We start from the raw sequence: 72,089 nt of genomic DNA on the forward strand, positions 1-72,089 counted from the left end.
TAAACATCATAAAAAATAAGTCCCACTAAAGTGCATAAAAAGGGAAAATACATCAATAGTGGAAGTAAAATAAGGATAAAGATGCAAGAACAACAAGATACACGAAGATAATGATGTAGAGTGCCTAAATGTAGTATACACTCACTCTCAGCTGAGGTTTAAGTGAACAGTTTAAAAATATAAATTATGAGTGAATAAAAATGATGTTTAGAAAATAATAACACTTACTAAAAACATTTCATTCAAGACTTTCATTCAATTGTTATAAAGTCCCTTGTTTTGAAAATTGAATTTTACCAATATCCATGTAGTTTTCCAAAATCATAAATTTTTCCATAATTAAATAGAGGACATAAAATATTAAAGTCAAAACCATAATTCATATAAATTAATTAAATGATTTATTCAGCAATTATTAAAACGATGAGTAAAATGTGAATCCCAATTACCACAAATCCAAAAAAAATCGTTAACCATCTAGCCTCCCAGTGTGGGGAAAACTATTTTGCAGTCCTTAGCGTCCCAAGGCACCACAAAGCTTGGACCTTACATCAAACTTCGATGAAGCATATAATTAGTGGGGGATGGTCTTATAGTACGCTTACCAATATTCGTCAAATCCAACAAACATGATAAGGTACACAAACAATTCATAAATCCATAATTTCCATAACTCCAACCCCTTGTCCAAATATTACTTTCCCACAATAACCATCATATTAATAAACTCATGGATACCAACACAATTTTATGCTTACATATTTATAAAAAAATATTAAAACCATACTTCTAAAAAAATATTTCCACAATTATTCCAGAAAAATAATAAATCATATAAGCATTTACCACATAAAATAAAGTCATATAAAATTTATGCTTCTAAATTGCAATTAGTAAAATAAATCATATTTGTAATCCCAAACAGTTTCAAAAATAAAATTCAATCACAAATAATAGCTCAAGCCTAACCCATCCATGAATTGCCTTTAATTTCGATTTCAGTTCCTAAAATAATAAAAAAATATTTTTCAGCCTCCAAAATTTAAACTAAAGATACCTTTATAACTCTAAAAAATTTTAAAATTGAATACTAAATAGTCCAATTATACTGTAGGCCTTAAATATTTGATACCTAAATTAGGGATTTTTCACCTGAAAGGAAATTTTATGAAAGTAAACTTCCATTGGGTCCTATAACACTTAATTACACAAATCGAACTTCAATTTTATCTAAAATTGTCTAAACACAATCCAATTTTAACCGATAGTTCACTAATTGCTTAAAAATGAAAAAATTATCAAATGATGTCTAAAATTTACAAATTATATATCGACAAAAACGCCACGAGACGAGAAATGCACTAGTATACTCACCTTGGTCCAAAAGTCTTGCCTGTGATTGGAGAAAAAACCTCTTTAAAGTTTTAACCGAACTTAATATTGTTGAATCTTGCAAACAGTGCGGAATCTTAGAAAGTAGAGGCTGCGAATGAGTTCAAATGGTTTAAATATAGGTGTGAGAGGGGTGGCTCAACCTAGGTTGGCTAGAAAATGGCCAAAATGATGGAGAAAGGGAATCCCAATAAATTGTCAGTCGACTAGTTGCGAAATTTGATGATGCAAATCTGCCCGAGACCATTCAACCGACAACCCGCTGGGGTATTGATCCAATACAGATGAAGGTGGGGCTGATCACTAGAGCCCAAGCCAAGAAGTTCAAGGACAATCTTGCTGTCTTTATCCAAGGAATAAGTCATAATTAAGAGGGGTTGTCCATATCTAAAGAACCAAGGCCTGTTCTACTCATACAAGCAATAGAAGCCAAAACGGGCCCGGGTGACATTTGTTAGTGCCAATATGGAGGTCGGGTTGTATGAATTGGATCCCCATTCTTATGGGTTCAATTCATATGGTGGATGAGTCATAGAAACCAGCCAAAGCAGCTTCAAAACCGAACAACATAGTGGTTTGCGCAGAAGGGGAAGAAAGGCTGAAATTTACTGTATTTTTTGCTGGCTTTACTGTATTTTACTGTATTATCCTTTTCTCATATTTCTAAGCAAAGGAAACATGAGGAACTTCATAATAAGCTTATAATAAGGCCACTGAATGATGGGTTGCAACAATTTTCGGGGCATGTCAGTGGTGGATTACTAAAAAATGATCAAATCTAATCAACCTTGTTAAGCATGTAAATGGATCATGAGGAGATTCTAAATCAGGTTTGGAAGTTTTTGATTTTGGACGATTTGGATACTTTTTAATTTTTTAAGTGAAGGCATGGTTCTCCAGGTATATATAAATATTAGGGTCCACTAAAAGACAAAAGCTTTGACTAGTTTGGATATAGAGTAAACTACTTAAGCTCAAAACTTCTCAGAATCATAACTTTTTAACCTTAATTCAGAATTTGATGTGCTTTCAATCTACGAACCTATATCGACGAATTCTATGCTATGGTGTACCAGTGAACCCAAAATTCTTGACAAAAGAAAAGTCAAAATAACGGTCGCTCATAGTTTAACTATTTAAAATTTAAATTCTAATATGCATTCTGATGAGTCATCGTAACCTATCCTCCTTACAATAATTTTGTCCCCAAAATTCGTAGCTTAATGTTGAAAAAGGTGATGATGCTGAGAATGCATCTAATCCTCTGGCTCCCATGTAGCTTCCTCTACCTTATGGTTTCTCCATAAAACTTTCACCAAAAGAATGATTTTGGTATGAAGCCTTTAATCTCTACAGTTAAAGATCTCTACTAGCTACTCCTTATAATATAAATGCTCTCTCAACTGAATATACTAAGTCTCCAATACATGTGAATGATCATGTCTATACTTTACAAAAATGAAAAAAATCATGAATCCGAGAGAGTTCCATCAATAAAGCAAGTTGATAGGCAATTAGCTCAATTCTCTAAGTGATCTCATTGGTCTAATATATCTTGAAACTCAATTTCTCTCATTTAAAAGAATGCAATACGCCCTTCTAAGGTGACAACATCAAAAATAATTTATCTCTAACCTAGAATTCAAGGTCCTTTCTTTTGACATCCACATAACTTTTCTATCTGTTCTAAGCTATCATCAACCACTTATAAATAATCCTGATTTTATCGACTATACATTGCACAAAGTTAGGACCTATACGCTGTCAAGGACTAACCTCATCCTAACAAACAGGAGTTCTACATTACCTCATCCTAACAAATACTTGAATGATAGTTACTGTTGAAGGTGAACTCTACTAAAGATAAATGATTGCCAAAGGAAAGTGAGACTCCTAATTCCTTTTAAGCTGTAGTACATAAGACCACAACATATCCTTCAATATCTGTATAGTCCTTTCCGATTGCCTATTAAATAGGTAGAAAGCAGTACTAAGGCATAACTTAGTACTTAAAGCTTTCTGTAAACTCTTCAAAAACCTAGATGTGAACCATATGTCCCAATTTGAAATAATAGACATAGTAACTCCATGTAAACTCACAATCTCCTTCATAGACCTTATCAACTTGTGCAAAGTATAAGTCTCAAGGATCTGTAAGAAGTGCATGAAATTCATGAGTTGGTCAACAATCACCTAAATACCATCATGACTTACTTGAGTACTAGGAAGCTTGAATAAGAAGTCTATGGTGATATGCTCCCACTTCCACACTGGAATAGCCAAACATTGCAAAACTTCTAAAGGTTTTTGCCTCTCTATCTTGACCTACTAACATATTAAACACCTAGATACATAATCGACACCCTTCTTCTTTATCCTTGGTCACCAATAATACTCTCATAAGGTTTAATACTTCTTGGTGGCTCCAGCATGCATAGTACGAACCTAGGACAACCTGCTCCTAAACCCGTATTATATTAGGCTGGATTTAATTATGTTCAAGTTTTAATGGTCACCTTGACCCCTAACCAACCTGTGATTAGAAACCTTCGTATATAGTGAAGACACCACAATAGGTTATGGATGCCCTATTGATAAGTCAAACTAAAACAACCATTAACTAATGGTGTTTTAGGTGTTCAAAAGAACAAAAAGAGATTCAATCTTACAAAATAAATTTTGTATATTATCAAATTTATGTTCTTCCTAAAAAACAAGCCCTTATATAGGCTAAAAGAAAAAAAATAAAACCCTAAAAACAAAAGGTAAAACTGGCCACCTATAGGAATTAAGAAACTTGGCCGAATTCTAATACTTCGTAAACTAAGTTTCCTAAACTAAATTTGATTAATTAATTCCTTTATTTTGAATTAGGAATTAATTAATTTACAATTGAAATAATAAATTAATACTTTCCTAAACTTATTTTTCCAGAAAATAAATAAATAAAAACTAAAAAGTAATGGAAGTTTCCTAAAACAAAAAGTAAAAACAAATTAGGAAACTAAAATACTAGCTTTTTGACTAAGTTGACTTTGACCAATCTTTGACCAATTTGAACTCCAAATCAGCTCAATATGCTTTGTAGGATGCCAAATAAACTGAATATGAAGTCCCACACGTTGGCCATGCTTCGAAGAGGAAGAAAAAGACAACTCAGCAAAATACAGTAAAGCCATAACAAAATACAGTAAAAAATAGGCCAAATTTGTAGCCATCTGTACAACCGCTTTTTGAATGGTTTTAAAGCTATCTTGACTTGGTTCCATATCCTCTTAGACATATGTATTGAATTCATAAAGAGTTGGAACCATTTCATGCTGCCCGCTGTCCATATTTGCACCAAACCTGCTACCCGGGTCCGTATTGGCTTCCACCACTTGGATGCTTAGAATAGCTTTGTATCTTCAAGTATGGACAAGCTCTGTTGAGAATTGATTACCCCCTATATAAATTCTCCCAGGTTGTCCTTAAATCTCTTAATTTTAGCTCTTATTATTGGCCTGGTCTTCATCCGTGTCGGGTCAACACCCCAGCGGGTTATCGGTTGAGCGGACTCGGGCGGGAATCACATTATTCCCCTCCTCTTGAAAAGGATTTGTCCTCAAATAAAGATCATCACCTGCAGCAAAAGGAGTTAAATCAGCAACATTAAATGCAGCACTAACACTATACTCACCTATTAAATTAAGTTTGCAGGTATTTTCATTAATCCGCTCCAAAACTTGAAAAAGTCCATCCATAGGCGGCATGAGCTTTGACTTTCTTTGTTTAGGAAACCTTTCCTTTCGTAAGTGTAACCAAACCAATTCTCCTGGGTCAAACACTATTACAACAAAATCTAGAAATACATGCTCATTATGGTAAAAATTACACCTTTTAAAGTTGGCAAACAATATTTCCCAAATTTTTGAATTTCCACCAAGTAAAGCTCTCAACAATGCAGAGAAAGTTCTATGCAACAAAAACATCTTTATATAAGTATCTTTAAAATTCATGATCAGCAATGATTTCTTATTCATAATTACTTTATTAACATCATGAAGGCTAAGATAAAAAAATTTATTTTTCTTCTCTTTCCTTTCTTTTTCTTTCCCACTCACAGTTTGCATTTGTTTTCTCTCACACTCGGTTTTTTCTCTCACTTTCTCTCTCTCAGGTTTGTTAAAACATTTCCACTCAACCTGGGTTTTAAAGAACTTACCTTGGACAGCAAGCTCACCTTTCTCCTCTTGAATGGATGGTGGAACTGTTGGTGCCATACTAGCCTTCTCCTTGAGCCTCTCGGCTTCCCTCATTTGTTGCATTTGCAGTTGATCGCTAAATACTTCCTTTGGAGTTAATGGCTCCAGCTTAAACTTTTTTCCATTAAATTTAAATACAATGGAATTCTCTCTCCCATAGTGTATGGCATTCTTATTAAATCCCCATGGCCTCCCCAATAAAATATGACTAGCATGCATAGGTACAACATCACACAATACAATATCCACATATTTATCTATACTAAATTTTACCTTGGCTTGTTTATTCAATTTTATTTCACCACTATCATTAAGCCATTGTAATCCATAAGGTTCTGGATGTTTAATAGTTGTTAAGCCTAATTTATCAACTACAATGTTACTAATTACATTTGTACAACCTCCACTATCAATAATCATACTACAAATCTTACCTTGAATTTCACATCGGTGTGGACGATGTTCTCTCTTTGAATTTCATCCTTATCTTTGTATGCAGCAAGTACTCTCCTAGAAACCAAGTTTAATTTGGCATTGGTCACATTCAAAGTTTCGGCCTCATCCTCTAAGTACTCCTCTTTTTGCTCGGCTTCATCCTCACTTTCCTCGCTTTCCAATTCTAGCTCACCATTGCCTTTCAACACCATGATCCTTCTATTCAAGCATTGGCTTGTGATGTGTCCTCGTCCCTAGCACTTAAAACAAACTATTTCTCTTGATCTTGAAGGTTTAGGATCAGATTTTACCTCATTTTTACGGACTTGGACAGATTTGGTTTTATACTCCTTCTTTGGCCGATTGGAGCTTTCTTCCCCCACCTTCGGCTTTGGCTTGCTTTCATAGGTAGGATTGCTCCTCCAGCCACTTGGAATTGATCTTTCACTATTGGAAACACCTCCAAACCGTGAGTTGACACCTTTCCTCTTGAATTGATGCTCTAATTTAATAGCCACATGCAACATCTCCTCCAATTCCATATATTGTTGCAATTCTAGTTGATTGGCTATTTCACGATTCAAACGACCAAAAAACCTTGCCATGGTTGCTTCCCTATCTTCATTCAATTTCAATCTCATCATGAGCATCTCCATCTCCTTATAATAGTCTTCCACGGTACTACTTCCTTGAGATAAAGATTGAAGCCTTTCATGCAGCAACCTATGATAGTGTGATGGTACAAATCGCTTCCTCATGGCTCCTTTCATTTGTCGCCATGTAGTGATCAAGTCATCACCAACTCTTCTTCAGATGTTTTGCTCATTAGTCCACCATTGGAGTGCATAATGACCAAATTCCATTGCTGCCAATTTCACTTTCTTGGCTTCTGAATAGTTGTGGCAATCAAAGATCATCTCCGTTCGTTCCTCCCACTCCAAGTAAGCTTCCGGATCACTTTTACCCATGAATGGTGGAATGTTTATCTTGATGTTGCCAAGATCATATCTACATCGTCTCTCCTATGCCTCCCATGGCCTAGCCTCCCTTGGACAGCAAATGTTTCATCCATTCCTTCTTCAAAATCATCTCCGAAATTTTCCTCCTCAAACTCCTCTCTTGGTCGCCCATGGTCTCCTTAACCTCGACCTTGACCTTCATGGAATTGTTGCCTCAAATTTTTCCTACCATGATATGTTTCTATTCTATCCATCCTTTGATTTATGTGGTCGAATTGAGCATTCATCCACTGCAATTGCTCCATTATAGCCCTCATGTCCATTTGCTCTCCACTTCCTGTAGCTCGAGAACCACCATGGAATCCTACGGACTCTTCTTCATTAATTCTCAGTGGTGTGTCTCCTCTTCTTATTCTAGAATCTGCCATGTTAGTAAAATACTGCAAAAATAAATTAAATTCTCACAATATTCACTCCCTCATGTGTTTCACTCAAATAAGGTCTCGACACTCGGGTTTGCACACTAGTTTCGGCTTTTGCCCCTCTTTTGTGCTCACACTCTTTTTCCATTTTCCTCTCAATGAATTATCTCAAAATTCTAATTAAAACACCCAAAAAACAGGAATTAGATCACAAGTATGTTTTAATTAAACTTATCAACAAAACAGTATCTAAAAGTAGGCAATACCAAAGAATTCTACAAAACCTAGTTTTCGGCTTTTCTAGGTGAAATAAAGCAAATTAATGGGAAAACTTTGGAATTTTGAAGAACTGGACCACATGGTAATAGATTATGAGTGCAAGAATAAAATTCTAGAAAAATAAATTCAAATACAAACAAGAATCAAAGAGAACAAAAATGTAGAAAAGTTGTTGGTTGTTGTTCTTTGTAATTCAAGTTTTTGTATCAAATCCTTTAACTAATTTTAATCCAAATAATTTAGCACTAAAACTCAAATATCCAGTAGCAAAAATAACTCTCCAGAAACTCCAAATATGGAATAAATAATCAACAAAGCAGCAATTACAAGAAATTTCCAGCAACAAACTTCAACACCAATCTTCAACAAACCGAAAATTTTTTTTTGTTTTTTTATTTGTCTTTACCTCTTCTTTTTTTTTTTTTTTACTCACAGAACATAAATAAACTGCAGTAGCAAAGATCAACACCAAAAATTGCAATTCCACACCAAAAATCCACCAAACCCGTGGCCTCTAACAAAAACAAAAGTGCAGTTTTTGTTTTGTTTTGTTTTTTTTTTTAATATGTTGCCTCAAACCCTTCTTTTTTTTTTTTTTTTTGGAATAAATGAATGCAAATATTTAAGACTAAAACAGCAAATAAAAATCAATAAAAACCAAAATTAACAAGAACAACAATGAAAAGCAACCAATAAATTAGGAAACAAAAATACGATAAAACTAGGAAATCCTAATTCAACTAGGAATGAATTTTTTTTTTTTTTTAAAGGATGCAGAACGTGTATGATGATAGAAGCAACCTTAACCTAATGCTAAAATTTCAGATTAACACAAAAATAAATAAATCAAATAAAGATAGATCAAACCTGAACAAAATTTGGCTCTGATACCAAATGATACGAACCTAGGACGACCTGCTCCTAAACCCGTATTATATTAGCCCGGATCTAATTATGTTCAAGTTCTAATGGTCACCTTGACCCCTAACCAACCTGTGATTAGAAACCTTGGTATATAGTGAAGACGCCACAATAGGTTATGGATTCCCTATTGATAAGTCAAACTAAAACAATCATTCACTAATGGTGTTTTAGGTGTTCAAAAGAACAAAGAGAAATTCAATCTCACAAAATAAATTCTGTATATTATCAAAGTTATGTTCTTCCTCAAAAACAAGCCCTTATATAGGCTAAAAGAAACAAAATAAAACCCTAAAAACAAAAGGTAAAACCGGCCACCTATAGGAATTAAGAAACTTGGCTGAATTCTAATACTTCCTAAACTAAGTTTCCTAAACTAAATTTTATTAATTAATTTCTTTATTTTGAATTAGGAACTAATTAATTTACAATTGAAATAATAAATTAATAACTTTCCTAAACTTATTTTTCAAGAAAATAAATAAATAAAAACTAAAAAGTAATGGAAGTTTCCTAAAACAAAAAGTAAAAACAAACTAGGAAACTAAAATACTAGTTTTTTGACTAAGTTGACTTTGACCAATCTTTGACCAATTTGAACTCCAAATCAGCTTTAATATGCTTTTTAGGATGCCAAATAAGCTGAATATGAATTCCCACACGTTGCCCATGCTTGGAAGAGGAAGAAAAAGACAACTCAGCAAAATACAGTAAAGCCAGCACAAAATACAGTAAAAAAAGGCCAAATTTGAAGCCGTCTGTACAAACCCTTTTTGAATGGCTTTAAATCTGCCTTGACTTGATTCCATATCCTATTAGACATATGTATTGAATCCATAAAGAGTTGGAAACATTTCATGCTGCCCGTTGTCCATATTTGCACCAAAACTGCTACCCGGGTCCGTATCGGCTTCCACCACTTGGATGCTTAGAATAAGCTTTGTATCTTCAAGTATGGACAAGCTCTGTTGAGAATTGATTACCCCCTATATAAATGCTCCCATTTTGTCCTTAAATCTCTTAATTTGAGCTCTTATGATCGGCCTGGTCTTCATCCGTGTCGGGTCAGCACCCCAGTGGGTTATCGGTTGAGCGGGCTCAGGCGGAATCACATTAGCATAAGCTAAGCTGTGTGCTTCATCAAGAATCTCCCTCTTAAGTCCCTCATCTATAGGAAGTAAGTATATAAAGTCCAATTCTCATAATCAAAGCTCCATCATTTCTCACTATGAAAGTTGAAGTTGAACCCTCTACAATTTTGGCTTTCAACTTCATCAAAAACTGATTATGAAGTTAGCATACAAATACGATCAATAAGTATGGTTCAAACTAGAAAATTCACCAAAGTAACCCTATGAGTCTATACTAGTACAACTCTTAACTAGGAAGCTACCCTATCTGCATGTATGCCAAAGAACCTGCAACCTTTCTACTCAAAGCATTTGATACCTTATTTGCCATACCAGGATGATAGGCCATAGTATAATCATAATCCTTAAGCACCTACGTCCATCTCCTTTTCCTTAATAAACAAATACTTACGGCTCTTATGAATGGTGTAAATTTGGCAAGTAGCTTCATATAAGTAATTCTCCAAGTCTTCAAAGCCAAAATCATAATTGTAAGCTCCAACTCATGAGTATGATATTTCTACTCATGCTTCTTCAAATACCTAGAAGCATAAGCCAATACCATCTTATGCTACATTAATGCACATCTTGAGTCTTAATGAGAAGCATCATAGTCTTGATGAGAAGCATCATTATAAACCATAAATTGTTTATTGCCTTTGGTAAAGTTAGAACAAATGCTGAAGTTAACTTCTTTTACTCTTGGAAATTCTACGCACATCTATCAATCCATACAAACTCAACTCCTTTTCTAGTCAGATAATGAAGAGATCCTACTATCTTAAAGAATTCCTTTATGAACCTACGGTAATACATAATTAAACCAAGAAAGTTTCATACCCTAGTCACTATAATAGACTGCTCTTAATTCAACATTGCTTTCACCTTCTAAGGATCCATTTAAAATGCCGTTAGTGAAGATTACATGCTCAAGGAAACTCACACTATCCAACCATAGCTTGTACTTATTGAACTTGGCATACAACTGATGTTTCCGCTAAGTCTGCAACACCAACTTCAAATGCTTCCCATGCTCTTCCTCACTTCGAGAATAGCCAAAAATATCATCAATAAAGATTATGATGCAACGATCCTGAATGCTGCAAGAGCATTGATCAAATGAAATGACATCCTAAGAACTCATAGTGTCTATATCGGATCCTAAAGCAATTTTAGAAATATCAGATTCCTTAATTCTCAACTGGCAATACTCTAATCTCAAATTAATTTTGAAAAACATTTTGACACCTTGTAATTGATCAAACAAATCATCAATATGCAGTAAAGGATACCTTTTCCGCATGTAACCTTATTCAACTGCTTATAATTAATACACTACCACATAATGTCATCCTTCTTTTTCACAAATAAAATTGATCCACCCTAAGGAAAAAATTTAGTCTCACAAATCACTTATCCACTAACTCCTACAATTGAGTCTTCAACTCCTTTGGCTCCTTTGTGGTCATCCAATATGGTGGTAATAAGGTAAGACTAATATTCTAAATCAAATCAATAGTAAAGTCTATCTCTCTCTCCAAAGGTAACCTAGGAAGATCTTCAAAAAATAAATCTGAAAAGTCTTGCATCACACAAATATCCTAAAGCGTCACCTCAATGGCTTGAGTATCAATGATATGTGCCAAAAAATCACTTATAACCTTTTCAAAGCAAATGGCATGCAATAATAGCAGAAATCAATCTTGAAGAAAGAATCTTACACTCCCAATGAAATATAACCTCAAGTAACCCTGGTCACCTAAAAATTGATTTCCTAACAATCCATGTTTGCATGTTGGGTATATGTCAATCCATCCTTAAAATAATATCTACCCTCTAAAGCTTAAACAAAATCAAATCTATCTCCATCTCTTGATTGCCAATTGTGATAAACACATTTTTCGTACTTGAATGAAACACAAGGATTATCCTATGGGTGTGGCTAAAGAAATAAGATCTCTACCCACCCATGCTACTAAGCTATATGATATAAAATAATGTGTAGCTTCAAGATCAATAAGAATACGAGTATCAAACTTAAAAAATCAATATTATACCTATAACCACATCAGGTATGGCTTGACCCTCCTATTGTATCATAAAAATAAAAAATAAATAAAAAAAAACTCTGCCTCTAACCAGTGGTCACCACTACTGACCACTACCTAAACCTCTAAATGCTACTGGTGTTCTGCTATCAAAAGAAGTAACATCAAATTGTCTTGAAATGACTCAATTTATTGATAAGGACAGGTCTACTAAGAAGAATAGTTGGACCGTAAAGCTCTCACCTCGCTACCAAACAAAAGAGGGTACTCTCTATTGAAATGACCATGCTACCCATAGTGGAAACATCCATTGCCCTTTTGGCTCATCTCTAAGTGAAATCTACCATAAAAACTACATGGAGAGTGAGATGAACCATCAGAATGGCCTTCTTAATGAACATTGAACTATCTAGAATGGTAGAAGCCCCTGTTGTTACCAAAAGAATGATAACCGATACCTTGATTGTAAGTACCCCTATAAAATTTACTACCATAAGTAGCGTCTCTACCTCTTCTAAATCAATCTCTCCCGGATGTCTTAGAGTGAAAATTTCCTTTCTCAACGAGCCTTGACTAGGAGCACTTGAAGATATACCCTCTAAAGATTATCTATGCCTCAAATTGTAAGGCAAACTCCTTTATAGCTTAATAGGTAGGATGCCTATACTAATGTGCTTACTCAACCTATTTAAAAATCTTTTCTTTTTGTGGCATCATCAAGAATGATGAAAGATCAAGTTATGACAACTCTCTAAGCTTTTCCTTGTACTCAACAATAGATATAATCCCCCAGTCAATTTTTTAAACTCCTATATCTTGGACTCATTATAACACTGTGCTTGCTCAACCCATTCAAGAGCCTCTATTTCTTTACGACATCATCAAAAATCATGAAAAAAGCCAAACTGTGATAGCTCCGTAAGCTTATTTTCATGCTTAGTAGTAGATATAGTCCCCTATGCCAGTCCCTTAAACTCCAATCTCTTTGACTTCCTATAGGTTGAAGGACAAAACTCTATATTAAAGGCCTACATGAATTGCTTCCCTATGTCATCCCTATACTGCTCACTCACTAACCCACCAAGTACGAGCAACACCCTAAAAAGAAACTAGCGGTCATAAATTTAACGTCATCAAGATAGTACATGCCTTTCTCCTAAATCTTCTCAACTGGAACTAACCAGGCCAATGCAACTGATGGATAAATGTCGCAACACGTAACTCCTTAGCTTGTTTCACTATGGGTCCTAAAAAATTGGTATGCATACCCCTTACCACAGCCTTAGCCAACCACTTTATATACTCAACCCCTAAGAAGGCCTCACCCACACTCTCTAATGGCTCCTGCTAACATCTAGGTCTACAACATTTGGAATTATCTTTGAATCTACATATAAAAGATAAATTCAACTTAATATGATATTCATCCTAATCAAATAAGGGAATGAGACAATATCTAGGAGGTAGAAATAATGCTAAAAGGAAAAAAATCAAGAAAACTTAATGCTCTAATACCAAGTTGACAAAATCACCCCTCGGTTCTTTCCCAGACATTTATGGTGGTCCTTCCTTGGGAAACCTCATTGAACCAATATCCAAAGTTCAATGACATCTCTCTGTTAATTGGATAGAGCTTAATAATACAAATAGAAAAACATGAATACTTTGATATAATTTACACAAGTCATAATGATAACCATAAAGAGTATCAAACCTAGGCCCAAGAGAAAGAAAAATAAAAATAAGAATATACATAATAGGTTAACCCACTAGAGCATACAAAAAGAAATATATAGGTCTAAACATAAATAAATAGCATAAATAATAAGTCCCATAAAAGTGGAAAAAAAAATAAAGGAAAATACTCAACAATGGAAGTATAATTAGAATGAAGATGCAAGAATGACAAGATACACAAAGATAATAATGTAGAGTGCCCAAATGTAGTATGCACCATTTGTCAGCTAAAAGCCTAGGTGAACAGTTTAAAAATATAAAACTATAAGACAAGTACAATGAGTTAATAAAAATAAAGTTTAAGAAATAATTACACTTACTAAAAACATTTCCCTTAAGACCTTTTGTCTGCTTTTATAAATTTCCCTATTTGAAAAAATGAATTTTTCCAAAATCTAGTATTCCCAAACTCATAAAATTTTCCATAATTAATTAGAAGACAAAATATTAAAATCAAAACCATAATTCATATAACTTAAATAAATAATTTTTTTTCCAATAATTAAAATCATGAGTAAAATGTGAATCATAATAACCATTAACAATTTGTATACTATATTCCTTACCAAATCTTGTCATATGGCCACACCTATTGTCCTAGTGTGTCATAGAGCCATGGAGAGGAGGAAACTGCCTTATGGTTCTTAGCATCTTAAGGCACCGCGAGCTAAAATAGCACATCCAACCTCAGTGAAGTATGCGATCAGTAGGGGATGGTAATATAGCGCACAATCAATATCTTCAAAAATGCAACAACCATGGTAAGATAATGATACACAAACAATCCATAAATCCATAATCTTCATAACCCATACCCATTGTCCAAAATATTATTTTCCCATAATTACCATCATATTAGTAGGCTCGTAGATACCAACATAATTTTATGGTCATATATTTATAAGCAAATATTAAAGCATACTTCTACCAAAACATTTATGCAATTATTCCTAAAAATAATAAATCATATAGGCATTACTATATAAAATAAAATCATATAAAATTTATGTTTCTAAAATGAAATTAGTAAAATAAATCATATTTATAACCCCAAATATTTTGAAAATAAAATTCACTCATAGATAATAACTCATGTATAATCTTCCAATGGATTCCCTCCAATCTTGGTCCTGGTATCAAAAATAATAATAAAATATTTCTAAGACTTCAAAATTTAAATCAAAGGCATTAGTGGTACTAATGTTCCAAAATAACTTTTATAACTTTAAAGTTTCTAAAATTAGACACTCAATAGTCCAATTATATTGCAAGCCCTAATTTTTCAATAACTTAAATCTGAAGGCCAATTTTGTGAAATGGAGTTTTCCATTAGGTTTTATTATGCTCAATTGCAGATATCTAATTTCAATTTTATCCGTAATTATCCAAATAATCCAATTTTACATGGTATTTAACTAATTGACATGAAAATAGAAAAATTATCAGATAACGTCCATAGTTTGTAAATTATATATTAACAGAAAGCCCATGGACAATGAATGCATTATGTATTCACCTTGGTTCAAAAGGCTTGTTGTTAGCAGGAAAACCTCCTCAAAGGTTCAGCCAAACTTAATATTATTGAATCTTGCAAACAATAGGTAGTGTCAGAAAGCGAAGGCCAAGAATGAGGTCAGAACGTCCAAAATAGTGGGGAAAAAGGGCTAACTTAGCTTGGGTCGGCTAGAAAATGGCAAAAACAATGGAGGAGGAGAAGTGGCTACCAACACCTTCAAATGCGCAATCTTGATGTGTCATCATCCGACTAGCTGTGAAAGTTGGTGGCTGAGGTCACTGGCCAAAGGGCCTCAACAGCAACCAATGCATGTTGATGGTGGGTGGTTGGAAAAATGATCAAATCTAACCGATCCAGTTCGGTGTATAAACAGGTTGTCAGGCACATCTAAATTGGGTTTGCAAATCTTGAGGGTTTTTTTGGACGATTTAGGTATCTTTTGATTCATTTACTGAAGGCACAATTCTAAAGATATATATATATATATATATGGACCTTGTGAATCCACTATAAGACAGAATCTTGTATTAATTTGAACACAAATAAAATACTTAAGCTCAAAACTTCTTAGAACCTTCTTAGAACCATAATCTTTTTTAACCATAACTCAAAATTAAATGTGCCACCAGTCTACAAACTCTTATCAACGAGTTCCACACTATGGTGTATCCGTTAACCCAAAATTCTTAACAAAAAAAAAAATCAAGCCTAGGGTATACTCACATACTAATTGTTCAAAATCTGATTAAACCATTGAAAATTTTAATTTTAATATGCATTCTTAGGATGGGTCATCGCATTTTCGGTTGTAGCCGGGCTAATCAGTCTGAATTTACACCCATACTAGTCATTTCATAATTAAACTTAGGACAAACCTCATTAATACTCCTTCAATTTTACCATAATTATATTTATACTCAATGTCTTGGAAATTCATCACTAACGTCCTTTCAGTTTTTTTATATTTATTAAATAGACCCACTTGTTAATTTTTCAATTGGTATTTACAGTTAAAGGACAAATAAACGTTAAAATTTAGCATTTTATGATTAAATACTAATGTGAAAATACAATTACAACCTTTAATTGTTAAAATTGACTGATAAAAACTGATAGATAGGGTATAAGTGATATTTGACTGAACTTTTCCCTCAAATTTATCCAATATATGATAGAAATTAATAGTTTATGTTTCTAAAACAAATACTAAAATTGGCGTTACTATTGAAGCATTGTCAATAAGTTTTATTACTAATGTACTTTTAAGGTTTGGTTAAGAATTTAAAACTTCGTTCTACATTGCACTAAATATATATATATATATATATATATGAGCAGTGCGTCTACAGTGCGGTAAGACCGGACTCTACCCATTCAGACCAAAAACGTTTTTTAATTTCACAACTGTTGGATTTGAATTTTGGGTCTGGACAGCTGAGATTGAAGGCGGGCTCATGTATGGAATTCTTGGCAAATCTCCCCTTCCCGCTCACTCTCCCCTTCTCGCTCATAAAACACCACACCAGGTCGCAAATCTTCACTTGCACCGGCTCTCTGATTCCCCACATCAGCTCCCTCATTTATTTGTATTGCCATGCCAGTCCATTGATTTTTCTCGACCCAATCAAATATCAAATTCCTAAAACAAAAAATCCAATGTCATACTGATTCCTAAAGCCGATCTATTTAGGTTTGTTATTCTTCCTCTTTTTCTTTTACCCTTTTGTTTCGATTGTTTTTGTTTTCGCTAATTTTACTTAGTTTTTTTTTTTTTAATTTAGATCACCAATAATTTTTACTATTTTTGCTGCCTCTGATTTGTTCTTCGCTTTTTTTTTTTTCTAATGGTATGCTCGTGTAGTTGACGTGATGATTTTTTTTATTATTATTTTCTTAATTGGCTTTAAATTGAAACTTTTGTTTGGATTTTGGTTCTTTGACTATGGATTTAAGCTTAGTATATATGAATGTTTTGATTCATGTTCCTTGAATTTCAATGGGATGTGAGAAATGGATGGGGCTTCTGTGAAAGTGAAATTCTTAGCCCCATTTGCCAGATTTAGGCCAAGATGCTTTTTTTTTTTTTTTTTTTTTAATCGAATCCTTGCGTGCACAATTTTGATACCAAATTGTAGTCAGAAAGAAGAAGATGGTGATTAAAAGGTGGAATTTTTAGTTGGGGATTTAAGTTCCATAGCAAGGCTTCTGCTGAAGCCCTAAACTTTCTATGCATGTTACTCGTGATTAGGGTATTGGTATATTGTAGGTTGCTGGTCACATTAATAGTTTATGAAAGGACTTTTTTCATATTTATATTTTTATTTATATCTTTTATTTTTTACCACTTATCCTTTTGGCATTGATGTTTCATATAATATTAAAATCTAGTTGAATTGTCTGGTTAAGTATTTTGAGGACTATAAGGCTTTTGCAACGTACATAATTATAAACCCAAGAGTAACAACTCAATCTTTGGGTGAATTTGGAGAAAACCAAAGGTTGTTTTGTAAAGCATTTGTTTTCATTGCCCTTTTCTGTACTCTCATTTTGAGTGTACTATCCTGATAGAGAGAATAACTTCTAGTTTTTTGTGAATTCATCTCTCTCGATTCCGTTTTCTTTTCAATTACTGGATGTTCTTTGTTACTTCATTAAATTACATGAATAGTTAGAGGAACTATTGATGTTGCATTGTCTGATCTGAATGGTATGCTTTTCTACCATCTTTATTTATCGCAAGATGTTGATAGATTTCTAGCTGCACAGACCATCTATCATGTCTAACCGCACCACATCCATCTAGTCCAAAAGAAGAAGATGCTTTCTCCTGTAGTTTTTTGGGTTGACTTGTACGTCCTGTATTTTTAGATTTATGTGCTGCACCAAAAGATCATCTACTCTCATTTTCTATTTGCTTTTTTGTCTTATGCTTCTTTGACATGTTAGATTTAAATCATGCTTTACATCTCTTATTTATTTCCCATGCACTCTTCCTATAAGTTTACATCGGTTAAAATCTATGTTTTCCCCATTGGTTTGTCATTTTTTTTCTTTTGGAAATGTATTCCTTTTTCTGACACACTTTGTTTATTTTCTATCAGAAGAATTTATTGGTTACAAAAGAAATAATCTAGTTGCTGGATCTTGTTTTCCTAGATAAATTGGTTGTCTCTCACCATATATGTAGTCCAATTGATTTTGCTTGTTTACTTTTGTGGATGGCGATGGTATATTTCAATTATAGAGGGAAAAAAATGTCTCTCTGTGGCTTTTTGATTGTTATTATGTCCCACTATCCCTTCATTACCTCCATTTGGTTTCTATAGTTGATCATTTGGGTGGCATGGGTTAAATGTTCGAAAGTGGGAATCCAATTTCTTTGCATTGTTTTAGTTGGAACAAAAAGAAGAGTGGAGCAATAGGGCATAAAATAAATATTTCTTTATCAGAGTTGCAGGATTTTTTAAGCTGAGCTACAGCATATGGAGTTCTTTTGTTGTGACTTTACAAGTTATTGCTTAGCCGTGTTAATGTTGTGCCGTGTACATGTCTCATGACATCTGAAAGTAGCCTATCTCAATTGATTGTCTGAGAACTAGAGTTTATTATATATGTCTTTTACCTTTCTATAGGTTATTAAATCTTGCCTTATCTTCTTTGGAAGTCAAGTTGAAAACTAGTTGTGTAAGAATGTCAACAAGTACTAGAGATGGTTAGCCAATCTGGATGTGCTCATGTGGCCAATATATGCATTTAAAAACATCAAGGACAGATAAGAACCCAAATCGTCAATTCTGGAAATGCTTAGATGGAGAATAGGTTGTATATAATTGTCAATGCATTGAGCTTTCATTTCTTTTTGCTCATAAAATAATTAACATTGAATGTGTTTATTTGACACAGGAAAAAGGATGTGGTAAATTCATCTGGGCAAAAGAAGGGGAAGCCAAACTTGACAAAATAGATATTCTTATTGGTGAAATTCGGCTTTTATCTTTGCAAGTGGAGAAATCTAATAATATTTTTGAAGCAATTTAGAAAAATATTAAGATGAGCAACCAATATGATGTTAAGACTGTTATAGTGCTTGTACTTTTATTATTTATTTTCTTTAAAATGTTTGCCTAGTGATGTAGTCAAGTAATATATGTGTTTGTTCAGTTGGTAATTTATGAAAGTAACATGTATGATATATGTATCCACATTTCAAACTTTGTTTTCTATGAAAACACTGGTTTTGGTTTGTTGCTATATGAAGTTGGAGGCTAATGAAAGTAACATGGAAATGTACTAAATGAGTAATTGTAATAAAAGATGGTAGTAACATTTTGTTGAATTTATATTGTTAAATTGAGTAGCAAAAAAATGCTCAAATACTGCTTCTTTGAAACTATAGATATCCTTAATTTATTTGGTAGTAATCGATCTCTAACACTCATAGAAACACCAAAAAATAAAAAAATAAAAATTGCCCAACAACCCAAAATGTCAACTGAGGGGGGAAGAAATGTAAAAATTTATCCAACTCCTACAACCACATCAGTATAGGCTTCAACCTATGTATTTATATTACTTATTAGCATGCACTCTTAGAAAGTGAATTCAGAAAAAGCATGGATGTATATGCATGTTGTTTTTCTTTCTTGGTGTATAAATACCACTATTCATGTAACTATTCATGTGACTGTTCATGTATACTGTTCACATGAACTGTTTACCTGTGTTTAAACATTTTTTTTTTTTTAGATTTTTTTTTTTTTTGCTAAAATACCTGTGTATAAACATCAATCTCGATAAATAAAATATCAATTATTCTTTACTTCATCATGTGGCCTGGTGCAAATTGATGGCCTAATATGTTTTTCCTATATGCATATTGTTTTTTTTTCCTGGTGTATAAATACCACTGTTCATGTAACTATTCACGTATATTGTTTATGCATACTGTTCATGTGAACTGTTTACCTATGTATAAACATTTTTATCTTTTTTTTTTTTTTTTTTTGGCTAAAATACCTGTGTATACACATCAATCTCAATAAACAAAATATCAAATATTCTTTACTTCATCATGTGGCCTGGTGCAAATTGAAGGCCTAATATGTTTTTCCTATATCAATATGACTATAAAGTTGCCAGGTAAGGAGACTAGAAGCTGAGATTGTTCAAAGTGAGGATGACTTCTCCAGCTTCTCCTTCCTGCTAACTGAAGTAAACCACATTGGCAAAATAAACGGCAAGCTAAACTAAAGGCAAACTAGCATACATTTAGTCAAATAATCAACAAGACTTCATGTTTCCAATACATGGCAATTTAAGGAGTCTATTATCATAACTTAACTCTCTTTTAGTGACTAAGCAGATAGTTATTGCAATATGACAAAAGAAAAAAACAAAAACCAGGACAACAAGCATTGGATACTAACAGAATTAGATGAAGTCATCCTTTAGTTTTCTAATGTTGACCTGCCAAAAATGAAGCAAGTTATTAGATGAGGATTATCCCCGATTCGAAATATGGATAATTTAAAACAAAGCAAGGCACGTCGTTCATACCTGTAGAAGTAAAACTGTCACATTGTGATGAAAATTCCAATTCTTGTTAAGGAATATCCCCCAATTTTGTGAGGGCCTACATAGACATAATAATAGTTTGTATATGGTATGATCATTTCAATTGCATAAAAATAAGAAATAATGAATGTATAAATTTCTTACTGATTGTTGAGGATTGGACATTTTCTTTTGTCATGCGATTCTCCAATTTTTCCATATCCATTGCAACGTTGACCTCTATACTTTGCTGTTTTTGTTGCTATCTCTTTCTCCCTTTTTAATCTTCGTCCACATCCCTTTGCACTCACTTGAAATGGATCTTTCAAAGTTATGTCATGAACATTACTACCTTTTATAAACATGCCTCCACTCTTCATGCTGCCACCTATGGAATTAAACTTCAAGCAAATGTTAAAGACTATCATTCAAAATTACACCTGACTCCTCATTTGTAAGGGCTTTGTCAATGACTTCTAAAGCTATTAGAATAGTTTAGCTTGCCATATCAACATTGAAGTACCTTTTCCACTTATATCTACACCTTGCTTATCGGATATCATTTGAGATTTTGCAACTCTAGTCCACCTTTTCATTATATACTTATTTGGCAAAAGAATATTATCAAAGAGTCGCAAAAATGCCAAAATATAACTACATGGAATTCCTTGACTCTCAAACTTCTTACAACTACAAGATGCTTAGTTCAAATCTTTGTCATAGTAAGCAATTTCTCGAGCTCTATGAGCACCTTCATAAGGACCGCTCTCGACCGCATATATTTTATAGATATCATTTTCATGCATAAGTTGTGGCATTAATACTAAGCTTTGCCACAACTTATCTTGAAACTTAAGAAAAATCTTGCATGTGTAAATCTCAGCCATTTACTTTTCCATTTCCAATGGCAATTTTAAAACAGGCTTCTCATTAATATCAATGTGATCAGCAGCTAACTCTTCGTGACGTTGATGTGCAACTACCCTATTACATCGAAGTTTGAAATCCATCAATAAGTTCTTCTTCGAAACATATTTCTTGAAGAATGCATGGGAGCTTTCTGTACGTTGGCTACTTGACATTCCAGCCGAGAATATATGATTCACATATGCAGGCACCCATCTGTTACGTATTTCAAATATTGAACTTAACCAATCATTGTCATATAGGCTCACCTTCTTAATGATAGTCGTCCATTTTCTTTCAGCATTCTGATTCCCAAATACATTGTCGGAATTCCTTATAAAAATCTCTGTAAGTAATTGCATTCAAATATGTCGAAAACTTCTCAAGTATGTGCCAACTATAATACCTATGAAATGTATTTGGTAAGCTGTGAGCTATAGCCTTCATCATTGCATGATCTTGACAGGTGATAATCATCTTTGGGTTGTTAGTAGGCATGCTCTTCTTTAATACATCAAAGAACCAAATAAATGATTCAGTTTTCTCATCATTTAAAAATGCACATGCAAATAGCACTGTTTGACCATGATTGTTAACCCCAACCAAGGGACAAAAATCATACCATACTGATTAGTGTTGTAAGTTGTATAAAATATAATTACATCACCAAAACATCCATAAGCTCTTCTAGAAACCAAGTCAGCACAAAAGCAAAGCTTCAATTGACAATCATCATCTACATCTATTTCAAAAATTAATGATGGATCCTTTTCTTGCTCAGTTAGCAAGTATTCCTTCAATAGTTCTGCATCTTGTCCTCTCATTTCATTAGGCAACTTAGCTTCATAGTTATAGATATCCTTCTTCGTACATCCAATATTCTCTATCCCTCCAACTTCAAATTCAAGAATACTTATTTGTTGCTAAGTTGGCACATTTGCTGCTGAAAACTACAAGGCTAGCGATTTCTTAGCTTCAGACACACTACGATGTGACCTCAATAAATGCACTCTTCGAGGGATTGATAATGGATGACTATGTTCTTTAGCAAATAAACTTATGACAAATTTTTTCCAATTTGGACCTAACCACGGCAAGTTTTGCTTTACAATTTCTGTTGTCTTCCTCCGACACCTTTTTTTCTCACTTTCCTTTATAGAAGATACTCCTTCCTTATAATACACAAATTCTTTCCTTACAACTTCATTTGTATCTTTACATCTCTTACTAGAATTGCTACGAACACTAAAATTAGCCTTTTTTGCATATTTAATGTAAAACTCATATGCCTCATCTACCGATCCAAGCTCTTGTCCAACCTTTGGTTTGTAGTTTTCAAACACTTGGGGAATGTAAACATCATCAACAGACTTCGAACATGACAATAGGGAAATTTCTTCAACTCTTATAGGATCAGAATTTGCTGCTAACTGTTCTACATTCATGTTTCCAATATTGCAGAGCTAATTGCACTCAAACGAGCTTCCTACTAATCAATTTCTGACCTGATAGGCAGCAAAGCAAAACTATAACACTTTGTAACCTTACTGCATATATACATGATAACATAGTCAATATATTATCCTGCAAAGAATATGGTTTAATTATTTAAGAAATTCAGACCGTGTTAAATATTAAAGCTAACTTATCATTGCCCTGAATATTGGCCTTTCTATACAATTTAATTTAACAGAAGCGTTGTCTGCTTTAGGTTTTACATCATCTATCACTGCCCTGAATTTTTCCAACTGTGCTTTTGCCCTTTTTGTCACCAGCCACTATTTGGAAATCTACAAGATAAATTGACATATCAAATTAGGAAAGAAATTACAATACTTATAAACATATAAATACTCATTACAATATATTGTTGTATTAGGACACTTGAAAAGTACTCTAATTGAGGGGATCTGAAGAACAATAGAAGTTTAGTAAGAATGCAAACTGTCAAGAGGTTTGCTTTTTGAGTGGCATGATTAATCAATAATATCTAGTGTTAATATCGAGGAAAGAACATTCATACAGGAAAAATATATTAGGCCATCAATTTGCACTAGCCACATGATGAAGTAAAGAATAATTGATATTTTGTTTACTGAGATTGATGTTTATACACAGGTATTTTAGCAATATATATATATATATATATAATATATATATATATATATATAATGTTTAAACATAGGTAAACAGTTCACGTGAACAGTAATCGTGAACAGTATGCATGAACAATAGTATTTATACCGCAGAAAAGAAAAACAACATCTAAACATCCATGCTTTTTCTGAATTCACTTTCTGAGAGTGCATGTTAATAAGTAATATGAATACATAGGTTGAAGCCTATACTGATGTGGTTGCAGGAGTTGGATAAATTTTTGCATTTTTCTTCCCCACTCAATTGACATTTCAGGTTGTTGGGCAATTTTTATTTTTTTTATTTTTTTGTGTTTTTATGAGTATTAAAGACGATTATTTGCTGGCTTTTAGAGACCGATTACTACCAAATAAATTAAGGATATCTATAGTTTCAAAGAAGCAGTATTTGAGCATTTTTTTGCTACTCAATTTGACAATATAATATCTAGTGTTAATATCGAGGCAAGAAAATATTTAATTCTTCATTGAAAACATGGAGTGGCAGGGTAGGGCTGTTTGGACAATATTGAAATATTTATATATTTAAGGTTTCAGGAAATAGTATTATGCAAATAAAATATCGCCCTAAAATAAAATTTGAATACCTGTTTCTTTGAAGCTTGTTTTCTTAAGTTTTTCTGTACTAGTTTGTCCTATGGTTTTTTTGTCCTAGTTAACATTTATACCAACCAATGATAGAATCCTAGGAAAATAATCTAGTTTTCTGCAAAACCAACGAGCAAAATATCAGCTTTTTGTTTTCTACAGAATTTACCACAACATTGAGCATCCTATTCCTTAGAGCACTTTCCTTTTTCTTTTCGATTATCAATGTCCCATAGGATATTTTTGTGTGCTTCATCTAGCTTAAGACTTTTTAGGTCTTTTTTTGATGTGCCAATCTATCCATTGACAAACACACCTAAGTAGAGGCCAGAAAATTCCTAATAAGAATAGCTCCAAAGTAGAGAAAGGTATTTTTTTTTTTTTTTAACTTTGAAAAGGAAAAAGTAAAATGTGTTGGAACAAAGATCAGCAATTTTTCTGACCCCATAGTTGAATGAAGGGAACATAGCCTTTACAAGTATTAGACAGCATAAACAAATACCTCCCCATACTCCAGTTATTCACTAATCATCTTTTTTTGTACCTAATTAGACAAGTTTGGGGTCCACAACCACTTCCTCAAGGCATATTGCTATTAAAACTATAGATTAGTAAAAAGACAAACACCTTGTCCCCCACTCCCTCAAATAAAAAGAGTAAATAAGTTTTCTATTAATCATACTTCTCCCCACTGCTACAATAGGCCAATCAGATTGCAAACCCCATAATCTTATGTGCAATCATCCAAAATTATTTCTTTAAGCAGTAAAACTTAGGTTTTAGATGAAGGGACAGTTTCTTATCTCTCCTTTTCACATAGAGCCCACACTCAATATCTTCAAACATATTAGAAACCATCTCAAGTACTTCTATGAGCATAGCATTAGTATTTCAGACCAAAAAGGATCATGTACAGAATCAGCTTGTATGCATAACATTTAAACAGAATGCATACAAAATAAATAAATAAAGAAAAAGGACTTCTATATTTATTTATAAATTTTTTTATGCATAGAAAATGAATTAATCAGCATATTATCCAGGCACACCCAAAATTTTGACAAAATATAAATAACAGCTTAATAATGCCTTGGAAGTGAAAATGGAACATCAATATCTAAATATAAATACTTCCTATGAAAAAAGACATTATTGAACCATCAATTACATACCTAAAATATCTTTGACCATATTCCAACCAATAATATTGACACTAAACATTTGGAAGCCTTGTTTGGATGCATACATTGGGATTAACCAAACCTTGAAATGCTTGACCCCTGGTTCTGTACCCAACTATGGAAAAACAGAATAAGGGGTATTAGAGATTAAGAACTAAATTCGTATTGTTTCTCTATCAAAACATAATGAAAATAATTAAAATAAAAAAGGAAAAAAAAATAACAAGAAAGCCACACCAACACTCTTAGCTGATAGTGATAGTGGTGAAAGTTGGCCTATGCTGGTGTGGGAATCAAAACGGGGAGAAGAGATAGTGGTCTGAGTTTCGCAAGCAGGGGAAAGGAACTGGATTTTGTGCGAGTTGGTCGGAGCTGGTGCGGGGAATCAGAGAGCTGGTGCGAGTGAAGATTTGCAACCTGGTGTGGTGTTTTGCGAGCAGGAATGGGAGATTTGCCAAGAATTTTACATGTGAGCCCACCTTCAATCTCAGCCGTCCATACCCAAAATTCAAATCCAACAGCTGTGAAATTAAAAAATATTTGTGGTCCGGATGGGTAGAGTGCGGTCTTACCGCATTGTGGACGCACTGTATATATGAGTAATGATCTATTGGTATATAGGTTACCAATATAAGGTTATATTAGGAATGTATTGATGTGTCAAATATTGGTAATGGCAACTCAATTAATAATTTAATACTAAAATTTTAATTGTGCAAGTAGAAATACTTAACACTTATTATGTCACTAAGTGCCCAACATAAGATGATAACTATGTTCTTAATAGAACAAAACTTTTATATTCATATATAAGGCTCTTATCCAAGAATACTGGCTTTTACAAAAATCTAGGATGTTAATCTTTACAGAGGTTAAGATTAAATTTGACCTAATACACAATCATGTTAATTTTTCTTTTTCTTTTTATGTTTTTGTTCTTTCTCACCTGAAACTCATCATAGTGCATGTTCTGCCATTTTTCTTTCCCCCTTTAAAATGAGAATGCTAACGAGAAAAACTTTATAGCCACCATAAGCTAGATTTGAAGATAGCAAAGTCTCAACTTCATGATACTATCAATTGATCTAGTTCAAGTGCACTTTTATCTAAACGAAAGCAAAAACACTATCAGCTCTTCTTCTTGGCTTTAACTCTCATATTTCCTACTTCTTATGATCGATTTTAATTGGGTACAATCAGATAACAACTTCTATTTTCTTAATATGGACTAATAGATTTCTAGCATCCCTCCATGGCTTGAATATGCATTGAGAAAATTGTATAAAGAAGGGAGTTAAATGCCACCAGGATTTACAAAATATAGTAGACTTTATTAGAAAATAAAATCTTCAATGTGAAATTGGCAAGGGAGCTTGTAAACTTGTAATCAAGTTTGAGATTTGGTTTATAATGGCAATGGTGTTTCCACACATCTTCATTTCAAAGGAGGGAAGAGAAATAGCAATATGAGTTTTTAGTGAGAGAAAGAACAAAAAAATAAAATGTCACGTGAGACTGTATTAGGCCAAATCTAATATTTATCGCTGTTGAAATTCAATAGTTATAATTAAAATCCTAAATTTTAATAAAATTCAAGATTTCTAAATAAAAGCCTATCTATACTGCATATGTAAAGAGAAAGAGAGGTATATATATTATATTTGAGTGGTGGTTTTTGAACTTAGAATCTTTATCCTACATAGTAATAGCTTTGCCTTGATTAAAAGAAAAAAAATATTAAAATTAGAGGGTCTCTATCCAAATCAAATAAAACAAGCAAGAGTTGGCACAGTATATTACATGCAAATATTATATATGTAAAATGTAATAAGTTTTTTTATCAAATCGGCATAAGAATATTATGTTAAATCTTTAATTACAATTGTTAAATATGTTTGGGTTTAAGATTTAAGGTTTTGTAGATTTTTATTATACTATTAGGTGGAATATATAAAATACCGATTACATATTGCATATATTTATAAAAAAATAAAATAAAATAAATTGGAATCAAATTTTGTTCACGTTAATTTAGCACTACATTTTGTCCAAAATACTAGTCACCCATCACCCATGGTATTTTTCTTCCTTTGTTTTCAAATGCAGCAAACTTGTCTAAGCATATGCCAGCTAATTCCTACCAAACAAATATGCCAATTAATTCTCTCTCGGATTTGGGAAAATGATGATCAAAATCCATACCTTTCCATTTAATTTATAGCCAACCACAAAACTTATTTCAATATTCCAAGTGGAGCCTTTTTCCAATATTACAAGCAAAGAAAGTTACAACTTTTATTATATTATTATTTTTAAAATAGGGGCCAAAAAGTCCAGAAACCTATATTAAAATATCACAGAAGAGCTGTCCAAACTGTGTCCATATAATGGAACGACAATTCCCAGTGCAATCAAAATTCAGAAACTGATTAGAGAACATGATAGCATTGGAAACACCAATTTCTTAAAGCCAAAAAAAAATAACAATTACATTCCTGCAAAATAAAACTATTTTAATCAAATACTTCAGATCACTGTGTAAAGCAGAAATAGAAGAAATTGTCCACATATTACTGGTCATTTTTTTTTATAGATAAATATGTTGGCTTCATTTTCACCTAATTATGAATTTGAATTTATATACATAAAATAATTGGGCTGGACCAAGAAATTTGAAAGCAACCCATAGCCTCTACCATCAAATGCAGACATTTCTTGAATTTGATATGGGCCATCACTTTGTAAGGCACACACATACATATATATATATATATATATATATATATATGTGGACGTAGATCTACAGTTCTTGTACATGTGGACCAACGGCTTAGATACGACTGCAATGTTAATGAGTGACCAGAGACTGTCGGAGTCTGGGTCAGAATCGTCAATTTCAAAGGGCAGCAAGAAAAATAATAAAAGAAAAGTAGAAGGGTATAAAAGTAATTTGGTGCAACGGTATAAAATAACAAAAAGGGTAGGACAACCACGTCGATTTTAAGCACACAGTTTATCGTTTCTTTTGTGTTTTGTTTTTTGGGAAGTAGTTCGGAACAACGTGTCTCTGTTTTGGCGGTTTTGTGCCAGGAAGTTTTTTTTGCTTCTTGTTCGTAACTCTCCCAAGTTAAACTCACTTTGATTTTATCGGCGGCCTTTTTTGGCTTCAGAAAACTTTCTTTTATTCCTCGTATTGTTTTCTCTTCCTGTTTACTTTCATATTGCTCTTGATGTTCTTTTGAGTTTTTTTTAGCGGTTTTCTCAAAATGGGATTCCTCAGCAGTTTATTGGGAATCCTTGGTTTTGTTTTCGGAATTCTTCTAGGACTCTTGGCGGGGTTTTTTGTTTTCATTTATTCAAAACCCAAAAAAACGGAGGTACTAACATTTTGAGGTTCTTGTTCTTTTGCTTCTTTTTTTTTTTTTTTTTTTTTTCTCCCTCGGCGATTGGTATGTTATAGTCCTTGTCTTGATGAATCATATCTTGTGAAGATTTATAATTTGAACCTAAAGTATTTGGTCTAATGGGTACTTTTTATGTGATCCAAGAATGTCACTGCAACTAATGGTGAGCTGGGTCCTTTAGTCTTTTGAAAATGAAATATATATATATATATATATATATATATACACCTTATAAGTCTTTTATGTGAGATTATAAATTGATTATATTGATTCATCTAGAGCTCTGTATTTTGAAATGGTGTTTTCCTGAAGAGTGGAATGCTGCTTCAAAGAGATACTATAGGGAAATTCAACATGTTTTTAAGAATATGAATTCTAGCTGATTTTCAATTCAAATGCACCCTACGTTTTTTTCTTGTTTTTTTAATCTTTTAACGTTTTTGTGCGGTTGATGTTGATTATGAATAATTCATTTTACTCAACATGAATCTTTTAGCATGTTTGGTGCATTTTTTTGTGTGGAATTTGGAATGTGTTTATATTGTGTTATTGTTTGTTTTGTTTTGTTTTTTTTTTATGTTTTCCTTTTTCTGAACTAAGTAGACCTGTGATTAATACACGAAAATTTTAATTGCTTCCTATGTTGTAGTTTGGCTACTTTAGACCTGTTACTGAAAATGCTGTGAAGATGTTCACCCTGCCTTGTTCACTATTCAAATTAAATGTAGAGCATGGTAGAATGGTTTGATTCCATCGGTTGTTTGTTCAACTAAAGTACCATTCAATTTCTTTTGTGTCTTATTTTTCTGAGTTCTTGTTATCCATCCAATGTGCTATAATTGAAATTTGTTCCAAGCCTGAGTAATATATATATATATATATATATATATATGTGTGTGTGTGTGTGTGTGGTGTTTCAATTCTGATATGTCTGCATGTAGTTTAGTACCTTGACATGGTTTATGGTGCAGGAGCCAATTACTAGCTCAATTTACGAGTTAGATACATGTGCATTGCAAGATCTTCTGCCTGAAATGCCATTATGGGTGAAAAACCCGGATTATGATAGGGTTAGTATAATCTTTTTAGATGAATTTTTTAACTCGTTATTCTCTTGTTACTCTCAACTTCTATAATCATTTTCAATATGTTGTATTTTTTTCACAGGTAGACTGGTTGAACAAAGTTCTTTCAGATGTGTGGCCTTACCTTGATAAGGTGGTATTATAAGTCATCAACTGTAAGTCTCATTATTAAAAGTTTAGATGTCGAGTTTAACGATTTTGTTTACAGCCAGTTGCCAGTATCATAAAAGGCATAGCAGAACCAATGTTTGCTGAGTACATAGGGAAGTATCAAATTGAATCGATTGAGTTTAAGAGTATAAGTCTCGGAACTCTTCGTCCTGTAATATGTGGTAATTCTAGTTACACCTTTTGATCTTGTTTACATAGTTAGCTTCTAGATAAATAAAGTTTTATCTTCCCAATTTACCACTTCTAGTTTCTTCCTCGCAGAATCCTGTACCCATTTGGGTTTAAAGGATTTATTTAGAAATCTAAAGTCATTGTTACCAGGTGAATTTTCTTATATTTCTTGTTTTAAAACATAACTTTGCCAATATTTTTGTTTTCTGTACAATTTTGCAGGTCTTAAAGTCTATGACACAAATGAGAAAGAAATAGTCATGGAAACAGCAATTAGATGGGCCGGCAATCCTGACATAGTTTTGGTGATAAAGTTATTGTCTTTACACATTACAGTTCAGGTCAGAAGAACCTCAAATACTAATCCTTAACTAAAGAATTTATAGTTCTTTTATAGAATTCAAAACAGAGTTGATGCATTTGATCCTAAAAATTGATTGTCTTATATTCCAGTTAGTAGATTTACAAATATCTGGAAGAGTACGGGTAGCTTTGAAACCCCTTGTCCCTACCTTTCCTTGTTTTTCAAACATTGTCGTATCTCTGATGGAAAAAGTAAGTAGATAATCTCTACACATTGTAGAGTAGTTATTTTGCTGCCTTTTTTAATTTAAGATAAATAAGATTATTTTTGTACAATGTTTTCTCTGACTTATCTGCAGCCAGATGTTGATTTTGGGATGAATATATTGGGAGGGGATATCATGTCTATACCTGGCCTCTATCAATATATTCAGGTGCTGCACCAGTAATACTTTTATTGGAAGGAGATTGTTTTTTATCCTAATCATTCATCATTCTACAATTGGTGGTGACTTATGATTCTTTTCAATATAATTCAACCGACTATTTGAATTTCCTGCAGGAAACTGTTAAAAGACAAGTTGCAAGCCTCTACCACTGGCCCCAAACTCTTGAAATACCTATACTCGATGCTTCATCGTAAGTTTATATGAGATACGATCATAATTTTCTTAGTCACTTTCTTTCAAAAATCTTGTCTTCTAATAGTGTTATTGATTTGGATTATCTTTTTAATCTCCACTTCAGAACTCTTGATTCTATATCTCAAACCTTAGTTGATTTGGTTGAGTACTCGGGATGCGAGTATTTCAACTTGATTGTTCCAATGTTATATATTAGGTTATAGTTCTGGCGTCACATATAAATAAAGTCACTTTGTTTACTTTTGGTTTCGAAATTATTCTGTTAACACCAGAAGGAGGATTTGTTTTCTCAAGCATGGACTTCACAGGACTAAATATGAAATTTATCTGAAGTCATTGAAGTTGGTTTAGATATAAAGGAAAGAAATTTCCTTCATTCATACTTATTGATTTGTTTCATATTCCTATATTTAGAGTGGCTGTAAAGAAACCTGTGGGGATACTTCATGTGAAAGTTATCAGGGCGATTAAACTCTTGAAGAAAGACATTTTAGGAGCATCTGATCCTTATGTCAAGCTCAGCTTGACTGGAGAGAGGCTACCATCAAAGAAAACCACCATCAAGAAGAAAACATTGAACCCCGAGTGGAATGAGAAGTTCAAGCTTATTGTTAAAGACCCCGAGTTACAAGTTCTTCGATTACAAGTCTTTGACTGGGACAAGGTTGTTTTCTCTAACCCTTTGTTTTAGTTGCTCCGAAATAGGAACTTAGCTAAACTAAGCCCCAAATTGTTATGGTTTTTTTGGCTCTTTCTTGCTATCCTGCAACAAATGGACAAAGTATAATAAGTTTCTGCATCCTTGCCTTAGAATTTTTATTTTCTTAATGGAATTATCGATATGTTCTTATAGACAGACAGTGATCCACATTCATGTGTTTCTAAAACTTAGATCCGGTTTCATTTCCCCATCGAATTTGGACTGAATATTTGTGTTTTCTGTAATCGTACAAATGAAATGAAAATGAGACACTTCAAAGTTTAGTGAATCAACCTAGGCCTATATTTATTTATTTATTTTTTTTAATATCATGTGCAAAGTGGTAATAGAAAATTAAGATGCAGGTGTAACTACCTGCTTTGTCATAACTAGTTGAAAGGCCAATCTGAAGACTTTCTGGAGAAGTGTTATCTAAATCGAAATGAATATTTCCGAAGACTATAATTTTATTATCATCTCAGCACTCCTAAGAAAAGAAAACTTTTCAAAAGGCAATTGCAGAGACATCATTTTCCTGTCAGTGGTTGCTGTACATTCTAGAATGTTTAAAAGTCATTATGAGAAAAGTTAGCAATATATGTAGAGCTCTTTTTACGAACATATAAGAAGTTGGTTCTCATTATCTATGCTCTTCCCAGGTTGGGACTCATGATAGGCTGGGAATGCAGATGGTTCCCCTGAAACTGCTAGTACCTTATGAAACCAAGGAATTTACTCTTGATTTGCAAAAGGACACAAATATTAGTGATTCCCAAGACAAGAGGAACCGAGGGAAAATTGAGGTTGAGCTAACTTTTGTCCCTTTTAAAGAAGACAGCATCAAATTCAGCAGCAAATGCAGTGGCTCTTTGGATTCATTTGGTAAAAAGGAAAGCAGAATTGATAGAGCATCAGAAGAGGGGACCCCCGGTGGAGCAGGTTTACTTTTGGTTATGGTCCATGGAGCTGAGGACGTTGAGGGGGAACGTCACAACAATCCTTATGCTTCGGTCCTATTTAAAGGAGAAAAGAAGAAAACAAAGGTGAATTCTTTACTTTTTTGAGTTGGCTAAACTATTCATAACTACCAGCATTTTACAAGTTTTCCAAGGTGTTAACACAGACATAGGTAAAAAGTGATATCTAGGAGTTCAAATGTGACAAGAACTGCGATTTGAGAACCTACACTATTGCTTATTCTTTTATATCTAGAATCTGGATCTGTAGTAATTTGAATACTACGGAATTATATCTATAACAAACTATTATTGGTGTCCATTGTTACTTCGTAATCTGCCTCCTTGAACTCAACTGAAAATTTAGTCTTGTTGGTATGGTCATTTGTTCAAGTCAAATTGAATCTTAATTGTCAGCAGTGAAAAGCTGTTAGATGAAAAAGGTTCAACTTTAAAACATGTAATTGTCTAATTGTAGCTGCTTATTACGAAGACATACAAAAGCTTATTTGCTTCTTCTCTTCTCATTTGTAATAATTGTTTGAAGTGTCACATTTTTGTTATCGTTGTTATGGTTCTTCAGATGCTAAAAAGAACTCGTGATCCACTTTGGAATGAGGAATTCCAGTTCATGCTTGAGCAGCCCCCTTTACATGAAAAAATTTATATTGAGGTCTTGAGCAAGCGTTCGGGCTTTATTTTCCCATCAAAGGTATGCTTTCCATCATTTTGCCTTTATATCAAAGGTTTCCAACATAATGTACCATGCTTTATTATATCATCAATTTTGTAGGAACCATTGGGGCATGTGGAAATTAATCTTACTGATGTTGTTCACAACGGGCGAATCAATCAGAAATATCATCTAATCAATTCAAAAAATGGAATGATACACATTGAGATAAAGTGGAAGACGGTTTGAAATTGGGACCAAGAATATGGTGGAAAGACTTTTCGGGTTGAAAATGCTAGAATAATGTCGAAAATACGAATTCCAGTGACCAATCCATTGCCAAGTATGGTTTTCTGGGAGGAATTTTACCCACTAGAGATTCATTTTTAAGAACTAGGATACAAAATAGGTTCAGCATAAACAATACTTGAATTCTCTCTCTCAACTTAAATGATTGGTTCTTCTTAATATTCTGTACCATTTTTTTTCATTCATACAATGCTTAGAGAGAAGAGGAAAGAGGAAAGAGGGAAGGGGATTGATGATGAAAATGTGAATAATTTCAGCAAAATTGAGGCTGTATCTGTACAGACTCTGTGAAACACTAGGGTTACATATTAGCTCACAATGATATATGTTATTTTTTAAAATAAAATGATAATGAATTAGTAGGAGGAATCTTTATATTTAATGTCTTTTCATGTTTTCTGCACAACTATGAGATAGAACATTGTTTGCACCCTTTTTTTTATTTAAATTTTTTTTTTTTTTCTCTGATCTTTTGGCGAAATCTGCCCTATTGATAATAATTTCTCAAGAATCAACAATTCTAAGATGGTCAAGATCATTTGGACCTTAAAAATATCTAAGGCATGAAATTGTTGAATTTTATCTGTAATGCCTTCTTAATTAACTACCATCTAGTTCTAGTTCCATCTTTTCTCAAGTTTCTTGAATTGCAAGCTCATAAGTAGAAATGCTTTCATTTTTGTATTAAGAATATACATAATCATATAGTAAGCATTGTATTTACCCAATTATTTCTAAATTATGCTTGAGATTTGTTAGTAATTTTGTTTGTTTGAGAGGGAAAGAGAAAGAATAGACAATCGGCGTGAGCACCATCATGTTTGGAAGTTGCTGAAAAGGGGGGAAAAGCTAGAAAAGGAAAAGTTAAAAGGTTAATATTTAAAATTATAATTAAATAAATAAATAAGGGAGGAAAAGACGTCGCGTTTTGGTAATTTAATTTAAAATAATGTGTATAAAGATATTTTCAGTGTAAAGAACCACCCCACCAATTATGTTAAAGCGCAAGCCCATGGAGATCAAGGTGTGGTCTACGTCTCTTGGCTTTGGAATGGGTTTTTATTTTGGATTTGGAATGAATTCTTACAAACACTGGAGACATGTTGATTGTTTTTATTAATTTTTGGAATATTAAATAACATAAAATATCTTAATTTGTTAATAACTAACCTAAGATTATAGTGAGAATAAATCAGAATAAATAAAAATTTAAATTAAGTAGAAATGTATTCTTTTTATAATGATTGCTCGAGTTGGCATGTCATAGAATTGTTTTAAAAAGAAAAATGATTTGCATTTCACAAATAATCCAATAACAAATCTCAATTATAAATTTGCTTTTCTAATTTTTTTTTTTTTTTTTACTATTTTTAATTTGCTTTTTAAGCTGTCACCCAAATGGAGAAGAATATTTGGTGGTATATATGGAAGCTTAAAGATTTAAAACCATATATATATGTTTTTTTTTTTCACTTTACTTCAAATCGATCAATCAAAATAGAATTAACAACCCATGCCGTGCAATGAACATTTCAACATTAATATTCAAATTTTTTCTATTAAAATATTCTCTGAAATATCTGGGTACGTGATCAAGAATATTCTTTTCTTTTTTCTTTTTTTTATTTTTTGAAAAAAAAAATTTGACTTATAAACTCGTGGAAACCTAATAAAAATGAAATATATATATATATATATATAAAAGATACCCTTTAAAAGTGCAATGCCATAGAGTAACATAAAGCTGTAAATGATCAATATTATTCTCAACCAAAATTTTGATATATATATATATATATATTGACAGTCCGTTTATGGTGCAGACGGTTTTCATGTGGACTATAGTATTGGTGACGGTTTTTCATAGTATTGGTGACGATTTTCTAAAAAACCGTCGTTAATACTATAAAAAACCGTCACTAATACTGCGGTCCTCATGCAGACCGTCCTCACAATAAAATTTCCATATATATTGAATACTCTTTGATATCTCTCTTAGAAAATAAATAAAAATTTTAACTTTAATATATTATGCAATGTGAATGGTGGAGTGAATATATCATAATAAAAAACAAAAAATCTTGTGAAAAGACTTCATTATCTCAAGACTTCTTACTGTGGTTAATTTTTACATAACTTTTTTTATTAAATTCTTATGAACTGAATATTGTTTTTTGGGTGAAATTCTTATGAACTTAATTGAATTGTTCAAATTATTTATTTTTCCCGTTTTGATATTTGAGGTAGGAGATCGAATACGAGCTCATATAATAGTTCAAGAAAGTAGTGATTTTTATTATTGAATTGTATCCATAAAAAAATTTTTGTATGTTTTAATAGTTGAACACAAGTTTGATAAGGAAAAGAAAAAAAACAAAAAGTTTTATACAAGTTTTATTTGAGAAGAAGATAGATGATGTGTTAACTAGTTAATAAAAATTATCAAAGTATCACGTGTCATTAAAGTATCACAAACAGAAATATAAGACCAATCTTCAATCACTTACGAACCTCAAGTCTTAATATTGCATGTATATATATGCCAAATGACCACACAAATTGTATGAGGCTGATGTTTTATCTAATGATATAATTAATTGACTTCTCAATAGTTTTTGAAATTTTTTCTTCGAGAATGCAATTAAGTATTATTAATACACGGTATGGAAATACTTACTTCTGACTCCACATAGATTTCCATCCTATTGTTATAATTTTTGTTAATAATTCTTTCTTTTTTTTGGGCATTAATTTTTAACTAAAATTTTATTATTTTTGCTTTGCTTTTGCATTCTTTAAGCATGGAAAGTAAGAGAAGTTTTGATACATTTTATGAAGTTTAATTTATTTATTTATTTATTGATTTGATACATACATGCATATATATGTATACAATATTATGAAATCTTATAAAGCCGACATATAAAGTGAATGACTATTCAAACGGTCAAATGAATATATATATATATATATATATTATATTTATGTTTATTGATAATTTAAACAACCACTTGTGTCAAGATAATAAAACGATTGGAGGTAGCTGTTATTAATACTCTATCCTTTACATTAACTCACATGTATTAAATTTATGACTAAAGTCATTGACGAAATGATAGCCAACTAATCAATGACCTTATACTACAGATTGTTTCCAACTAAAACAGAAATTGCCTGTAAAAAAAAAGTCAAAAAAAATTTGTTAATAATAATTAATTAAAAGGATTGTTAATTTAAAAATTCAATGAAAGGCATATGATCACCAACATGAAATTAATTATAGACCAAAGAAGTACCTCCAAATTAATAATTTGGTTAATTAGATCCACCTTCTTCAACCTATTTCTCAGTCCGATAATAGTTCTTTCATCCACATAATATATTAAATGTAAACAATATCATTATGCGAAAATGTCATATAAGCCCCAAATTAGGTTGAGTGAAATCAAAATAGAAAAAAATCATTATATGAAATTTTAATATTCAAAAATCCGAAATATATATTTCAAATAAATAAATAAAATTTTACGTTAAGATGCCCACGTATTTTTCCAAATCATATAAATGATTCGGACAACTAGAAGAAATATAAATGCGACACTGAATGGGAAATTGGGAAGAAATATAAAATCTTACCGAAGGAAGGGAAAAAAAAATTGAATTTTTCTACATGTTTTGTTAAATCACTATCCATCCTAAAAAATTAGTAAGAAACAAACCCAACAATGTATATCAAACTTGTTTTCCAATTTTCTAAAAAAATTTCATTTAATGCATTTTATTTTATTTTTCTATATTTTTCCATAACTTCAGTAAACAAAACAATGAGAATAAAATATTTCAGTTCCATTTTATAGTGTTTTTGAAATTTCTAGAACTGTTTAATTAAGAGGATAAAAATAATTTGCTATAGTACTTGGTTAAAAATATATAAGGGCCTTGTTTTTTATTCCTCTTAAATTGTGTGTAGTGTGCTTCAATTATTAATGGTAGTTAGACATGATCAATTAACTACGATTCTAAAAAAATATATATAATAATAATAATAATAAAATAAATAAAACAAATGAAACACAATTTAAAATTGTGCTAGTTTTTATTTTATTTTATTTTTAAATTCCTTCACATTTATAATGAATTCATATGTACAACAAAATCTAACTATACTATAGAAAGACAAAAAACTGAAAAAAAAAAAAAAAAAAAAAAAGACAAATGAATCAATATGTAAACGTTTTTAATAAATGGAATTGAATGATTTGACATAAATGAGTTTTAATGGGTATTAATGGCTCAATCTTTTAGTTTTTCCTAGTGTTTGGTTTTGAAGAAATATGGATTTTTGACAAAATTGCTTTCTAAAAGAACGTAGGATACATCCTTTTTTTGAGTTCTTTTGAATAAAGAGGAATTTTTGGGTTTTGGTGTTGTGAGCATTATGTGTGGTAAAGCTTAGATACTGAAAGTTCACAGAAAAAAATTTTAATGGTGCCTTGTCCAAGACCTAGCTATCTGTTATATCCTGGGATACAAACATCATAAAATCATTTGTACTGATGGAGTGAAATTCGTCTGAAGGATATTGTGGTATCACATAAGCTTCGGATCAATTCAAATAATACAACATCATACATACAGGTTCTGAAAATTATAAAATTTATTTTCTAATTTTCTTACAATTTTAAACAATCTTAAGACAAATTTATATTTGTTTCTATATATGTGATTGTTATTTCCTTTGTTATATAGATGTGTCATATATCTCTTTGCTTGAAAAAAAAAATTTATTTTTTCTCTCCTACCCGTGCCTTTTATTTTGTTTTGGCAAAATTTTTTCCATTATTTTATTAAAAATGGTCACTCATAATTGACTATCCATGCGTTTATAAATTTTTTTTTATGATTTTTCAATAATTTTTTATCGTCGAAATGTAGAAAAATAATGAAAAATTTTCAACTGGGTTTGCCAACCCGTTTACCTGAGAAATGAGTCAAAACGACTCGGCTGAAGGTTGAAGACGGATCAAAAATGGGTAAACAGACCAGATTCTGGATACTTGGGTTAAGGTTTAAATTCTGTTTGATTTGGCCCATGTTAAAGCCCAATCCATGTATAAGAAGTCTAGTAATTTAGCCAAAACTCAAGGCCAAATAACAAACCCAATCCATCAAGATTTTTGGTCCAAACGATTTGGTGTGCGATGTGTCGTGCAAAGAGAGGCTCCATGTCTCGCGTAGTGGCAGGGCCACGTTTCACATAGTAGCAAGAGCAACGTGTCATGAACTGACCGGGCTATATGTAGTCACATGTCAAGCAGAAACAGGGCCATGTGTAGGCCAACAACAGGGAACACGTGTCACTCAGCGACAAGGCCATGTGTCACCATTTGCACAGGACACATGTCAAGCCAAGCCGCGTGTTAGGCAATGGATGGGACATGTGTCTCTCAGTAGTAGGGCCATATGTCGGTGAATGGCAGCGACAAGTTTCACACTGTGGTAGGACCACTTGGCCACCAGATGGTGACATCAACATGACACATCCACACGACACGTCATCAAGCCACATCAACCGATGCCACATCAGTTAACTACCACGTTAGTATTGTTGCCATGTCAGCATGACATCAGCAGATGATGCCATCCCTAATGGGTATATAAAATAATTTTGCGAATGTATACAGTAATTTTGTGGTATAGTGTATACAGAAATTTTGTAGGTGTATATAGAAATTTTGCAAGCGTATATAACATTTTGTGGGTGTATAAAGAGAAACTTAGAAAAATCACATTGTTGTAATTTTTTATTGGAAATTAGATTTAATTAGTTTGTTGGGGTTTAAAACTGCTAATTGATTTCTATTTTGTGATTTTATAGAAATGGTAAATGGATTAGATAATGTGACTTCTGATATGAGGTTAACTATGCATGTTGCACATGTGCCAACTCCAACTTCTATGGTATAAATGTCTCATCTTGCATCGGTTCCTATACCTAAAAATGATGCTAAGCCACCAGAGAAATTTAATGGAGCATATTTTAAGAGATGACAACAAAAAATGTTGTTTTACTTGACCATCCTAAACCTTGCGAGGTTCTTAACTAAAGATGCACCTTCGAGTAATAAAGAAACACTCATGGTGGTGGTTATGTGGAAGCATTCTGATTACTTGTGTCAGAATTATATCTTGAATGGTCTGTCAGATGCTTTGTGCAAGGTGTACTGTAGCACAAAAATAGCAAAAAAGTAATGGAAAACTTTGGACCGCAAATATAGAACTGAGAATGCTAGTTACAAAAAGTTTGTAACAGGTCGATTCTTGGAATTCATGATGATGGATTCAAAGCCTCTGATGAGTTAAATACATGAATTACAAGTGCTTATTCAAGATATTCATGCCGAAGGAATGATAATTAGTGAATTATTAGTGAAGCCTTTTAAGTAACATCTATAATTGAGAAGCTACTATCTAGTTGGAAAGACTTCAAGAATTATTTTAAACATGAAAAGGAGGAAATGGATGTAAAAACTCTTGTTGGCAAACTTCGTGATGAGGACATGACCAAGAGCACCCCATATGGAGTACAGAGCCACTTCAAATCTCTACGGGACCAATAACCAGGGCAAAAGCAAAGAGGTTTAAAGAAGCACTAAATGGTTTAATCCAAGAGGTGTTTCCAGCTAAAGAAAGCAGATTTATTACTGAAGATGAGACAAAATTGGTCCATATGATTGGAACGGTGGATGCCAACATGAAAGACAACTTAACGCAAGGAATCCTAAAACATGGTAATGTAGCAAGTTTTGATGACATGGATGGTGATGGGGCATCCTATGGTAACATGGCATTTTTGCCACGTGGAAGGTGATACGCGCGCCTACATAGCTTCCAACTAAGCTTGGCCGAATTTTATAATTAAGAAAACATTAATTTTTATTTATGTCTTAATTAGATTTTGGCATGTTGCCTATTTACTTTCCTAATTTAGTTTTTATTAGGTTTTTAAATTACTTTCTTAATTTTATTAGAGTTGAATTGTCAAAGAATTAAAAGCCATTCAAATTAGGAAACTAAGAGCCAAATTAGGTTTGCTAACCCTAATCACATTAGGTTTCCTAAACCTAGCCACATTAGGTTTCCTAAACCTAATTTTTGTCCATCATTATTTTTAGCAAATTTAGGAAAGTTTTGTAATTTATTTTGCCTATTTAAAGGCACAAAAATCATAAATAAAAATTAGATTAAAATTTTGGTTCAAAGTGAGAGTGATTCTCTTGGTTCTCTAAGAATTATATCGAACTTTTCAAGATTTGCTTGTGGAGTTCAAATTTGACTTATCAATAGGTTATTTTGCACCCTATTATGGAGTCTTCACCATACCAAGGTTCTTACCTCAAATATAAATAAACAATCGAGGTCTTCCATTGATAACTTATAATTAAACGGTCCAAATCAATCTTTGTTATGGGTTTAGAGACAAGTTGCTCTAGGCTTGTATCAAAGATGACAATAGGAGATTTGATAGAAGATCTTTGAAGGCCGAGGTCAAGGCCAATATTGTGTAGCATAGTCAAAGCTCTAAGAATAAAAAAAAGACTAGAAGAGATTCCAAGTTAAGGCCTAAAAGAGGGATCTCCAAGAAGATTAAATTTCAAGAAAAATACTTCAATTATGATAAGATGGGTCACAGAGCTGCAGACTGCATGCTATCAAAAAAGAAAAAGAACAAAGAGGCACATATAGTAGAACAATCACTTGAGAGGTTGATGATATCAATCTAAGTACTATTGTCTTTGAAGTAAACCTGGTGGGGTCAAATCCTAAAGAGTGATGGATTGATACTGGTTCGACCAGCCACATATGTTTAAACAAAAGCTTGTTCACATCTTTTGAACTAAGTAAAAATGGTGAGAAGTTATTCATGAGGAATTCTGCCATTCTGAAGTCTAAGAGGAGGGCAAGGTAGTCCTGAAGATGACCTTTGAAAAGAACCTGACTCTGAACAATATGTTACATGTTCAAGACATTCATAAAAATCTAGTGTTTTCTGAGCAAGCATGGTTTTCTTTTGGTATTTGACTCTGATAAGGTTGTTTTGTCTAAGTATGGAATATTTGTGGGGAAAGACTAAATAGTCCATAGTTTGTTTAAACTAAGTGTAATGACTATAAAGCCTAATAAAATTAATAAAATTAGTATTTCTTCTGCTTACTTGCTTGAGTTTTCCAATTTGTGGCATAGTAGACTAGGTCATGTTAATTATAATTCTCTATGGAGATTAATTAACTTGAATCATATTTCCACATTTGAAATTGATTCCAAACAAAAATGTGAAACTTGTTTAGAGGCAAAATCAACAAGGTTATCATATCAAACGATTGAATGGAATATCGAACCTTTGGATTATATCCATTGTAATATATATGACTTGAAATTCGCATTAACTAGAAGAGGTAATAAGTCTTTTATCACCTTTATCGATGATAGCATCAAATATTGCTATGTACACTTATTTAAGAGCAAGGATGAGGAAATAGAGAAGTTTATTCTCAATAAAACTAAAGTTGAGAATCAACTCAACAAAAATATTAAAGTAATAAGAAGTGATTATGGTGGTGAGTATGTAACTCCATTTGATGAGTATTGTGCTTAACATGGTATTAGACATGAAATTATTCCACCATATTCACCACATTCAAATGGTGTGGCTGAAGAAAAAAATTATACCTTGAAAGATATGATGAATGCAATGCTGATAAGTTCTTGATTATCTTAAAACTCGTGGAGGAAACCATTTTATCAGTGAACTACCTTTAAAATAAAGTACCTTGAAAGAATCAAGTGAAGATGCCTTATGAGTTTTAGAAAGGAAGACAACCTTCCTATAAATACTTACGAGTGCGGAGTATTTGGCCAAACTAGTGGTACTTACTCATAAGAAAGTGAAAATAGATCCAAAAATAGTTGATTGCATCTTCATATATTATGCTCGAAATAGTAATGTCTATCGGTTTCTTGTGTAATGTATGAAATTCCTAATATACACAAGAATACGATAATGGAATCGAGAAATGCTTCATTTTTTATCACATTTTTTTGTACAAGTTTGTACATATAATGCTATCAATGAAGATAATCATGATAGTGATCAAGAATAGGAGACTAAAGTTAAGATTGAGGTTGATCTTAAATGAAGCAAGAGAATAAGAACGGAAAAATCCTTTAGTTTGGATTTTCTTATTTATGTGCTAAAAAGTAAACTTCAGAACTTCCAAGAAGCTGTAAACTCTCGTAAAGATATTTATGGAAACAAAGATTGATTTCATCTTGCAGAATCACACTTGGGAGTTAGTAGATCTTCCTCCAGGTTGTAAACCGTTGGATTACAAATGGACATTTAAAAGGAGAACGAAAGAAGATGGAACAATAGATAAATACAAGGCAATGCTTGTAATTAAGGGATACAAGCAATAAGAAGACCTTGATTATTTTGATACATATTCTCCAGTAACGAGAATAAATTCTATAAGGATGGTACCGATGATCACTGTATTGCAGGACCTTGAAGTACATCAAATGAATGTTAAAATAGCCTTTCTTAATGGAGATCTTGATGAAGAGATCTATATGGAGCAACCTGATGGTTTCTCCGTACCAGGACAAGAAAAAAAATTCTATAGATTTGTGAAATCCTTGTATGGACTAAAACAATCTCTAAAGCAATGACATCAAAAATTTGATAACGCCATGCTAAATAATGAATTTAAAATAAATGAGTGTGATATATGTGCTGTGTAAAAGATACAAAGAACGGATATGTCATTCTTTGTTTGTATGTACATGATATACTCATCATAGATAGTGACGACAATATGATCCAAACTGCAAAAGTCATGTTAAAATTCAAATTTAACAAGAAAGATATGGGGCTTGCCACTGTGATTTTAGGAATGCAAATCACTAAAACTTCGAATGCAATCGTTTTTAGTCAAACACATTATGTGGATAAAATACTGGATAAGTTTAGTACAGATGATGCTGATATAACTAGAACACCCATAGATATTATTTTACACTTATCCAAGAGTAAAGGAGAGAGTGTATTTTAAGTGGAATACGCAAGGGTGATTGGAATTCTGATATACCTAATGAGTTGTACAAAATTAGATATAGCGTATGCTATAAGTAGATTGAGTAGATACACAAATAATCCAAATGAAAATAAGTAGATTGAGTAGATACACAAGTAATCCAAATGAAAATCATTATAAATGAACCGTTAAAGTATTAAGATTCTTACAATATACTCGTAATTACGAACTTCACTATACAAGATATTCTGCTATATTAGAAAGATACAGTGATGCGAATTGGATATCAGATATCAAGAATTCAAAGTCCACAAGTGACTATGTATTCATATTAGCAGATGCAGTTGTAACATGGAAGTCCTCAAAACAAACTGTTACAGCTCAATCCACGATAGAATCTGAGTTCATTGTATTAGATAAATGTGGTAAAGAGGTTGAATGGTTATTCCAATTTTTAGAGGATATCCCAAGATGGCCTAAACCTGCGTCAACAATAAGTATACATTGTGATAGTCAATCTGTGATTGGAAGGGCTCATAATATTATGTATAATGGTAAGTCTAAATACATTCGTAGTAGATACAATTCCATTAAACAGTTAATCTCAGCTGGAGTTATCTTGATAGACCATGTAAAATCTAAAGATAACATTGCAGATCCGCCAACCAAAGGGTTAAATAAAATTTAGTTTAGAAGTCATCGAGGGGAATGGGATTGAATCCCATAGGAAAAGTAGATATGATGGAAATCCAACCTAGTAGACTGGAGATCCCAAGATCTAGGTTCAATAGAAGAAAGCAATTGTAAAGACTGGGATGGATCACTATAGGGGTTATTCCTCTACCCATTCCTATGCTGAAACAATGATAAATGAAGGTTAAGCATAAGGTATGCTTTTAATTATTCCTATATGTGTGTGTTTGGTAATCTATGCATAAACATGCTGATTAGATTGGAAATAGGAATCACTTATATGAGAAAGAAAAATGGATGCTTCAAAGGAGAATTATATAAGAGCACATTTCTCTAGAAAATCTCGTAGAACTAAGAAGGTGTTCAAAGCCAAAATGAACATAACAATTAGAATTGAAGTATACCAAGAAGGAATCATGTGTGAATTATATTATCATTTACATAAACGACGAAATGGATTAAAGCTATCATATCTATCATTAGTCAGTAAAGTATATATAATCTCGCAAGGAAAGATTCAAAGGGTAACATCTATCTATCCTATACGGGTTCCAACTATAGAGCTTTACACTAGAGTCCTGCATTGTCTCTAGTCGTCAAATCATTCCTATGGGAGATTGTAACATTTTTAATAAATGGAATTGAATGATTTAACATAAATGAGTTTAAATGGGTATTAATGGCTCAATCTTTTAGTTTTTCCTAATGTTTGGTTTTGAAGAAATATGGGCTTTTGACAAAATTGCTTTTTGAAAGAACGTAGGATACATCCTTCTTTTGAATATAAATGAATTTTTGGGTTTTGGTGTTGTCAGCATTGTGTATGTTAAAGTTTAGGTACTGAAAGTTCACAGAGAAAGATTTTGGTGGTATCATATCCAAGATCTAACCATCCGTTGTATCCTAGGATCCAAACATCACAAAACCATCTGTACTGATGTGGCAAAATTCATTTTAAGGACATTGTGATTTTGGATCAATCCAGATCATACAACATCATACATACAAGTTCTGAAAGTTATAAAATTTATTTTCTAATTTTCTTATAATTTTAGACAATAATATATATATATAAATATATATAGGCGTCTAAAAGAGAGGGATTTTACTCAAACTTTGATTGAACTAGGGTTTAAAATTGTGTTCTTAATGGTAAGTGGCTTTTCATTGGACCAAATATACAAATACAAATATTTATAAGTATTTGTTTTCTTAATTCCTACCATTTTAAACACATATAGTAATAATTTCTTGGGAAAATGCTCCAAGCAAATTCAAAATACAGTTTTTCTTTCTTTTTTTTTTTCTTTTCTTTTTTTATTGTTTTAAGTCGTATCTTCTAATTACATGTAAGATCTGTGGTGGTGATATTAATTGAATCATTGTTATTTGTTAATTTATATTTTCAGGCCAAATTCTTTTATAATTAGTTGTGTTAGGATCGGCCACAATAGCTCATCCAAACATGTTTGGTAGGTGGAAATTGACTAAGAGGTGACCATTCATTATTATGATAATTCCAGTATCACCTAAAATTCTTAGTTTTGATTTGATTTTGGTCACCTAATGATAAGAAGCAACAATAAGAATTTCCATTATAGGACTTAGGTCATCTAAAAAATAAAAACATTATGTATATAAACGCAAATCTGAACAAATTATTTTTATAATATATAAAGCTAGCTGCCTGTAACCATAGAACTTAAGGGGTTCCGTAACATTTTCAAAATACATTTTTATAAATCAGTATTGTAAAATGAAAAATGTTAAACTTGATTTTGAAATTTTAGTATTTAAAAACGTATTCAATAATATATTAAAAAATATTTTATGAGGATAAAAATGATAAATTTGTTTGTTAAAAATTAAATAATATATATATATGGTAAACAAATATTTGTTTTCAAAAATAAAAATCATTATCCATAATTATATACGATATATATTAACTATTGCATATATTTATATAAAATAAATATTTTTTACTTACAATAATAAATATTATCTATACCCCTTTATGTAACAATTTCCAAAAATTTTCAGATTCATGTAAACATCTTTTGAATATTTTCTTAATTTATCCCTGGACGAGATTTTAGTTACTTTGCATTTTCATAAAATAAAAAAACATTTTGTAATACAATACATGACAAATCCTAAGTTTCTATTAAATTCTGTGGACAAATGCATAAGCGTAAAACATAAAATTTAATAGAAAATTAGTTTCATGCAAACTAGAAATTGGTTTCTCCTTCTATTTTGGGTATATTTATGTTATCCTTTTAATTATTAATGTTTCTTACTATGAGAATAATTTTATCCATTCTAATATTTTGTTGTATCTGGCACCAACTAAAGCTCCTCTAATTAAGATTAGTTGGGCAACTTTAAAAATCAATTTCAGCCTGTCAAATGGGGCTTCTAAAGATTGCACATAAAATTTATTAAAAAAATAAAAAATAAAAAGTTGCTTTTGGTGCGCCCCATTTATGGTTGTCCAAAAGAAAACAAATAAAGCACTAATGATTAATGTATAAATACTTAAGAATTAAGTTTAGCTTTTTTTCTTTTTTCTTTTTTTGAAAGTATGCAAGGAAAAGTGAGCTTAAGTCGTCAGCAACGACAATTTCCCCATTAACTTTGCTATATAACCTTTATTTATTTATTTGGTGAACTTTCTATCTATCCTAATCCGACTCACAAAAGCTCATGGAGCATCCATGAGCTTTTTCTTTTCTTTTTTTTTTGTGTAAATTTCATGCCAATTGTTACCGGCCAGTTTATTCTATTTCTATATAAATTTTAGTTACTTGCACCAATACCTTTTGAACTATGCGAAAACTTGCAAAGTGCCCTTAGATTATGAAATTGGGAATTATGCACTTTGAATTTTCAAGCTGTTGCCATATACAGGGAATTGTTTGATACTGTTTATTATTTACTATTAAATATTACGTGCAACACGCTTGGATAATAAAAAAGGGGCATAATTAACATTCTAATTGAAATATAAATGGTACATACAAATTCTTTAATGCATATCCTTGTTAATTTGACCGTCATGGCCTAACAATTTTTTCTTTCTTCCATCTTTTTTGGTGAATTTGTCATGGCCTTACACTTGGTTACATGACATTTTAACCGTCTAAAATAAATTAATGAAGTCAAAAAATGTCGTGGCAGAGTATCATTTTGAAGGTTTAGGGCATTGATGCAAAAAATTCTTTTCAAATACGCTTGTCTTATTATCAATGATTATGATTATTAACTGCATGAGTTCAGCTTTTAAAAAACAAAAAAAGACCTTTATTTCTTTGTTTATTTATCAATGCGCCTGATACTAGGATTGCATATCAATGCATCGAAGCTTACAAATCTACTTTACAAAATATATTTCGAATGAGATTTTTTCTTTGAGTAATAATTTTTTGAAGGGGGGCTTTTTTTTTTTTTTTTTTTTGTGGATAGATTTGAAGGGGTCTTTAATATTGCAACTATGTAAAAAATATTATCCGTGACAACTAACAAAAAAATATAATCATTTGATTATTCATACTTTCAAACTATGTGACTCGTTGATGTCAAAAGTCAACCATTATCTTTGAATATCCCTTCTCCACGGTCCAATTAGTAAATTGAATTTTCTGAAAGATCTGAAATTGAAGAAATTATTTAATCGGCCGACCTATAAGAAAATATATGGTACTCCCACACTCACAAATCTATACCGAGACTACCTTAAAATAATTAAAAAATAAATAAAAATAACCGAACATTCATGACACTGTACATACTTCCCATATACTGTAAAATTTTCTATGTTTAAAGCATCTACAATATTAATGGTGCTTTTTATCATTAAAAAAAAAGCAACTAGATCTTCAAAATAAAAAGAGTTTTGGAGAATTTGTAAAATAAAAGGTGGAATTTTTTATTTAACTCGAATAACACTCTTTCATTTACTAATAAACAATTATAATTTATTTTTCTCTTTGTTCTTTTCTTCAGGGTTTCACTCTTTTTTTTTTTTTTTTGAATTTACATAAAAAAGAAATATGAAATTAAATATAATTATAATTGTGGAGTAATAAATAAATATATTAAAAAATTTATATAAAAAATGGGTTTAACTCTATATATTTGAAAAGTCCAACCCTATTTTTTATTTTAACTTTTAAATTTAAATAACCTGTTGGAGTTATCGAAAATAGATTTATTATTTAAAATAAAAAAAATTTAAACTTTTAATGAGCGATACACAAGAAAATATTACATATGAGTAAAAAAAAGATTGTGTAATTATTTAATATTAAAAAAAAATCTGAACCCTATAAGACAATAATTAAGTATTTAATTACGAATTACTTTGGACACACATGTTCTATTGGTTGGATAAAAAAAATTCATTAAAGTTAATTACATTTTAATACCTTGACTTCGAAGATTTTTAAATTTAAACCTTTAATTTTTCAATTTAACAATTTAAGTTTTTAATTTTTCAAATTATTGCAATTTCGGCTTTTGATTTTTAATTAAAAAATCTTAACAATAATTTTACAAAAGTAATATTAAATTTCGAATTATAAAATATAAAAATGTTAAATTTTAAAATTAGTTTTAAAAATCTGCATTTTAAGTATCTTTTTAGTTAAATTTAGTATAATTTAATATTAGTTAAGTGACATATAGTAACATTCTTTTAATAATGAAAGGTATTAAAGTGCAAAATTAAAGGTAGTTTCAATATTTTATATTTTTTATATTTTTTTAGTTTGAAAATTGATATAGTTTAAAACTATTTAATGAGATTACTGTTAAACCTATAGTAAAAAATTGAATGAGAGCAAAATTGCAATAAATTGAAATTTTGAAAACCTAAATTATTGAGTTGAAAATTTAAAACTTAAATTACAGAAACTTAAAAGTTAAGGAATGTAATCAACTCCTTTGAATATATGTAGATATCCCCTTCCCAAAAAAGCCTTGTAAAAACTTATATGGTCCTACACATATGTTTGTAAAATCGGTCAATAAGTAGGCAAACTTCCTTCTATAAAATTTAAAAAAAAAAAAGCCGAACTTCCTTCTAAACTGAAATTTAGAGAGGTTATACTCATAAATAGTGATTCTTAAATGAGACTTAGTTCGTATACTTTTTTTTTTTTTTTCAGTTCGCATACTTCTTTTTTTTTTTTTTTTCTTGGTAAAATATATAGTTTGCATACTTTTTATTTTCTAAGAAGAGTTCAGTTTGCACAATATCAAGCTATATATATTTAACATTTAACATTTAACCCAAAAAAAAACAAAAACTAAATATGTCTAACATAAAGGGGATAATCTGTGACAAAATCACCTCTGAGTTCAAATTTCTATTTTTTAAATTATTAAAAAAAACTCATTTAAAATAAATAGTTCACTGGAAATTTTTTTATGGGTAAAAAAAAATATAAATAATGAAATTTTGAACAATTGAAAAACTTTCAATTTCTGAACATAAATAAAATAAAATAAAATAAAAGCTATCTCTTAGATGGTGACATAAAGGCTTTAACAGGCTTTTCCTTTTCGGTACAGCACGTAACTTCTTAAACGATGATTCATATAAAAGGAATAACAAAAAAATAAAAACTCTTAGTGGATATTTCGTCCTTATTCGAACTAACAAAAAAGTCCTGTCAAATATATATATATATATTATGTAATTGATCAAAAAGTCCAAAATTACAGGCACAGAAAAATAGGGTATTTCTATTTCACATGCAAACTTCTGATTGGCCAAATCAACAATGAAAGTGGAAATTTCTCATACTCAAGAACGCAGCTTTACGTTTTTGGAAGAAACATATTGTGTAAAAGTAAACGATATATAACACGTGCTGTATGATTTTATTTTATTTTTTACCATTATTATTATTATTACTATTATTATATTTTGGGTGACTACGTGCTGTTGAATTTGAAGTGAAAGGAAGAAACCCATAACGTGTCTATCTCTCTTCATTTTGGCGCTTTCATTTGGGAGAGAGTTCTGTTCGTTTACCACCTTGACCGCTTAATACCTTCCTCACTAAAATTTCTTCCTAGTTCTTGCAGTTTCTCACATGGTCAACATTTTTTTTTTTTTTGGTGGAAGATTTGTCATTCTTCATCCTCGTTTTTCCCATTCATTTGATTAATGTTGCGTTTATCGAGTTTCGGTCCATGTGGTTCATTGAATTTTGTATTTCTTATATTATAAATAAGATCTTCTGTTTTTAAGTTTTCTTTCTTTTCTATTTCTTTTTGTTTATTAATTGCTGATTCAAATTTCAATTTCCGTAATTTTTCTTTGAGTCTTTTGGAATATGGGAATTCTGAGTAGTTTGCTTGGAGTTGTTGGCTTTGGAATTGGAATCTTTTCTGGACTATTGGTGGGGTTCTTCCTTTTCATTTATTCAGAGCCCAAGAAAGTAGAGGTACAGTTCTTTGCTTTTGATTTATTACATAAAGATTTGTTTCAGCATTTCATTAGTGGGTCTATCTTTGAACGTTTTTTATCTAAGAATTTGTTATTTTGTATAAGTTTTTCATTCCATGATCGCCTTTTTTTTTGTCATAAATTAGATTTTAGCAAAATGGGTTTTTCTTGAAAGTCTCCATATATGGTTTTTTTTCCCCTGCATTTTTGGAATGCTTATGTGGGTTTTAGTATTTTATTTATTTATTTATTTATTTATTTTCAGTCTTAAGATGCAATTTTAGTGTTATACATATATATGCATTTATTTAAAAACTTCAGAAGGAAAAAAAGTCAAGGTAGGATGAATTTGATATGCGTGTTCTGGTTATTGGATTTTAGATTCTATTTCAAAAAGTTTTAAAAGGACTCACAAAATGAATGTAAGTTTTTATTTGCATTTTATTTATTTTTGTATTTCTATCTTTTTCATGCTTTTTTTTTTTTTTTTTTCAATGCAATCAATAAGCACAGTGAAGGATGAAATTAATCGCTTACATTTCATGTCGATTCGATAAATTAGTCTTATATTTGAAGTTGCTTGAGGATTCTAATTAGCATTTGTACTCTTCTTTAAACCCGGTTTCGTTTTTTCCTTTTTTATTATCTCTTTCTTTTTTGTTGGGAAATGTAAAAGGTCAAAAATAAAGTACAACAAATTTTGATGCTTCTTTTTTTATTTTCTTCTTCTTCTTCTTTTATTTTCATTTTATGTTTTGAATGTTAATGGTATTCGTTTACCTGACGAACATCGAATGTACAGCTGAATAATGACTTTAACTAAGTTAACAAAATCAAAAGCCCTGTTCTGTAAGTTTCCTTCCATTTGTTTTTTGTTTTTAGTACTTCGATTACTTTGATTTATCGTAATTCTTAATGTTGCAGGATCCGGTTATCAGGCCATTATATGAGTTAGACACAAGTTCTCTTGAAGATATTCTGCCTGAGATTCCAATGTGGGTGAAAAACCCCGACTATGATCGAGTTAGTATTTGCATTGGATCATTAATTTCAGATAGAATATTTTCTCTGCTTTCGGTTTTAGATCGTAATATTTATATCATTCTTTTGATTTAAATCTCTTTTTGGTATATGTATCAATGTGCAGCTAGATTGGCTAAACAAGTTTATCCTGCAAATGTGGCCTTACCTCGATACGGTGATGTTATAGTTAATGCTTCTGCTATTTTTATTCTTTCATTGAAGATTTGAGACTGAGTTTATTCAATCTGCAGGCAATTTGTTGTAGAATAAGAAACATGGCACCGTCCATTTTTGCAGAGTATATTGGGAAGTTTAATATTGAGGCAATTGAGTTTGAAAATCTGAGTCTTGGAACTCTTCCTCCAAAAATCTATGGTTAGTCTACTCCCTCCATCATCTAATCTCGTATGCTTGATAAATATGTCGAATATAAAGCATAAATTAAGTACAAGCAAGATCCAATCTTTGAACACATGGTGGAACCACTTGATTCTAGGATTTATGTGAAATTTTTGGAAAATTCTACCTCGCATTAGCCGTTATATTTGATTTTGGTATCTTATAATTGATTTTGCATTTTGAAACTTTGCAGGTTTAAAATTTTACAAGACCAATGAGAAACAACTAGTCATGGAACCTATATTTAAATGGGCTGGCAATCCTAACATTGTTCTGGTAGTAAAATTATTGTCTCTAAGAATTAAAGTCCAGGTGAGAAGATACTAAAGAACTAAATCCTGACAAATTAAGGATGTGTTTGTTTAATATCTGCTTCGTTTCATGCATTTCTCTCAAAAGACTAACTGGTGCTGACTGTCAGTTAGTAGATTTGCAAATATTTGCGTCTCCACGGATTAATTTGAAACCTCTTGTTCCTTCCTTCCCTTGTTTTGCAAACATTGCAGTTTGTTTGATGGAAAAGGTAGGAGAACATACTTGCCACAAAAGAGCTTACCTTCTTTTCATTTATTTATCTTTTTTTTTTTTTTTTTTTTTGGGTATTATTTCTGTATATCTGTGTTCCACTGGTAGGATCATATAATCTTACATGAGGAATTTTCTTCAATTTTTGTGCAGCCACATGTAGATTTTGGCATGAAAGTATTAGGAGGGGATTTAATGTCTATACCTGGCCTCTATCGGTTTATTCAGGTGCTACACCTGTAATTCTCTTATGGTAGGAATTTTCCTTTGAGCTTACAATTGTCTTGTATAAGATGGTTGGTAGATTACTAAGCTCACTTGGTGGTTGGTTTGAATCAACTAAATTATTCTAGGTGCTTTGCAGGAAACTATCAAAAGACAAATTGCAAGACTATACCTTTGGCCCCAAACTCTTGAAATTCCTATTCTTGATGCTTCAACGTGAGTTTATACAAGATGATATAGATTTCCTTGGAACTAAGTAGATCCTATATGTTCAAAATCTATCAGTTCCATGTTTTCTGCTATGTTCAATAAGATTTCTCATTCTAAATTTCTAAACTATTTCTATTGCATTATTTAGTCATCGTCTAATGGAGCATTACATATCATTGTCTATTTGTGAAGTTCACAAACTGAAATGTAGTGGTTGAACTTTAGTTTCGTTGGCCTTTGAACAGAGTTGCTGTTGTGAAGCCTGTGGGGATACTACATGTGAAGGTTGTTCGGGCACTGAAACTTTTGAACATGGACTTCTTGGGAACTTCTGATCCTTATGTCAAACTCAGCTTTAGTGGAGAGAGACTGTCTGCAAAGAGGACAACAGTCAAGATGAATAACTTGAATCCTGAATGGAACGAGAAGTTCAAGCTTATTGTGAAGGATCCTCAATCTCAAGCTCTTGAGTTACAAGTGTATGACTGGGACAAGGTTTTCCTCTCTCCATCTCCTTAATGTTTAGTTCGCGTATTTGGTTAGTTCACCCTTTACTTCGTGTAGAAATTTACTGCAATTAACTAATTAGAGTCTTACAAGCTTCTTATTTCTTCATGGTATTATTGATTTGAAATTTGTCAAAGTAAGTTTCTTTTATTTGCAATAGGAATCTTTTAAGATTTGTATTTAACTTAGGACCCTGCTTAGTCGTAATGGCCTATCTTCAAAGTTTGTTATGCAATTCATTTATTCTAAAGAAATCTGGTCGTTGTAGTTTCCAGTATTTATTCTGATATAATGCTGTTGTAGAGGGGATTCAAAATTCAAGTTGTGTTCGTTTACTATGTTTTTTCACAGGTTGGGAGACATGACAGGTTAGGAATGCAGTTAGTTCCCCTAAAACTGCTAACACCCAATGAGACAAAAGAATTCACATTGGATCTGGTCAAGAATACAAATATGAATGATCCTCAAAACAAAAAGCGTAGAGGGAAAATTGTGGTGGAGATGACTTTTGTTCCTTTCAAACCAGACAGCATCAAGTTCAATGAATCTTGGGATGGAAATGGCAAGATGGAAAGCAGAACAAGTAGATCATTGGATGATGAGGCCCTGGGTAAAGCAGGTTTACTTTCGGTCATGATCCTAGGAGCTGAGGATGTAGAAGGGGAGCATCACAACAATCCTTATGCTTTGATTCGCTATAGAGGAGAAACGAAGAAAACTAAGGTAGTAAACTTTCGTTTTCAATTGTTATCAATTCTTTTTCTAAGTATCAATCTCTGTGACTCTTTTTCGCAACTGTGAACCACAGATATATTTGGCATTACAAGTTCTACGGTTTTTATCATTCTTTATGTTTGGATTAAGATATTGACACCACTTGAACCCTCAAAAGATCTTTGGTCAAAGTAGGTATTTTAGGTTGCTTTTTGTGCTATTTCTTGGTTCTGGAATCCAACAAAGAACCAAAGACATAGTATTCTGCAAAACTAGCTTGCATATTACATATTTCAGTTTCATGTAAATTGTCAAAGGTAGTGAGTCCAAAAAAACAACATTAGGGAATGTGTTGGTGTATAATTTGTTAACTTGATATACAGAGTTGGGTCCACATCTTATCTAGTTAAGCTTTTAAAATAGATGGTAACTTAACATGGCATTAGAGCTTTGCTAACCATAAGATCTCGAGTTTGAATCTTGACATCCCCATTTGCATATTTGGCACATCTAAGGCCGACCTCTTTCCTCCTCCTATAATGGCCTCGCATTTACGAAATGCAGCCTATACAGAATTCAATGATCTAAGATTGCTTTCATCCTTTCATACTGTTTATGGTTTAAAGTATGAAATGAAGCTCTTCAAAATTTCCAATTTCTATTTTTCTCACAACTTTAATATGGTAAGTGCTAAGTTCAATTAAGCTTCAATTGGTAGCTCAATTGTAGAGCTTTTTCAACTGCTACATATAACCTTGCAATGTAGACAAGTCTAACTGTTCACCAACATTTATCAAAGTAGCTTTTGCAAGTATTTTAATGGTTAGATTTACACATTCATTTTTTTACTAATTTATGAGTTGATGTTTAATCAGATAATGAGAAGAACTCGTGACCCGGTTTGGAACGAAGAGTTTCAGTTTATGCTTGATGAGCCTCCATTGCACGACAAGATTAGTGTGGAGGTCATGAGCAGCAGGACAGGACTTAGTCTTCGATCGAAGGTATTATTACCAGTTTTTTATCACTCATTGTCCCTATTAATATTGGTTTGTACATTATTAGATCTTACAAATGCTGAAAATTTTTGTTATCTTCTTTATGTAGGAATCATTGGGATACATTGAAATTAATCTCACTGATGTCGTACACAATGGACGCATCAATGAAATATACCATCTTATTGATTCAAAAAATGGGAAAATTCATATAGAGATAAGCTGGAATGTGACTTGAAGCTTTGTATTTGGTTCATGATATCTTGCCAAGAAGAATTTTTAACCACAAAGGACTGCAGGAGTAAAATGAGATACAGAAAAAGAAAGCATAGCAATTTTTCTTTTTCTTTTTTTTTGGGTCATATTTTTGTTATAATATTTTCAATCTAGAGTCTTTTATAGCAAAGTGGGGTTATCATAATTTTTATACAATGAAAATTTTTCATAAAGCTTGGCAGATCATTATATAACTCTGCAAGTGTTAAAAGATTTTGTTGAATGTATTGTATGTGAATTTTTAGACAAGTGGATTTCAATTGGCTTTAAAGTGTATACGATTGTTTATATGTCTATCTTGCATAATATGAGGCTTTTGTCCAAATTGTTTGAGAGCTTTCTCAAGTTTATTATTATTACTTTTTATATTTTTGCTTTTATTTTTATTTTTAGGACAATTCAGACAAGATAAAAGAGGCTATTAACATTCTTTATATTATTTGTATGTACAGTGAGGTTTATATGTTCGCTTTGCTGTCTTTAAGCCAAGGTTTTTTTCATGGTCATCGGATTCTCTCAACTGGGTTTCAACTGGGTTGAGTCCTCTTTGTCAAAATGAAGACAATGCTTTAACTAAAATAAACCATAAACAACAAGGAATACACGATGGTTGCACGAAAACAGTCTTAATATTCATAAGACGATGGTTATGGGAACTATCATGAAAACAAAACAAAAAAAAAAAAAAAAAAAAAACAAAAACAAAAAAAAAAAAAAAATTCTTTCAATAACAGTGCCCATTGACTACATACTACAACCGTTAAACCAACAACTGTTGTGGTATCTTTTTTTCTTTTTCTTTTTTTTTCTCAAACACCCTCCTTTTTTGTTGTTGTTGTTGTTGTTGTTGTTGTTGTTGTTGTTGATACTTAAAAGTGGGTATTTATTGAAACAAAAAGAAAAAAAAGAACCAAACAAAAAGCCTAGATTGAGGAGGTTTTCTCCTGGGTCATAAGGCAACCAACTTGGTTCCATAAGTCCAATATAATGAGTTGCTACCCATTGACATATATTATGGGCCAATATATTGGCTTTCCTACAGGCCCAAACAAAATTTAGACTTATGGTATCATTAAATAGGTTGTCATATACAAATGCACAAATATAGATTATCATTTGCAATAACAATTATTTTTCCGTATAATATGTACATAATGTATTTAACATTAACCAAACACAATATTACCATTTTTATTTTCATAAAATATTTTTGTATATATTACCAGACAAGGCCTTAACTCTAAAAATGAGTTTCAATTTTTCATTTTTATTTTACAAAATTAACATATATAAATTGCTTTATAAAATGTTACCAAACAAACCTTAGTTTTTTTATGTTTTAAAGAGACGATTTATTCCAAGGTTAAAAAAATGGAAACCAATAAAAATATCAAAAATTTAAAATATAAAAATATCCATAGAAATATTATATATTATTAATATAAAAAAAATTCATAAAAAAAACAAAAACTCATAGAAATTTATTGAAAAATAGAAATTTTTATTAAGACTTTAAGAGTAATTTATTTAATCAATTAATTATTAAATTAACTATAAAAATTATAAAAAGGGTAATTTATTTTATATTTCTCTTAGTTAATAATGTATAATAAGGGTTGATAATTTTAAATATATTATTATCAATAAAAAAAATATGCCAAGAAAATTCATATTTGATAAAAATATTTATTAATTAAAATATATAAAACAATTATTACAATTATATTATATGTCATAAAATGTTATCTCAATACCAAAGAGAATTTTCAGCTAGTTGAAAATTATTACTCTCATTTTCATCCTCATTTTAAGCTGTGAAATATGAAAAGCAATTATTAAAAATTGTATCTTTTTAATAATTTTGTATGTACTTGTTAATATATCAACTACATAGATATTGTATTTAATGTGGCTATCATTGTTGATAATCATTATATGATATTGATTAACTATATGCAAAATTATTATCTGATAGTTAAATTTAAAATAGTACCCACAAATTACTATTTAAAGATATTCCATAAATATTTTATCAATTCATTTAGCTAAATTTGCAAATAATATATTTCCAGCATATCGTTATAATATTTATTTACTTTATAATATTTATCATTTATTTCACATGATATTTATATTTTTGTATGTATTATAATTTAAATCTAATTTATAATATTTATAGAAATATTAAATTATTATGTTAAAAAAAATACTAGGTACATAGGCAGTTAAACATCAATAATATTTATTAATTTTTGTAATAAAAATTTTTTAAAATTAAATTTAATAGAAATTTTCATCAAAATTTTAAAAATTTCTATGAAAAATTATAGTTTTTTTAACAAAATTGTGAAAGAATTGATGGAGATATTTGATGAAAATTTTAATAGAAATTTTATGAAAATATCAAAAAGTTCGATGAAAATCTTAAAAATCTTATCCGTTTCTATTTAAGATCAAGATTTCTTATCCATCTTTTGATAGGTACATAGACAGTTAAACATCAATAATATTTACTAATTTTTTAAAAAAAAATTTTAAAAAATTAAATTTGATAGAAATTTTCACAAAATTTTCTAGGAAAATTATGGATTATTTTTAGAAAATTGAGAAAAAATTGATGTAGATATTTGATGAAAATTTCAATAGAAATTTGTGAAAATATCAAAAAGTTCGATGGAAATCTTAAAATTTTTATCAATTTCTATTTAAGATTAATATTTCTTATTCACCTTTTGAAAATATGAAAATTTCCCTGAAATTTCTAAGAATTTTTTTTTTTTTAAACCTTGTTTTGTCCTTCATCATTTGCTTTTATTTTTTCACTTGCTAATCTCCAATGTTAGAGTTTAAGGTGGATTTTACTTTTATTTATTTTTTTTAAAGAGTGTTGTATGATGTATATTTATTATTGTTGTTGTTGTTCAAGAATAATAATGATATTTCACATATGGATATATTTGCAATATAAAAATATCAATAAAATTATATTGTGGTTAATAAATAGAACAGTTATATTCATACTAAAAATATTATTTGGCACACTATGTTCTACATATAGTTGCGTTAAAATTATTTTTACCCTTAATAAATTAAAAAAGCTACAACTTAAATTAAATACACTGCATCCTCTAGTTTGCTTAAATATCCGTTATGAATTAAAATATTTGTTTTGGATTTTTGTTCTTCTTTTTGGTTGAAATAATTGCTTTAAGCAATCAAAAACAACCGCACTTGGGGACAAGGAGGCCACTGCCTCTGCTTCCTCAAGAGCCAAAATTTCAAAAATCACCTGAGGAAGCTCACCTACAGTAAATGCATCAAAAAAACAAATATTTTTGTACACTAAAAGAAAACTTAGCCAGCTTGTAAGGTTCTTGATGTTGAAATAGAAAGAAAGGAAGTCTCTCTTGCTGAAGTTGTGGTGGTAGACAAATAAGGGATTAATCACTTTATAACTACCATAAGCAAAGAATAAGAATTCTGATCTGATAAAATAACAATGATTTCATAGTTGATATGATAAAATAACAATGTTTTCATTGAAAAAAATAAATAAATAAAGCTTCAAACTCATATCGGAAACTTGAAGGCTGGACCATAACCCTAAAAGGTTGAAACCATGAATTTTTATTTCCATTTTTAATCACAATATGACATGGACAATTTTAAATGACATGTCAATATAACATTGGATGAGAGTACTGTAGTGTATCTAATATATATATATATATATATGCACTTGATTATTTATGACATTTTATGAATAGATATTGTAGGAATATTAAAAAATATAAAAATCGTAATGTTTCTAACAATTTTTCTAATGTGAATAGACCCATTCAAAACATAGTTCATTATAAAATGGGCAAAATACAAAAAACCCTTGCTATTTGATAGTTACAAATAACTCCATCAAACTATGTAAATAGCATTTTATCAACCAAAAAAAAAAATATATGAAAATAACAAATAAAACCTATACTATATTGAGATATTATAGATTCGACGTTAAGGTCAATTTTGTAATTAAAAAATAATTACTTAGGGCAAAAAAGCTCTCACAAGATTTATAATATCTATTATGTAATACTGCATCAATATTTTAATTTAAATTGATAAATAATATGATAATATTATTTATTAAAATTAATATAGAATTAGTATAATTGATTATTAAAAAAAATATTATAAATGAGAATATAAATAAATTTTACAAAACTTTTGGCTACAATATTATATCATCCATATATTTTGAATTAAAAAAAGAATTTGAAAGATTATGAAAATCGAAATAACTAATATACAAATAATGAGTTTGAAAGTTATTTATTTATTTATTTATTTATTTATTTGTATTTTATTAGATTGTAATGTTTACATTTTATCATTTTATCAAAAATTATTATCCATTTAATATTTTAAAATTTTCTTACAAAACATATACATGATAATTTTATTTTGTGAGGGTAATACAAGGATTTTACGTGACAATCAATGTCAGCGGGTGCGGGGCATTGGCAGACCATTTAGTATCGAATTGCACATTGCCTACGTCTAGATTAGGAAAATGATTCAAATGTAATAATAATCAATTTCATAACGCCAAGATCTTTTCAAAGCGATTAGCTTTAGGGTTAAAAAAAATCCAAAGTTAAGCGTGTTCAGATGATAGCAATCCTAGAATAGATGACCTCCTGGAAAACGTTAAACAAAAAACTTCATACCGAATGTAGTTGCTAAATTGGAAACAATATCGGTAGAGAATGACATATCCACCAATAGAAGCGAAGTGTTACAAATGGTATTAAAGCTTGTAGCAGGTCAGAAGTGTGCCAACGAGAATGCTGGGAACCAAGGGTGGTGGATTGTGATGACGAGTGTGCACAGGTGCAGGACACTGGTACGCTATCTGGTGTCCAATCGCACATCGTCTAAATGTAGATCAGATGATAATTCAAATGTAATAATAGTTACTATCATAAAATTGAGGCCTTTTCAAAGCGATTAGCTTCAGAATTCGAAAAAATTTCAAAGTTAAGCATGCTCAGGCGAGAGCGATCCTAGGATGAATGATCTCTTAAGGAGTTTTAAACAAAAAAAAAAAAATACCGAATGAGATCGCTAAATTGGGGACAATATTAGTAGAGATTGATAGGTCTGCCAATAATGACAGAATGTTACATTTTAGATCATAAATGTCCTTATATTTTTAACTTTTTTATAGTTTAAAATGGTTATATATAAGATTATGAAGTTTTTGCAAGTAACTAATAGTTTAAGAATATTTTGTGTAATTTACCCATATAAAAATGAGCAAGATAAAAATTTATCCATACAAATATGCACTCTCTTCTTGTGTGGATATTAAACTTTCATGGACATATTCCATTATTTTATACGCTTCTTCTTCTTCACATATTCTATTATTATTATTATTATTATTATTATTATTATTTTGCTACCAACATTTTGGATACTAAATGATGTAACAACATTTTGTTAACAAGCTAAAATAATATCATATTAATTTATATCTAAAAGCTTTTTTATGGTGTGGATATCTGTACTTTTTAATATGCAGAAGTTCACAAAACAACAAGTTTTAAAAAATAATTGTCAATACTATCAACAAAGTTGAAAGTTTCTTTAAAAATTGTCACCTTTATAATGTCCCCCATTCAAAAGTAAGAATGTCCGCCATAAAATCACCATTATATCTAGAACATTGGTAGATAAATTAATGCTGAAAATATTAAAGGTAAGGGTTATATTCTTCTTCTTCTTCTTCTTAAGTTTCTATAGTTTTTCTTGAATAATTTGTAAGTACAACCTTTTTACCAACATTTTAGATACCAAGTAATTGACAACATTTTGTTAATAAGCTAATAAAACAATGTCACATTAATTTATATCTAAAACATTGATAGATAAATTCATGTTGAAAATATTAAAGGTAAGAGTTAAATATGTTTAGATCCCCTCAATTATTATATATTTTGCACTTTACGATCAAACTATAAATTCTTACATTGCCTTGTTAGTCATCTTTCATTAAAGTGGGCATTACATGTGTTAGTAATTTTTCATTAATGTTGGCATTGCATGTGTTAATTAAGCACTAGGTTATGCTACTTAATTAAATGAATATATGTATGTAGCTAAAATTAAGTGATCTTATAATAGATATTAAACTGAGGCTGAAAATAAAGATAATAAGATTGATATGGAATATATGTGTAGATACCTTTACTCTTTTGATTATATTGATGAGCCAATAACTGAAGCGGTAACATAGTAATTCAAGATTAAAAGAGTGGTTATAGTCCCTGGATTTGAAATTGTATAGGCTTTTTTAACTTCTCCATCAAAGTTTTGAGATTTCTACGATTTCTCTACCATTACATAATCAAGAAGAACTAATCTCTCTTTACATCTAAAATAAATGATTTAGTGCATTCAACAATGGATTTAGGTTTAGTTAATTGCCTTTATTTATATTCTTTCATGCCTAACATCATGATCCAAGTGAGATCTTTGAGGATACAAACATGGTTTTGATATATAGACATTACATAATCATCTTGAAGAATAACCATGTTTAGTTTAAGGATTAAATCTTGATAGTATTAATTCTTTCAAGTGATATCAGAGCAATCTTGATAGACCATTATGTTTGCTTGTCAGATTTTAAGATTATGCATTCAATTATCTGCATATTAGGTTTCAAGATAAAAATTTGGATATGTTCAAACTATATCTTGAATACATGACAATTTGATTTGTTTTGTAGAAATAAATGATTGTGCATTGTTAAAGTGAAGAAACCTAATATGTTTTGGGTTCTATAGAGTCAATTTTATGTTGATATCACTTCATTAAGGTTCTAGAAGTGAAAGGATACAAACATAGTTGGAATTTTAGAATAAAGTTCAAAAAAAAATGGAATTGTTCGTGGAGAAGCGGTGCTGCTCTTCAATTAAAATACCAGCAACTTTGGCGTTGAGATGTCACCTCTATGTCGCTATGGCGCTATGGCGCTATTGGGTTTGGTTACGGGGATGCAATGCCACCTTCTCAGGGCCACGGAGCCAGTGGGTTTTGTTACTTTGTTTGTTACTTTTATCATTTCTTCATATATTTAATTGTTTTATAAATTATTTCTTGATTTTATCTTTGTTTTTCACATTCATTTACTTAATTGGTCATATTAGAATTATTATGTATTACACCAATAAGTTGCCAAAGTAACCTCTATTAGGTGGAATGAATTAATTTTAAAATAAATAGTGTCATTATTGGTCTATACTAGAATAATCAGCCCAAAGGAAGATTATTTTAGGCGAGATATAAGTAATAGTAACCTAAATAAGTGACATATAAGGTTTAACATGCATGCAATGTGTTGAGCCAAAGAAAAGCACATTGCTAGGCACTTATTTACTTGTCAATATTTATGCTATGAACGAGAGTACCATTTACAGGTTGTTATTTTGTCTAAAGAATAAATGCAATATTGTATTAGACATGTTATGATGGGTATATTAAAAGTATATATGCTATTCGTTTAAATTGATTTTTTTTTTAAATATATAAACTAACTATTTATGTTTTATTTGGACTTGGCATCTGTTTACTAATGTGAACAGCATCCCCATGCTAAAAAGCATAAATTTTAAGACTTAGAAAGAACATGATGGTATTGGGATATATGGATCTAGACCATATGTTTAGGTTGGACCTTCGTGCTCCTTTGATTGAAGAAAGTACAGTTGATCAAAGGGCAATATTAAGAAAAGTGGGAGCAATCCAACCGTACGAATCTTATGATCATGAAGCTTTCAATATCATAGTCAATTAGGGGTTCTATTTTAGAATATTGCTACGCCAGATCTTTTCTCAAAAAAATTGTCAATAGATTCATGGAAAATGAGAAAGTGGAAATAAGCACTATTTTAACAAAGCTTGTTTCTATGAGGTATGAGGAAAATGAAATATTTGTGAATACATTTGGATATGTCCAACCCTGTTAGAAGACTTAGGTCATTCAAGTTGGAAATGTCTGATGATATTTTAGTGAACTAGCCTTGAACTCTCTTCCTCCTCAATTCAACACATTCAAGATAAGCTATAATACTCAAAAGGAGAAATGGACTCTTAATGGCCTTATAGCATAACGTGTAAAGGAAGAGGAAAGGTTAATATAAGATAAGGTTGAAAGTGCTCATATGGTATCCACTTCAAAGGATCCGAGTAGTAAGAAAAGAAAGAGGACCAACACTAAAGGTAAGGCAGTTGCATATTCAAAGGCCCTTGGGCACAAGGATAAAAAGAAACAGGACGAGTTTACTTGTTTTTCGTAAAAATAAATGCCATATGAAGAAAAAGTGCCCTAAATACATAAATTGACATGTAAAGAAAAGTATACATATTAATTTTGTTGGTTCTAAGGTTAAATTAGCTTTGATGTCTAATGACACTTGGTGAATAGATACCGGTGCTACTACTCACATAAATATTACAATGCAGGATTGCCTATGAAGCCAACTGCTAAATGATGGTGAAAGATATATCTTTATGGGAAATCAACAAAAAGCTAAGGTGGAAGCAATTGGAGATTTACAGCTTGTTTTAGAGATTGGTTTTAAGTTAGTTTTGGAAAACACTTTAGTTGTACCATTTTTTAGGAATTTAATTTCGGGCACATTTAGATAAATCAGGATACTATTAGTCATTTGGTAACGAGACATTAAAGCCTTTCCAAAATCCTAATGTGATTGGTAGCGATTACTTACTTGACAAGCTTCACCAATTAAATGTTGAAATAGTAACATCTCATCCTAAAAAATGCCCCAAATTTTGAAACTTTGGTCGAATTTGACCAACTGGATCGTTTATGAGTCCTGAGTTTGACTTTTTATATGGTCAATATTTTTGTTTGACCAATGTACCATTGCATAAAGCACATTGGTACGAGTTTATAAACTAGTGGCAAGCCGAATTCTAGGTTAAGGATAAAAAGTTACGGTTGTGGAAAGTTTTAAACATCGATATTATATCAGTATCCAAATCAGTCCTAGAATTTTGTTTGTTAGTGGCCCAAGGCCTTATATGTACATATGGAGCCATGCCTTTATTAAAATAATTGCAAAAATATCCAAAAAGTCTCCAAAATCCCTGCAGACCTGTATGACTTATGGACCGATCCGAGATCCATTTCTTTCATAAAAAGGGTCGTTGCCTATCAACCTCTTTTTCGGCCTTATGCTTGACTATCAGCAAGCCCACCTTCAGGCAACCAACCTAACCAAAGGCCAAACCACAAACTGATGCACTAGGATCATCCGTTTGAAACCAATGGCAGCTGTTTGGTATGTTTCAGCCGATTAGTCATTTTTCAACCATTCGAAGCCAACCCCATATGCATACCCCTCCTCCTCCCTCCCCCCCCCCCCCCCCCCCCCCCCCCCCCCAAAAAAAAAAAATTTGGACCCTTTGAATCCATTCTCATGCTCCATTTGCTAAGATTTTTCATTATTTGAGAGATCTATCAACAAGAAATCTAGTTGAAATTTCCAACGAATTTTTTAACCACCGGTGATACTTTTGAACTGAAATGAGCATACCATTGTATTCCTTATCAATTGGGCTTTCTATTGATATAAAGTGTGTAAATTTTGGACTTTTTTGATTTTCTGATTTTTTATTTTTGGATAAATTAGTTAAATATCGAATAAATTTGGATTGTATTTAGATCAAAGTCGCTCAAATTGGATAAAATTGAAGTTGCATTAGTGTAACTAGATAGTAATAGGACCCACTAGAAGGTTCAATTTTGAAAAATTGACCTTCAAATGAAAAATCCCAATTTTGAATACCGAATCTTAAGAGTTCACAGTATAATTGGGCTGTTTGGTGTCTAATTTATGTAATTTTATAGTTGTATAAATTATTTTAAGATATTTAATACACATCAATGTATTTGGTTTAGTTGTTGAAGCCTAAGAAATATTTTGTTATATTATAAGCATTCGGGTTGAGTTTAGAAGCATAAGAGTAAGAATGAGCATCGACAATACTTGTGAATGGTTATATATTTTTTAAAATAATGTTAGGCAAGCTAATAGAATATATATATACATATATATGGTTTGGATATTTTATGTATATATCGTTTGATTTAAATGTTTATTTTATGCATATATGAAAATTTGCTTTATATATATATTATCATTTTATGTGACTTTAACAAGATTTTAAATGGTTTAAACTTTAATGAGTTCACAGTGAACTTGTGTATCATGGTATTTAAATATATTGGTATTTAAATTAAGTTTTAATCATTTTGAAAAATAATTGGTTTTGAGAAAGCAAATTGCAAGTTATATATTTTTGAGCATGTTTAGGTGTTTTATATTTTTAAGTGATAAAAAATGTTTTATGGTGATATATATTTCACTATAGTATTTATGTTTTGACATGAGATGATTTGGAATTTCTTTGGAATATTTAAATAAATGGTTATATTTAAATATTAAATTATGTTTTACGGTGCAATATTGTTTGAAAAAATATGATCTTACAATGATTGTTTTATGAATATTGTACTGTTATTTTTAATTGATATACCATATAATACCAATATTTCAGTTTAATATTTTATTATAGCATGCAGGTTTACCACTATGCCTATAATACATTAAAGATCTTGAGGTTGTGTTCATCCTATAGGTTTATTATTACCATGAAATCTTTCATACATTAAAGGTCATGAAGAGGGTTTCTCCCACAGAATTGTATTGACATAATGTCTTTTAGGAGGTTGAGAGTGGTAAGGTGGGTTTTCCCCACAAGTTTCTTTTTTGTACTATCTGGTGGTGTTTCATAACACCGTACACCACTTAGTAATATTACGTATATCGTATAGTACATTATTTGTATTTTTGAATACATTTTCAGCTTTTTCAATATTTATGGTTTCACTTCATTTTCATAATTATGTTGTGGAATTATGTTTATATTATATTATACTCAATATTTACATTATGATTGATTCAGATTATAATATTTTTAATGGACATTAATTGGTACTATTTGAGCATCGGAATTTTATAAGATTGATTTAGGATACAAGTTTGGATTTTGTGAAATAATTTTTAAAATGGAAAATCTTTCAAAAAGAGTGGAACAAGAGATCTTGAGAAAAATATTTATAAAAATAAAATATTATTTTTCTATTATACTATATTACTTACTGAAATATCTTTATCTCACATTTTATTTGTTTTTAAATTCGCTCTTCTAGGTCCAAGCAGTTAGTTGACAATCTACCTTACACATCGCCTATCATTTCTTGTTTTCCACAGTAGCAGCAGTACTTATCTTTCCTTATTTATCTTCATTTTTTTCTAAACTTATTTATATCAATTGGTTAACAGTCTACCTCACACAGTGCCCATTATTTCTTGTTTTCTACAGCAGCAGCAGCATTTATCTTTCCCTATTTATCTTCATTTTTTCTAAACTTATTTATATCAGTTGTATTTTTAAATTTTACAAATATTCTTAGAATGCTTTGACCTAAATATTGGACATGGTAATGACCCCATTATGTACATATAGTTATAGCATGTAATATGACGAGCAATAGCTTTGAACCTTAGTTATGAATTTGCATGTTGTTGTGGCTCTATCTCTATGCTGAGCTATTATTTGTTATGGAATGTATTATTCATCTATGGTTTAGGTGAGGTTCTATTGGATATTTTTTAGAGATTATCCAGTAGAACTGCATTAGATAGAGCTACCTGGGAGATCCTATTAGGGTTTCCGGGATGGGTCCTATTAAAAACCACCAATAAAAATGTGATATGCACGCAACTTTATCAGGCATAAAGTGAGAATTAACCAATGAGAATTCTTAGTTGTTATGACATAAGCGTTTAGGACATATTTTTAAACCGCGCTTAGAAAGAACAATAGAATAAGGAATTCTCAAATCCTTTTATATGACTGATGATGTTATTTATGTATGATGTATTAAAGAAAAGATAACTAATAAAAGAAAATTAGGTACAAACAGGTTTAGTGATCTCTTGGCATTGATCCATGTGGATGTGTATGGTCTATTTTTTATGGCTTCTTAGAAGGGATAAACATATTTTTTTTATAAACGTTACTCACGTTATGTTTATCTATATCATTGGATGTACTTAAGAACATAGCCAAAGTTGAGAATCAACTTGGCAAGAAGATTAAGGCTGTCAAATCTGGTTATGGAGGTGATATTATAGTAGATATGAAAGATCTAGAGAACAATATCCAAGACTATTCATGAAATACCTAGCTAAATGTGGTATTGTCCTCGATATACTATGCTAAGGACACCTAGTTAAAATGGTGCAGTTAAGAGGTATAGTCAAACTTCAAGAAATGGTGAGAAGTATGATAAATTATTCTTCTTTGCCTGCTTCATTATGGACTAAGGCATTAAAAGCTGTAGTGTATATTATAACACCCCGTCCCGAACCATGTCGGAATTTTTGCACGTTGACCGAGGTTGACCGTTGACTTTGACTTTGACGGTTGACCGAAAGGGTCAAAAGTTGACTTTTTGACCCGATTGGAATTCTAGGTTGACTGAGGTACCGTTACGAAGTACACGTTGGCACGAGTTCGTAAACTAGTAGCACGTTGAAAATGGAGTTATGGTTTGAAAGTTATGGGCAAAACAAGTTGGGGTTCAAACTGTCCAAGGGGTGCCGGAGTTGACTTTTTATTCGTGCAAAGTTGAGCGTTGACTCATGCATGGTTGTAAAGTGTTCGTCGATACGAGTCCGTAGACTAGCGGCACGTCCGATTTGGATATGTGGTTTGGAAGTTATGGACCCGTAGAGTTTTTCAAACTCTGTATTATTTTAATATTATTTTTAAACGTGTAACGATATGCCACATGTGACTTAATGAAGGTGACCATGTGTCACCATGTTGAGAAGCCACATGTCAACCATGTGTAATATCATATTATTTTATTATTTTAAATAATAATATTATTATTTAATTATTTTTATTTTATTTTATTTTCCTTTTTCTTTTTCTTTTTCTTTTATTTTTCCCCACATGGGAAAACACCTTTCTCTTTCTTTTCCCTTCCTTCCCTTCTTCTTCCCCGAGCCCGACAGAGACAAAAACACGTAGAAATTTTTCTCTCTCTCTCTCTCTCTCTCTCTCTCTCCTTTGACTCTCTCCCTCTCTCTGTTTGACCGACCGTTTGGCCAGATTTCAGTCGCCGGAAAGCCACACACGCTGGCCACCGGTGAAGCCCAGCTCGCCGTGACCTCAGCCTCCAAATTTCCCGGCCAGTCGCCGCCGGACGCACCCAGATCGGGCCGGTGAAGTCTGCGATGGCCGGTTACGTTTTTCCGGCGATTCTCGCCGATTCCGACCAACCCAGCCCGATCCATACCTCTATCCCACCATTTTCGACCCCTCTGAGTCCATTTCCGGGGTTAGATTGCCCAAAATCCTCACCGTTTGAGAGATCCCTCAAGTTTAAATCCAGCCGAAGCTTTCCGGCCACCTCCGGCGGAATTGGGGTCGATGGAGACCGGATTTGTAATCCTCGTCGCTCAAACTTTGATTCGGTATATTATTCGACTATTTTGGATAACGTTTGTGTTTGACCCCTCCGGTACCGGGTATTATTTATCCGATTAAAATATTAATTTATTTGACTATGTGTAAATTTTGTTCTAGGAGCACGGGTGAGTCATGGAATTGATCCCATGGTGGATCATGGTTTAATTGCGTGCCCCAGGTGAGTGACCCACCTTTAAAAATATTTTGGGCAATTTATTATATTTATTTGGTGTTTATTTGATATCTGTAATTTGTGCTCATGTGGCGTATTTTAAATATAATCGGGAAAAATATTATTTTATATATATTTACCCATTGGCGCTAAACGGAAATTTGGGGGTCATTAAGAAATTTTTGATTATTATTTTATTGTGATTAAATGGTATTTATTACACATGAGCAAGTATTTTCAGTAATTGATTGTGTCTGGATTTTATATCATTTTTGGACAATTAATTATGTTTAATCGATATTTAAATTATGCTCATGTGGTACAATTTAGTTATGGTTTTATTGTGATTTAATTTATCTATTATGCATGAGCAAAGTATATTTCGGTAATAGTCGTACGTGGTTTTAAGTATTATTTTGGGCATAATTGGTTTAAATATTTTATGAAAATATTTGTTAAATTGGTGATTTAATTTTATAATTATGCCCACGGTATTTTATCTGTTGAACCTCGTATTACGAGAAAATTATGGTTTATTGTTATCGATATTTTCGTACCGGTTTGTTAAATAAAAATATGTGGGATGGTAAGTGTGAAATTTTGATATATTTCCCACGGTAATTTTGGAAAACGGTACGGTTGGTTAATAATAATTGTTTTAGACGCACTCATACAGTATTGGTGTTCTGGTGTATGGACACGTGGTAGCGCGCAAGTATTATGTGGTTTAGCGCGCAAGTATTATGTCTCCCGTGGATGCCATTGGACTGGGCAGGCAAGTTTGATATTGGCCACAGCCGCCCCTCCCTTGGCCGGGATGATGGTTTCAGCAGCGGTACTGTCGGGACGCCGAAGTGCCGTTTGCAAGTTTCTCTCTTTAATCTCCCCGCCGGTTGGTGCTCGGGACACTGGGTATCGGAGGGTATCACTGGTATATGGTGTGGTGCGTCAAGTGTAATTCTCAGATAAAGTTTCAAACCCCAAAGGTGTTCAAAAATTATTTATTATAATTTATTACATTTTAATTATATATTGGGGTATTTATTTATTTATTGTTTATCAAATGGTTTGATCCCTTAGTTTTTGGGAGGTACGAATATCGGGTTTTGTGAAAATGTTTTAAAAGGGGAACATTTCCAACGGAGTGAATAGTGAGGGTTTTGAGAGAAAGCACTACTTCAAATGTTTATTTATTTATTTATTTAATTGTTCAGTATTGATTAATTAAATCCTTTTATTTGGAATACTATTAATATTAAAGGTGTTCGGTAGTTAGGTCACTCACTGAGATGATTAGCATCTCACACTCTTAAATTTCGTTCCCCTAGGTCCAGGTTGGAGACGTTGATTGTCCGGGGCGAGCCCAACGTCTCAGTTCGTTGCCGAAGGTTCAAGAAGTATTTCTTTCCTTTTTCCTCTCTATCCTGTATTGTTTCTTATCTGTCATTGTATAAATTCCACATTTATCTGTATAATGTTCTGTATACTGTATTGGACGTGTAGTTGTTATTTATGCACTGGGTTGCTACTGTGGTTATTTGGAGTGCTGTAAATTTGCGGAACCATTTGTAGTATTGTGGGAGGAATAAGGGGATGTTTATAGAAGTGTGTTTTCAGTGCAGGAAATTTTTGGTTAGTCCTACCCTTAGGGGAGGTGCTGCCGGATTTTCCGTTGGAAAGTTCGGCGGTATTTCCCTGGGATCAAGGCTTGTCTAGGGTTCCGGGGAGGAATTCTGGACGGGTCCTGACATATATTGTAAATTGAGTACCTAGTAAATCAGCTAAAAAGATCCTTTATGATTTATGGACTAATAAAAAGCCTAGCATCAGGCATCTACACGTCTGGGGTTGTCTAGGTGAGGCTAGACCTTATAGACCTAATGAAAAGAAGCTGAATTCAAAAATTTTCAGCTATTATTTTGTGGGATACTCTGAGAGGTCCAAGGGATACAAGTTCTATGACCCCACTAGCAAGTCTTTCATAAAGACAGGTAATGCTAAATTCATTGAGAAAAGTGGGAGCAATAAAGAAAGGGAAGTAATCTTTGAAGAAGAATCTGTAAACATTCCTACTACAATTGCAACAAACAGTATGGATAGTGTTCAAGTAACCATTCCTAATGTTATTCAAGTAGCAATTCCAAATACTGTAATTAACGATAATATTCCCATGCTTTCTCCAACACAATTGGAGGAATCACCCACTCAAGTTGAGATATCACATCCAGTAATTATGGAAGTGCCATAACAACCTCAATTGGAAGTGCCAATAAGA

General features: G+C 31.5%; 2 protein-coding genes across 8 annotated transcripts; both read left to right on the top strand.

Moving 5' to 3' along the window:
- The first annotated feature begins 28,453 nt into the window (after positions 1-28,453).
- On the top strand, positions 28,454-34,271 carry LOC107413699 (synaptotagmin-3). 5 transcript variants are annotated; one of them, XM_016021715.4, is made up of 12 exons: positions 28,454-28,844; positions 29,843-29,941; positions 30,039-30,089; positions 30,165-30,288; positions 30,521-30,639; positions 30,752-30,853; positions 30,961-31,035; positions 31,164-31,240; positions 31,660-31,909; positions 32,605-32,988; positions 33,485-33,613; positions 33,695-34,271. In XM_016021715.4, the coding sequence occupies exons 1-12, from the start codon at positions 28,734-28,736 to the stop codon at positions 33,821-33,823; spliced, it is 1,650 nt and encodes a 549-aa protein (XP_015877201.3). In that variant the 5' UTR covers positions 28,454-28,733; the 3' UTR covers positions 33,824-34,271. The 5 variants fall into 5 exon arrangements, with proteins under 5 accessions (XP_015877201.3, XP_024927203.3, XP_060675269.1 ...); XM_025071435.3 differs by having other exon boundaries at positions 28,481-28,576; XM_060819286.1 differs by lacking the exon at positions 28,454-28,844 and adding an exon at positions 28,877-29,034.
- Positions 34,272-50,507: 16,236 nt separating this feature from the next.
- LOC107413697 (synaptotagmin-3) lies at positions 50,508-56,340 on the top strand. Of its 3 annotated transcripts, none has more exons than XM_016021714.4 (12): positions 50,508-51,128; positions 52,055-52,153; positions 52,278-52,328; positions 52,405-52,528; positions 52,746-52,864; positions 52,974-53,075; positions 53,231-53,305; positions 53,442-53,518; positions 53,758-54,007; positions 54,371-54,742; positions 55,609-55,737; positions 55,841-56,340. In XM_016021714.4, exons 1-12 carry the CDS (start codon positions 51,018-51,020, stop codon positions 55,967-55,969), a joined length of 1,638 nt encoding a protein of 545 aa, XP_015877200.3. In that variant the 5' UTR covers positions 50,508-51,017; the 3' UTR covers positions 55,970-56,340. The 3 variants fall into 3 exon arrangements, with proteins under 3 accessions (XP_015877200.3, XP_048327013.2, XP_048327014.2); XM_048471056.2 differs by lacking the exon at positions 50,508-51,128 and adding an exon at positions 51,160-51,979; XM_048471057.2 differs by lacking the exons at positions 50,508-51,128; positions 52,055-52,153; positions 52,278-52,328; positions 52,405-52,528; positions 52,746-52,864 and having other exon boundaries at positions 53,036-53,075; positions 53,231-53,330.
- The last annotated feature ends 15,749 nt before the right edge of the window (positions 56,341-72,089 follow it).

Source organism: Ziziphus jujuba, chromosome 8 (assembly GCF_031755915.1).
Source record: "Ziziphus jujuba cultivar Dongzao chromosome 8, ASM3175591v1".
Taxonomy (NCBI): Eukaryota; Viridiplantae; Streptophyta; class Magnoliopsida; order Rosales; family Rhamnaceae; genus Ziziphus; species Ziziphus jujuba.

What these genes read in the sequence shown, in the direction of transcription:
- LOC107413699 (XM_016021715.4), top strand. Translation starts at nt 28,734, where the DNA reads ATGGGATTCCTCAGCAGTTTATTGGGAATCCTTGGTTTTGTTTTCGGA. An exon ending in TGTGGCCTTACCTTGATAAG is followed by an intron (nt 30,090 to 30,164) that starts GTGGTATTATAA and finishes TTTTGTTTACAG; the next exon opens with CCAGTTGCCAGTATCATAAA. An exon ending in GCTTTATTTTCCCATCAAAG is followed by an intron (nt 33,614 to 33,694) that starts GTATGCTTTCCA and finishes TCAATTTTGTAG; the next exon opens with GAACCATTGGGGCATGTGGA.
- LOC107413697 (XM_016021714.4), top strand. Translation starts at nt 51,018, where the DNA reads ATGGGAATTCTGAGTAGTTTGCTTGGAGTTGTTGGCTTTGGAATTGGA. An exon ending in AAAACCCCGACTATGATCGA is followed by an intron (nt 52,154 to 52,277) that starts GTTAGTATTTGC and finishes ATCAATGTGCAG; the next exon opens with CTAGATTGGCTAAACAAGTT. An exon ending in GCCTCTATCGGTTTATTCAG is followed by an intron (nt 53,306 to 53,441) that starts GTGCTACACCTG and finishes GGTGCTTTGCAG; the next exon opens with GAAACTATCAAAAGACAAAT.